We start from the raw sequence: 72,089 nt of genomic DNA on the forward strand, positions 1-72,089 counted from the left end.
ATAGAAGTAAACACAAATGGGAGGGAGATACGGGGAGGGCGATAGATGGCACATGGAAATTGCCAAGGAACTTGGCAAGGCTACATAAGCTGAGACAAGGATCTTTCCCTGGAGATAAGCCTTCCCCTACTGCTGATGCCCTGAATTCACACTTCTAGCCCTCTAAGCTGTGGGAAAGTAAATTCTGTTCTTAAAAAACCACCCACTTGTAGTATTTCTGTTACAGCAGCAGTAGGAAACTAAGACACCCCATAAAGGTTAACACTGCCTTGATACCCCAAAAGACCTCCCCTGATGGGCAATGTCTTGACCCACAGAACTGCCTCTCTGGCATATGCCCCAAAGAGCTCTGTGGCTCTCACAAATTCATCTCTTAAAGCAGTGGTTTGCAACTCTGGCTGCACGTTAAAATCACCTGGAAAGTTTTAAAAATACCATTGCTCAGGTCCCCCTCCCCTCCTTCCCCAAAGATCCTGATTCTATTGTCTGAGGTGGAGTCTGGGCATGGGTAGTTTTTAAAGCTCCCCATGTGATTCTAACATGCAGCCAGGGTGAAGAACCACAGCACGAAAGTATCTTGGGGAACCAGAAGGTGGCCCCAGGTTCTCTGGCAGCAGCCTAAAGCTTGGCCTCTCTGTCCTGAGCAGTCAACAGACCCAGGAATCCCACAGTCCATCTCTGCGGCCCAGAAATAAAATGAAGAGTCCCGGCTGACAAGTGGAAGCCAAGCAGAGGGCACAGGTTGGTCTTATTCCTTTCCAATCTGGCTGCCTGGTGCCCCAGACCTGCTCCTCCTCTCCCTAGCTCCCATAACTAGGCTGTAATCTTGATTCTCACAGCACAGATCTAATTACTTCACTTCCAATTAGAAGGGAACGAAAAGGAAACGAGGCAAGTGGGAGACCCTGAAGCAGAAGAAATATTGAAGTTCACACAGAGTCTTTAAACTCAGTCTCTTCTCTCCAGAAACGAAGGAGAGCTTCATAGATTCCTCATTCCATCATACTCACATGCACACGCATACACACACCCAAGTGCACGTGCAAACTCACACCTGACTGGTCCATTTCTAAGAGAAGAGATGTGCAAGAGATGAAGCTGGTAGCGCAGGGAGACACAGCCAACTGTTGTATACTATGCCCATTGCAGAGAAGTGTCGCTCAGCCTCCCAGAGCAGGCAATGCCAATGCCTGGAATGTAATTCAACTGCCTGAATAGCCTTGAGACCATGTCAAAGTTTTCTGCAATTTGGCATTGCAGAGCTCAAAAGTAACCCCTGGGGCTTGGCAACTGAAAGCAGTAATTACCTGCCACTTGGAGCCAGGAGACCCTTACTGAAAGGTGAAGTGGTCACTCTGGGGACTGTCTCTTACTTTAAGGCTATTTACTCAGTCTCAGACCCTGGAGGGGCATGTGGAGAAAAGCCAGGAAGCCACACACATGGAAGTTAAGAGCATAAGCTGTGGAGTGCACCTGCCCTTGACCCTCCTCATCCACATGCTCAGACCGCCCCCCCAGCCCAGTGTGTCCATCTGAACCGTACTAGAAAGCAGGCAGGTGTGTAGGCAGGGATATGAATGGGGAAATTGGAGTCCTGTTCCCAAAGAAGCTGTGTGGCCTGGAACAAGTCACTTCACCTCCCTGGCACTCAGATTCTTCATCTGCAAGGTGAGAAGGTGGACTTGGGATCTCTAAGTCCCTTCTCGAGCTAAGGTTCTCTCAATCAACTTTCTATGTATGTATGTACATAGGCACCTATGTGGTACAAACCATTTGCACTTACCTACTAACTCAAAGGTTGACGGTTCAAACCCACCTAGCAGCACTGTGGAAAAAAGGCCTGGCAAACTACTTCCATAAAGATTATAACCAAGAAAACTCGATGGAGCAGTTTTACTCTGTAATATACGGAGTTGCCATGAGTCAGAATCTACGTCACAGAAACTTGGGGGTGGGGGGGAGAGGGATGGGAAATGATATATATATATATAATTATTCTGATGGTTTACTAGCTCTTCAAGTGCCTCTGTGTTTGTTAGCTATTGTCAGAAAATCATATGCCTCAGACACCCAGTGGCATACAAAATTAATAATGATAGTTGACGAATCTATCTGAAATGGCTAATGTAAGCTAAGCTCACTCAAGCATTCTCACGTTGGCTAGGGGCTCCTTCTAGGCTGGGCTTGGCTGGGGTACCTTAGCTGGGGCAGCTCTGCTGCACATGTCTCTCATCCTCCTCCCCTCATCAGCCAGCAGGCTAACCAAGGCATGTTCTTTTCAGGGAGATAGCAAGAATGCAAGCAGAATCACTCAAGGTCTCTTGGAGCCTGGGATGGGAACTGTACACTGTTACTTCCAACTTATTCTATTGGCCAAAGTAAGTAACATGACTGAATCCAGACTCAAGGAATGAGGAAATAAAATCCACAAAGTCACATGGAGAGAGAGAAGATGAAGAATAGGAGCCAGAGGTGGAGCCAAGATGGCAGGATAGACAGATGCTTCCGGCAAGCCCTCTTTACAACAAAGACCCAAAAAAACAAGTGAAATGAGTATATTTGTGACAAGCTGGGAGGCCTGAGCTTCAAAGGCAAGCTTAGAAGATGAACTGAGGGGCACGGGGAGGAAGAGACTGTTCAGAAGCAGAGAGGAGTCACTGGACCTGAATCACAGGGAGCCCTCGGGCACCATTCCTGGAGCGGTGGCGGTGGCGGGCTGGAAATAACGTTCGGTGGCAGTTTCCTCAGGGAGAAGCAGCCAGCCACACAACCCACTCACACCTCTGGAACCTGAGGAGAACGGCGCTCTCAGCAAAAGCTAAGTACTTGCATATATTTTAACGCGACCCCCACCCCCCTGCATCCGCAAACCGGGTTCAGGGGCTGAATTCCCTGGCCCTGAGATTGGCACGGTTGAGCACCTAGAGCCATCCTCCCGGCCTTGGGGAAGGAAAAAATTTGCAATTGGGGGGAAAAGAAAATTTGGTAGCTCCTCTAACTGGGGGAGCTCAGGACAGAAGCAGCTCCTGTCCAGGCATAGACAGTCCGTGGACTTTGAGCACTTCCCTTCTGCAGGGACCTGTGTGGGCCTATTTCAGGAGAATAGGCCCTTGTTGGCAGACTCCAACCATTTCAGCTGTGCGGTGGAGAGGTGGGTGTTTGATGTTTGACATTGCTTTGCCTATTAAACAAGGTCCCCACCTACCCACATCAGGGACCTAAGGACTGGTAGTTCCACTCACGTCACACATCCAGCCATGACAGGAGTCCAAAGATAACTGGTACCTCCCAGTCCATACAACCAAAAACTTTGGGTGCCCGTGGTCCGTCTGCAGAACCCACCCACCTACATGCTCTAGGGAACAGGGACGTGCTTTCCTCAGAGACATTCGGGGGCTGGTTCTCAGCCCCCTGCCTTGTTCAGAGAGTGACCCCCTGCTGCAATCACATACCGGTATATACACCAATCATCTCTGCCCCTCTAAGACTGTAGGACAGAGCCTGTACCACACACTTGATGATCAGCTACCTGGAAACCTGAGCTAAATTCATACAAGAAACCTGAATGGACTTCTAGACTGGTATACATGATAACAGCTCTAGCCATCTGGGAACAGTATGTCAGAGCTCCCAAGGTGAAAATAATCAAGCTAGCTCACTCAAGCAACCCATAGGGATATACCAAAACAAAACAAAGCCAGAGGCTATGACACAGTAAGCAAGCATAAACTAATACAATAACTTATAGATGTATCGGAGACAACAGTCAATATCAAGCCACATAAAGAAACAGACCATGATCACCTCAACAGGCTCTCAAAACAAAGAATCCAGGGATCTTCTAGATGAAACTGCATTCCTGGAATTACCGGATGCAGAAGACAAAAGTTTAATATGAAGAACCCCTCAGCACATCAGGAAGGAAATGAGACAATACACAGAACAAGCCAAGGAACACACAGATAAAATAATTGAAGAAATTAGAAAGATTATTCAGGAACATAATGAAAAGTTTAATAAGCCGGAAAAATCCATGGACAGGCAGCAATCAGAAATTCAGAAGGGTAACAATAAAATTACAGTAGACAACTCAATAGAAAGTCAGAGGAGCAGAATTGAGCAAGGAGAAGCCAGAATTTCTGAACTTGAAGATAAATCACTTGGCACTAATATATTTGAAGAAAAATCAGATAAAAGAATTTTAAAAAATGAAGAAACCTTAAGAATCATGTGGGACTCCATCAAGTGATATAACCTACGAGTGATTGAAGTACCAGAACAGGGACGGATAACAGAAAATACAGAGAGAATTGCTGAAGATTTGTTGGCAGAAAACTTCCCTGATATTGTGAAAGATGAGAAGATATCTATCCAAGATGCTCATCGAACTCCACGTAAGGTAGATGTTAAAAGAAAGTAACCAAGGCATATTATAATCAAACTTGCCAAAACCAAACATAAAGAGAAAATTTTAAGAGCAGCTAGGGATAAACAAAAATTCACCTACAAAGGAGAGCCAATAAGAATAAGCTCGGACTACTCAGCAGAAACCATGCAGGCAGGAAGGCAATGGGATGACATATTTAAAAAATTGAAGGAAAAAAATTGCCAGCCAAGAATCACATATCCAGCAAAACTGTCTCTTAAATATGAAGGTGAAATTAAGACATTTCCAGATAAACACAAGTTGAAGGAATTTGTAAAAACCAAACCAAAACTACAAGAAATACTAAAAGGAGTTCTTTGGTTAGAAAATCAATAATATCAGGTATTAACTCAAGACGAGAATACTGGGCAGAGCAGCTAGAAGTCAACCCAGACAGTGAAATCCAAAAAAGCAAAGCAAGATTATTAAAAAAAAAAAAAAGCCCCAAACAGGGTAACAGTGATGTTATTATATAAAAGAAGACAACATTAAAATAATAAAGAGGGAGTAAGAAATGTAACCATACACCATTCATATGGAAAGGAAGATATGGCAATACAAAGAAAGAAAAGTTAGTTTTAAATTTAGAAAAATAAAAAAATTATTTATTTATTTTAAATAAAGGGTAGATAATAAGGTAACCACAAAGGAGACAAACTATCCTACCTATCAAAATAAAATGCAAGGGGAAAATATAGACTCAGCAGAAACAAAATCAACAACAACAAATATGAGGAAAGGACAATATATAAAGAAAATCTACTCAACACATAAAATCAAGTGGGATAAAGAAGCTGTCAACACACAAAAAACGACATCAAAATGATAGCACTAAATTCATACCTATCCATAATTATCCTCAATGTAAATGGACTAAATGCACCAATAAAGAGACAGAGAGTAGCAGAATGGATTAAAAAACAAGATCGGTCTATGTGCTGCCTACAAGAGACACACCTTAGACTTAGAGCCACAAACAAACTAAAACTCAAAGGGTGGAAAAAAATATATCAAGCAAACAATAATCAAAAAAGAGTAGGAGTGGCAATATTAATTTCTGACAAAATAGACTTTAAAGTTAAATCCATCAGAAAGGATAAGGCAGGACACTATATAATGATTAAAGGGACAATACACCAAGAAGATATAACCATATTAAATATTTATGCACCCAATGACAGGGCTGCAAGATACATAAAACAAACTCTATCAGCATTGAAAAGTGAGATAGACAGCTCCACAATAATATTGGAGGTTTCAACATACCACTTTCGGTGAATGACAGGACATCCAGAAAGAAGCTCAATAAAGACACCGAAGATCTAAACGCCACAATCAACCAACTTGACCTTGTAGACATATACAGAACACTCCACCCAACAGCAACCAACTATACTTTCTTTTCTAGTGCACATGGAACATTCTCTAGAATAGACCACATATTAGGTCATAAAGCAAGCCTTAGCAGAATCCAAAACTTTGAAATATTACAAAGCATCTTCTCTGACCATAAGGCCATAAAAGTGGAAATCAATAACAGGAAAAGCAGGGAAAAGATATCAAACACTTGGAAACTGAACAATACCCTGCTCAAAAAAGACTGGATTATAGAAGACATTAAGGATGGAATAAAGAAATTCAGAGAAACCAATGAGAATGAAAACACTTCTTATCAGAACCTTTGGAACACAGCAAAAGCGGTGCTCAGAGGCCAATTTATATCAATAAATGCACAGATCCAAAAAGAAGAAAGGGCCAAAATCAAAGAATTATCCCTACAACTTGAACAAATAGAAAGAGAGCAACTAAAGAAACCTCAGGCACCAGAAGAAAACAAATAATAAAAATTAGAGCTGAACTAAATGAAATAGAAAACGGAAAAACAATTGAAAGAATTAACAAGACCAAAAGCTGGCTTTTTGAAAAACTCAACAAAATTGATAAGCCACTGGCCAAACTGACGAAAGAAAATAGGAGAGGAAGCAAATAACCTGAATAAGAAATGAGATGGGCGATATTACAACAGACTCAACTGAAATTAAAAGAATCATATCTGATTACTATGAAAAACTATACTCTAACAAATTTGAAAACCTAGAAGAAATGGATGAATTCCTAGAAACACACTACCTACCTAAACTAACACAAACAGTGGTAGAACAACTAAATAGACCCATAACAAAAGAAGAGATTGAAAAGGTAATCAAAAAACTCCTAACAAAAAAAAGCCCTGGTCCGGACGGCTTCACTGCAGAGTTCTACCAAACTTTCAGAGAAGAGTTAACACCACTACTACTAAAGGTATTTCAGAGCACAGAAAAGGATGGAATACTACCAAACTCATTCTACGAAGCCACCATATCCCTGATACCAAAACCAGGTAAAGACACCACAAGAAAAGAAAATTATAGACCTATATCCCTCATGAACGTGGACACAAAAATCCTCAACAAAATTCTAGCCAATAGAATTCACAACATATCAAAAAAATAATTCACCATGACCAAGTGGGATTTATACCAGGTAAGCAGGGATGGTTCAACATTAGAAAAACAATTAATATAATTTACCACGTAAATAAAACAAAAGACAAGAATCACATGATTTTATCATTTGATGCAGAAAGGCATTTGACAAAATTCAACACTCGTTCATGATAAAAACTCTCAGCAAAATAGGAATAGAAGGAAAATTTCTCAAGATAATAAAGGGCATTTATATATAAAAAAAATTTTTTATATACAAAGCCAACAGCCAACATCACTCTAAATGCAGAGAGCCTGAAAACATTCCCATTGAGATCGGGAACCAGACAAGGATGCCCTTTATCACCACTCTTATTCAACATTGTGTTGGAGGTCCTAGCCAGAGCAATTAGGCTAGATAAAGAAATAAAGGGCATCCAGATTGGCAAGGAAGAAGTAAAAGTATCTCTATTTGCAGATGACATGATCTTATACACAGAAAACCCTAAGGAATCCTCCAGAAAACTACTGAAACTAAGAGTTCAGCAGAGTATCGGGATACAAGATAAACATACAAAAATCAGTTGGATTCCTCTACACCAACAAAAAGAGCATCGAAGAGGAAATCACCAAATCAATGCCATTTACAGTAGCCCCCAAGAAGATAAAATACTTAGGAATAAATCTTACCAGAGATGTAAAAGACTTATACAAAGAAAACTATAGTACACTTCTGCAAGAAACCAAATGAGACTTAATAAGTGGAAAAACATACCTTGCTCTTGGATAGGAAGACCTAACATTATAAAGATGTCTATTCTTCCAAAAGCGATGTATACATTTAACGCAATTCAGATCCAAATCCCAACGACATTCTTTAATGAGATGGAGAAACAAATCACCAACTTCATATGGAAGGGAAAGAGGCCCCAGATAAACAAGGCATTACTGAAAAAGAACAAAGTGGGAGGCCTTACTTTACCTGATTTTAGAACCTCTTATACTGCCACAGTAGTCCAAACAGCCTGGTACTGGTACAATAACAGATACATAGACCAATGGAACAGAATTGAGAATCCAGACATAAATCCATCCACATATGAGCAGTTGCTATTTGACAAAGGCCCCAAAACGGTTAAATGGGGAAAAAACAGTCTTTTTAACAAATGGTGCTGGCATAACTGGATATCCATCTGCAAAAAAATGAAAACAAGATCCATACCTCACTCCATGCACAAAAACAAGCTCAAAATGGATCAAAGACCTAAATATAAAATCTAAAACAATAAAGATCATGGAAGAAAAAATAGGGACAACATTAGGAGCCCTAATACATGGAATAAACAGTATACAACACATTATTAAGAATGCAGAAGAAAAAAAAAATCAAACACCTATGCTCATCCAAAGACTTTACCAAAAGAGTAAAAAGACCACCTACAGACTGGGGAAAAGTTTTTAGCTATGACATTTCCAATCAGTGCCTGATCTCTAAAATCTACATGATACTCCAAAAACTCCACTACAAAAAGACAAATAACCCTATTAAAAAATAGGCAAAAGATATGAATAGACACTTCACTAAAGAAGACATTCAGGTAGCTAACAGATACATGAAGAAATGTTCAGGATCATTAGCCATTAGAGAAATGCAGATCAAAACTACAATGAGATTCCATCTCACTCCAACAAGGCTGGCATTAACCCAAAAAACACAAAATAATAAATGTTGGAGAGGCTGTGGAGAGATTGGAACACTTATACACTGCTGGTGGGAATGTCAAATGGTACAACCACTTTGGAAATCGATCTGGCACTTCCTTTAAAAGTTAGAAATAGAACTACCATAGGATCCAGCAATCCCACTTCTCGGAATATATCCTAGAGGGAAAAAAAAAAAAAAGAATAGGACCCATTAGCGCAATCTGTTGTAGCTCCTCTGGGGCAGAGAAATACCATCCAAGTCAGGCCCATGCTCCCAATCCTGAAGGAAGTTTCAGTGGAATCAACCATTTTCTACAAACATACAGGTTCTCCCTCCCCTAGCGGTACAGCCTGAGAAAGAACTCAGGACTCCAGGATCTACCATCTTTCTCTGCTCCCAAGTTCCACAGTCTGTGGGCTTCCTGAGGGGCTGGATCCAGAGAAAGAAGTGTCACCTCACGTGGCAATGGAGTACAGCAGAAGGACCTGATCCTCGGGCGCTTTGGAGGCTCTTAAGTTCATGGGTCTGACTGGAACTGAGGAGGATGGCTTTGATTTAGAACTGAGGAGGAAAATACAGAAAGAGGGGTGGGCACAGTCTCCAGGGGGCTGTAAGTCTGATCAAACACCTTTGTGCCGTAGTGGAAAGAGCCATGGCTTGGCCCAAGCATCAAAAATCTTGGCTTCAAATCCTGCTTTTGCTACCAACTAGCCAGGAACCTCAGGGAACTCATTCAACCTCTCTAGGGCTTATTTCCATATCTAGGAAATGGAGATGATATATGTTTCTCGAAGGCTTGAATTGGGTCATTTACATGAAATGGGCTTTGCCAAGTGTCACTAAAGTCCCTGAGATTGTGTGACACCCACCATCCAGCAGCCCTAGGCATTGCCCATCTTAATGGGGGCGGGAGGCACTTTCTACCACCCCACCCCTACACTGCCCATTCTTCTCCCAGGCCCTGCCAGTTTTGCTGGAGCAGGGGTGGAGGGTGATGTGATACCCTCCCACCCCCTAACCCCACTAGGCACTGCACATCTGGCTTTCAGGCCCAGTGTGCCTCTCACTGTTTTCAAGCCTCCACAAAGCCCTCTCCACTCACTGGTCTCCTTTCAAATATTAGGTTGATGTTTTTTTATTTCCCTGCTTTCCGGCTGCCCTTCCTGTAAGGCTGTTTCCTCAGCTGCTCAGCCCTTGGCTGTGTTAGCTTTGCTATCAGTATCTCTTGGCTTGATTCTTTTGGTCTGTCCCACCAGGTTGGCCTCACCCGCCCACACTAAAGGTCAGCTCTTGGACGGCATTATGGCTGAGCAGCTGGAAAGAACCTCAGAAGCAGATTTCCCTTTCTCTAGCTACTAGATCATTCTTTTATCCACTGACTCCCAGGTGAGACCTCGGGCCCTGAATCAGGCTATTCCCTATCACTTCAGACAATGGCATCTTTTAAAATCTCATCTAGACCCATCTCCCTCAGTGATCTCCACCTCCCTTGAGATGACAAACCACCAAATCTATTTCTTCAGCCTTACTGAGTAGCAAATTTTCACACTTGGAGGCCTCAGGAAAAGAGCGGGCTGTGGGCTGTGAGGGGCAGTAGGGGGCCTCCGAAACCTCTCTTTCCCAAGTGTAGAGCCAGCACTCAGTGCTCATCAGCCTCCTGCTGGTCTTTCTCAGACCTGCTGGGCACAGGCCAGGGGGAGGGTGAGAGGAGAGCCCTATGACTCAGTGAGTGTCTGGAAAAATGGTCAGAGCAGAGAGAGAAGAGGAGGCCACTGCCCTGTCAGCCAGGCCAGCTGATTTACCTGATTAAAAGATGGGCACAGTACAAACCAAAATCACAGTGATATACCATTTCACCCCCTCTAGAATGCCTACTGTCAGAAAAATGGAAAATAATAAGTGTTGACAAAGATGTGGAGAAATCAGAACCCTTGTGCATTGCTGCGGGAATGTAAAATGGAGCATCCGCCATGAAAAAATGTACTGACGGTTCTTCAAAAAGTTAAACATAGAATTACCATTAAAAAAAAAAAAAACCATTGTATCGAGCCTATTTTGATTCATCGCAACCCTATAGGACAGAGTAAAACTGTCCCATAGAGTTTCCAAGGAGCACCTGGTGGATTTGAACTGCCAACCTTTTGGTTAGCAGCCATAACACTTAATCACTATGCCACGAGGGTTTCCAGAATTACCATATGACCCAGCAATTCCGCCCAAATATATACCCAAAAGACTTGAAAGCAGGGAATCAAACAGATATTTGTAAAACAATGTTCATTGCAGCATTATTCACAATAGACAAAAGGTGGAACCAACCCAAGTGTCCATCAACAGATGAATGCATAAACAAAACATGGTACATACATTCAATGGATTATTATTTAGCTGTAAAGAGAAAGGAAGTTTTGATACCTGCTACAACATGGATGAGCTTAAGCTAAGTGAAATAAGTCAGACTCAAAATGATAAACACATGATCCTACTTACATGAAACAGCTAGAGTAGGTAAATGCATACAAACAGAAGTAGATTATTAGTTACCAGAAGCTGGGAAGTAGGGGAAGTGGGGCATTATTGATTAAGGGGTACTGACTTTCTATTTGGGGTGATAAAAAATATTTGACAATAGATAATGATGTTTGCACCACATCGTGAATGTAATTAATGTCATTGAATTGTACCCTTAAAAATGGTTAAAATGGCCAATATTATGTTATATATATTTTATTACAATAAGATTTTATATATATATATATGCATATGTCATCAGTTGACCTCCCACCAAAGCCCCTCAGATGCAGGTGAACTTCTTGTGACCAAGCTCTGAGGGGTAGGTAGGTTCTGAGGTCTCTTTAACCCCCAGATTAACAAATTAAATATTTCTCTTTCTTCAGTTGACAAATATGTATTGAACCCCTGCCATATGATAAATAGGGTGCAGGTAATAGAACAGTAAATAAAACAGACAGGGCCCCTGCCCTCATAGAACTTACATGTCACAGGGAAAACAGATCATAAACAGGTGAAGCACCAATACTTAAAGTTATTTCAGACTGTGAAACATTCTGTCCAGGAAATAAACACAGTGCTGTGTTAGGATCTGGAAGAGCAGGGGCCTACTTGTGATGGGTGGTCAAAACAGCCCTTTGGAGAGGTGATATTGAAGCAGAGACTCAAGGAACTGGAGGAACAGCAGGCAGAGGAGCTGCACATGCAAAGGCCCTGGGCTCAGAAGTACTTGGGAAGGCTAAGAAGGGCTGCATGACTAGAGCAGAGTGAAAGAAAAGGAGGGCAGGGGTGGCTGGGGAGGCAGACAGGGCCAACTCACCCAGGATGGTAAGTCATGGAAGGTTTGGGTTTCTTTCAACTCAGTGGGGAATCACTGGAGGGCTTTAACCAGGGAGCTGACACGTTTAGTGTTTTGAAAAGATCTGTTCAGTGATGTGAGGAAAATGCAAATAAACTTTAAATCACAGGAGAGGAGTTTTAGAGTAGCAGAAGGAAAGGCTTTCTGATAAATAAAACCAGCTAGAAAGGGACTTGCTAGAAATTCCTACTTTCTTGGAAGAACTTAAAAATAGGATGGAACCATCTATCCAAAATGATTTATGATTGTCTTGTTGTGGAAAAAAGTGGAGCAATGGTCTAATTCTGGTTCCCTATATGAGCTGTGTGTCTCAGCTGAAATTTTTCGAATATGTAAATCAGAGAAAATATCTACGTGTTCTCTTTTTTTTTAATTGAATAATACATTAAAACAAATTTTAATATTAAATGTATTATTTGTCAAATAAACCAACAGATATTTGTTGAGAAGTTTACTGTGAACAAGGCTCCATGGGAAACACAAAGTTCATTTTGTAAAGGCAGTCCTGGTCCTCAGGAAATTTATAGTTTGATTTAATAGGAGAAAATAATATAGAAAAAGCTAAATAACAATCTGGTATTGAAATTTCAGTTCAAGACAAACAACAGAAGGAAGATCATAAAGTTGTACATGAGAGCTTAAAAAGTAAATTTCAAAAAAAAAGCCCAGAACTGTTCCAAGTGGGGGAAAATCACACTTGGCTGAGACTGGGCAGAAGAGCTTCAGGCGTGGTTGGCTCTGACATGGGCTTAGATCTGCCATGGGGACTGGGAAGGGCACTCTGGATGGAATGGCCTGGACAGAAGCACCAACGGTGTGAAGTACCAGGTGTGTTTGGGGGGGCATCCTAGACACATCCCAGTTCACACATGTATTGGCACAAGCGGGGGCAGATCTGGGTTTTGTGGCGCCTGAAGCTTATATAGTTTTGATGCCATGTCTAAGAAAAAGACCTCAAAATTACTAATATAAAAGTAGATGTGAGAGGCAGGGCCAAGATGGCGGACTAGGGGGACGCTACCGCGGATCCCTCTTGCAACAAAGACTCGGAAAAACAAGTGAATCAATCACATACATAACAATCTACGAACTCTGAACAACAAACACAGATTTAGAGACGAAGAACGAACAAATACTGGAGACAGCGATTGTTTTCAGAGCCAGAAGCCAGCCTACCAGGAAGGTGACCTTCAGAGCCTGATTTGGGGCAGAGCCCAGGGGGGCAGAGAGCACTGACAAGGGGCCCAGCCCTAGCCCCCGAACTCATCCCGGGAGGGAGCCCAGCCGTTTGGCACGGGCGGAGTGGCGGCGCAGCCGGTGGGAGAAGTCCCCGGGAGGCAGTGACCGGTCTTGGAGCGGAGAGAGCAGCGTCCCAGCCGGGGAACCGTCCCGCCGGGAGTTTGGCGGGGAGCGGGCGTGGCACAACCGAGAGGACCAGCTATATTTCCCCGAATTGACCCCGGGGGTGGGCCCAGTCGTTCATGCGGGCGGGCCCACCCAGTTCACGCCAGCGGCACGGCGCACCAGAGGGAGAAGTCCCTGGGAGGAAGTGACTGGCCTTGGAGTGGGGAGAGCAGCGTCCCAGCTGGGGAGCTGTCCCGCCGGGATTTTGGCGGGTGCGGGCGGGGCGTGAGCACGGGGATCAGCTACATTTCCCTGAATTGACCCCAGGACGGTCCCAACTGGTTCGCGTGGGCCCAGCCGGTTCGCGTGGGCGGTGTGGCGGAGCAGCCGGTGGAAGAAGTCCCCGGGAGGCAGTGGCTGGTCTTGGAACGGGGAGAGCGGCGCTCCAGCCAGGACGCGCAGCCACGACTCAGGCGCGGGGACCTGCTCCGCTCTCCTGAGCTGACCCCGGGGGGGGACCCCACCCCACCCGGTTCGCAGGAGCGGCACGCGGCACGGCTGGCGGGACGGGGAGCCCCCGGGAGGCAGCGACCCATTTTGGAGACGGGAGTGCACCGTCCCAGTAGGGGAGCCTTAACCTTGGGGGTGGACTGACCAGCGGAGGATCTGACCGTGACGCCAGCAGGCCAGAACCCCCGGGGGGCAATCTCCACACAGCCAGTACATATAGGCGACGTGCCCCGAGGAAATCTCAGATATAAGAGTCATTCCAAGTAAGACAAACAACTCTGGCTATATTCTGAGGTGCTACACTCCTAGCTCTCTGATCCCTCCCCCACCCTCCCCAGGCGGCTCCATTAACATCCGAATAGCCTGAGCCAGAGGGAGAACTCTGATAGGGATCTGACTGCATTTTTTTTTTAGCGGATTTTCTGGAAAAATTAGTTTCACAGTGATGGCTCGGAGACAGCAGTCCATATCAAACCACATAAAGAAGGAGACCATGACAGCTTCTCCAACCCCCCAAACAAAAGAATCAAAATCTTTCCCAAATGAAGATACAATCCTGGAATTATCAGATACAGAATATAAAAAACTAATTTACAGAATGCTTAAAGACATCACAAATGATATTAGGCTAACTGCAGAAAAAGCCAAGGAACACACTGATAAAACTGTTGAAGAACTCAAAAAGATTATTCGAGAACATAGTGGAAAAATTAATAAGTTGCAAGAATCCATAGAGAGACAGCATGTAGAAATCCAAAAGATTAACAATAAAATTACAGAATTAGACAACGCACTAGGAAGTCAGAGGAGCAGACTCGAGCAATTAGAATGTAGACTGGGACATCTGGAGGACCAGGGAATCAACACCAACATAGCTGAAAAAAAATCAGATAAAAAAATTTAAAAAAATGAAGAAACCCTAAGAATCATGTGGGACTCTATCAAGAAGGATAACTTGCGAGTGATTGGAGTCCCAGAACAGGGAGGGGGGACAGAAAACACAGAGAAAATAGTTGAAGAACTCCTGACACAAAACTTCCCTGACATCATGAAAGACGAAAGGATATCTATCCAAGATGCTCATCGAACCCCATTTAAGATTGATCCAAAAAGAAAAACACCAAGGCATATTATCATCAAACTTGCCAAAATCAAACATAAACAGAAAATTTTAAAAGCAGCCAGGGAGAAAAGAAAGGTTTCCTTCAAGGGAGAATCAATAAGTTCAGACTACTCAGCAGAAACCATGCAGGCAAGAAGGGAATGGGATGACGTATATAGAGCACTGAAGGAAAAAAACTGCCAACCAAGGATCATATATCCAGCAAAACTCTCTCTGAAATATGAAGGCGAAATTAAGATATTTACAGATAAACACAAGTTTAGAGAATTTGCAAAAACCAAACCAAGGATACAAGAAATGCTAAAGGAGATTGTTTGGTCAGATGACCAATAATATCAGATACCAGCACAATACAAGGTCACAAAACAGAACGTCCTGATATCAACTCAAACAGGAAAATCACAAAAACAAACAAATTAAGATTAATTCTAAAAAATAAATAAATAAACAAAATAATACACATAACAGGGAATCATGGAAATCAATAGATAAAAGATCACAATAATCAAAAAGAGGGACTAAATATAGGAGGCACTGAACTGCCAGATGGAGAGTGATACAAGGCGATATAGAACGATACAAGTTAGGTTTTTACTTAGAAAAATAGGGGTAAATAATAAGGTAACCACAAAAAGGAATATCAACTCCATAACTCAAGAAAAAAGTCAAGAAAAACGTAACAACTCAACTAACATAAAGTTAAACATTATGAAAATGAGGATCTCACAATCTACTAAGAAAAACGTCTCAGCACAAAAAAGTGTGGGGAAAAATGAAATGGCCAACAACACACGTGAAAAGGCATCAAAATGACAGCACTAAAAACTTGTTTATCTATAATTACACTGAATGTAAATGGACTAAATGCACCAATAAAGAGACAGAGAGTCACGGACTGGATAAAGAAACACGATCCATCTATATGCTGCCTACAAGAGACACACCTTAGACTTAGAGACACAAACAAACTAAAACTCAAAGGATGGAAAAAAAAATATCAAGCAAACAATAAGCAAAAAAGAAGAGGAGTAGCAATATTAATTTCTGACAAAATTGACTTTAGACTTAAATCCACCACAAAGGATAAAGAAGGACACTATATAATGATAAAAGGGACAATTGATCAGGAAGACATAACCATATTAAATATTTATGCACCCAATGACAGGGCTGCAAGATACATATATCAAATTTTAACAGAACTGAAAAGTGAGATAGACACCTCCACAATTATAGTAGGAGACTTCAACACACCACTTTCGGAGAAGGACAGGACATCCAGTAAGAAGCTCAATAGAGACATGGAAGACCTACTTACAACAATCAACCAACTTGACCTCATTGACTTATACAGAACTCTCCACCCAACTGCTGCAAAATATACTTTTTTTTCTAGTGCACATGGAACATTCTCTAGAAGAGACCACATATTAGGTCATAAAACAAATCTTTGCAGAGTCCAAAACATCGAAATATTACAAAGCATCTTCTCAGACCACAAGGCAATAAAACTAGAAATCAATAACAGAAAAACTAGGGAAAAGAAATCAAATACTTGGAAAATGAACAATACCCTCCTGAAAAAAGACTGGGTTATAGAAGACATCAAGGAGGGAATAAGGAAATTCATAGAAAGCAACGAGAATGAAAATACTTCCTATCAAGACCTCTGGGACACAGCAAAAGCAGTGCTCAGAGGCCCATTTATATCGATAAATGCACACATACAAAAAGAAGAAAGAGCCAAAATCAGAGAACTGTCCCTACAACTTGAACAAATAGAAACTGAGCAACAAAAGAACCCATCAGGCACCAGAAGAAAACAAATAATAAAAATTAGAGCTGAACTAAATGAATTAGAGAACAGAAAAACAATTGAAAGAATTAACAAAGCCAAAAGCTGGTTCTTTGAAAAAATTAACAAAATTGATAAACCATTGGCTAGACTGACTAAAGAAAAACAGGAAAGGAAACAAATAACCCGAATAAGAAACGACAAGGACCACATCACAACAGAGCGAAATGAAATTAAAAGAATCATTTCAGATTACTACGAAAAATTGTATTCTAACAAATTTGAAAACCTAGAAGAAATGGATAAATTCTTGGAAAAACACTACCTACCTAAACTAACACATTCAGAAGTAGAACAACTAAATAGACCCATAACAAAAAAAGAGATTGAAACGGTAATCAAAAAACTTCCAACAAAAAAAAGTCCTGGCCCGGATGGCTTCACTGCAGAGTTCTACCAAACCTTCAGAGAAGACTTAACACCACTACTACTGAAGGTATTTCAAAGCATAGAAAAAGACGGAATACTACCCAACTCATTCTATGAAGCTACCATCTCCCTGATACCAAAACCAGGTAAAGACATTACAAAAAAAGAAAATTATAGACCTATATCCCTCATGAACATAGATGCAAAAATCCTCAACAAAATTCTAGCCAATAGAATCCAACAACATATCAAAAAAATAATTCACCCTGATCAAGTGGGATTTATACCAGGTATGCAAGGCTGGTTTAATATCAGAAAAACCATTAATGTAATCCATCACATAAATAAAACAAAAGATAAAAACCACATGATCTTATCAATAGATGCAGAAAAGGCATTTGACAAAGTTCAACACCCATTTATGATAAAAACTCTTACCAAAATAGGAATTGAAGGAAAATTCCCCAACATAATAAAGGGCATCTATGCAAAGCCAACAGCCAATATCACTCTAAATGGAGAGAACCTGAAAGCATTTCCCTTGAGAACGGGAACCAGACAAGGATGCCCTTTATCACCGCTCTTATTCAACATCATACTTGAAGTCCTAGCCAGGGCAATTAGGCTAGACAAAGAAATAAAGGGTATCCGGATTGGCAAGGAGGAAGTAAAGCTATCACTATTTGCAGACGACATGATCGTATGCACGGAAAACCCTAAGGAATCCTCCAGAAAACTACTGAAACTAATAAAAGAGTTTGGCAGAGTCTCAGGTTATAAAATAAACACACAAAAATCACTTGGATTCCTCTACATCAACAAAAAGAACACCGAAAAGGAAATAACCAAATCAATACCATTCACAGTAGCACCCAAGAAGGTAAAATACTTAGGAATAAATCTTACCAAGCATGTAAAAGACCTATACAAAGAAAACTACAAAGCTCTACTACAAGAAATTCAAATGGACATACTTAAGTGGAAAAACATACCCTGCTCATGGATAGAAAGACTTAACATAGTAAAAATGTCTATTCTACCAAAAGCCATCTATACATTTAACGCACTTCCGATCCAAATTCCAATGTCATATTTTAAGGGGATAGAGAAACAAATCACTAATTTCATATGGAAGGGAAAGAACCCCCGGATAAGCAAAGCATTACTGAAAAAGAAGAAGAAAGTGGGAGGCCTCACTCTACCTGATTTCAGAACCTATTATACAGCCACAGTAGTCAAAACAGCCTGGTACTGGTACAACAACAGGCACATAGACCAATGGAACAGAATTGAGAACCCAGATATAAATCCATCCATGTATGAGCAGCTGATATTTGACAAAGGACCAGTGTCAGTTAATTGGGGAAAAGATAGTCTTTTTAACAAATGGTGCTGGCATAACTGGATATCCATTTGCAAAAGAATGAAACAGGACCCATACCTCACACCATGCACAAAAACTAACTCCAAGTGGATCAAAGACCTAAACATAAAGACTAAAACGATAAAGATCATGGAAGAAAAAATAGGGACAACCTTAGGAGCCCTAATACAGGGCATAAACAGAATACAAAACATTACCAAAAATGGTGAAGAGAAACCAGATAACTGGGAGCTCCTAAAAATCAAACACCTATGCTCATCTAAAGACTTCACCAAAAGAGTAAAAAGACCACCTACAGACTGGGAAAGAATTTTCAGCTATGACATCTCTGACCAGCACCTGATCTCTAAAATCTACATGATTCTGTCAAAACTCAATCACAAAAAGACAAACAACCCAATCAAGAAGTGGGCAAAGGATATGAACACACATTTCACTAAAGAAGATATTCAGGCAGCCAACAGATACATGAGAAAATGCTCCCGATCATTAGCCATTAGAGAAATGCAAATTAAAACTACGATGAGATTCCATCTCACACCAACTAGACTAGCATTAATCCAAAAAACACAAAATAATAAATGTTGGAGAGGCTGCGGAGAGATTGGAACTCTCATACACTGCTGGTGGGAATGTAAAATGGTACAACCACTTTGGAAATCCATCTGGCGTTATCTTAAACAGTTAGAAATAGAACTACCATACGACCCAGAAATCCCACTCCTCGGAATATACCCTAGAGATACAAGAGCCTTCACACAAACAGATATATGCACACCCATGTTTATTGCAGCTCTGTTTACAATAGCAAAAAGTTGGAAGCAACCAAGGTGTCCGTCAACGGATGAATGGGTAAATAAATTGTGGTATATTCACACAATGGAATACTACGCATCGATAAAGAACAGTGACGAATCTCTGAAACATTTCATAACATGGAGGAACCTGGAAGGCATTATGCTGAGCGAAATGAGTCAGAGGCAAAAGGACAAATATTGTATAAGACCACTATTATAAGATCTTGAGAAATAGAAAAAATGGAGAAGAACACATACTTTTGTGGTTAGGAAGGGGAGAGGGAGGGAGGGAGGGAGAGGGTTTTTTATTGATCAATCAGTAGATAAGAACTGCTTTGGGTGAAGGGAAAGACAACACTCAATACAAGGAAGGTCAGCCCAATTGGACTGGACTAAAAGCAAAGAGGTTTCTGGGATAAAATGAATGCTTCAAAGGTCAGCGGAGCAGGGGCAGGGGTCTGGGGAACATGGTTTGAGAGGACTTCTAAGTCAATTGGCAAAATAATTCGATTATGAAAACATTCTGCATCCTACTTTGAAATGTGGCGTCTGGGGTCCTAAATGCTAACAAGCGGCCATCTAAGATACATCAATTGGTCTCAACCCACCTGGAGCAAAGGAAAATGAAGAACACCAAGGTCACACAACAACTAAGAACCCAAGAGACAGAAAGGGCCACATGAACCAGAGACCTACATCATCCTGAGACCAGAAGAACTAGTTGGTGCCCGGCCACAATCGATGACTGCCCTGTCAGGGAGCACAACAGAGAACTCCTGAGGGAGCAGGAGATCAGTGGGATACAGACCCCAAATTCTCATAAAAAGACCATACTTAATGGTCTGACTGCGACTAGAGGAATCCCGGCGGCAAAGCTCCCCAGACCTTCTGTTGGCACAGGACAGGAACCATCCCCGAAGACAACTCATCAGACATGAAAGGGACTGGTCAGTGGCGGGGAGAGAGATGCTGATGAAGAGTGAGCTAATTAAATCAGGTGGACACTGGAGAGTGTGTTGGCAACTCTTGACTGGAGGGGGGATGGGAAGATAGAGAGAGAGGGAAGACGGCAAAATTGGCACGAAACGAGAGACTGAAAGGGCTGACTCAATAGGGGGAGAGCAAGTGGGAGAAGGGAGTAAGATGTATGTAAACTTACATGTGACAGACTGATGGGAATTGTAAATGTTCACTTGAAGCTTAATAAAAGTTAATTAAAAAAAAAGTAGATATGAAAGAGAATGCTTATTTAGAATAAGATTTGAAATAATGAATTATTACTGGAGCTTTGGTGATCCAATACCCTATCTTCTAAGATCTCTTTTTAGACAATTTACCAGAAAAGCTAACATAGAAATCCTTCCTGGTGGTAACCTGCCTTCCCCTCCCAACTTGGAACACTATACATTCCCCAGTAACTCCCAGGACCTGGAGCTTAACCCTCATACATTCTAGGTAATCTGTCCTGAGCATAAGCAAACAAATGATTCACTTGAATTTAAGTCCTAGGGCACAGGAGGAGCCCGCTGGTCTGTGGGGCAGATGTTGGGGAAGCCTCTTTTTGCCGAAACGTAGAGGACAGTCACTGGTGTAACCAGACTCATGAGCACATCATTTATACATCTAGGTGACTGCTCTTGTAGACATATCCCTCATGGAAACCCCTATGGAGGCCCCCAGTAGGGCCAGTGACTAATCTGGCAGAAGCTGTATTTTGAGTAATGGCGAGAGCTCTGGAGAGTTATGTTGGGCCCAGGGAGTCTAAAGTATGAACTAGCTAGAGCTTTTCCAGTTGACCAGAAGATCAGCACTGGTTCAGGCATGGAAGGATCCAGGTTCTCCAAGCATACATCAGGTCCTGCTGCTCTCAGAATCTCATGTGTGCTCCATGGAATGTGCTCCACATTTGTTGCTGTTGTTAGGTGCTGTCGAGTCAGTTCTGACTCATAGCGACCCTATGCACAAAAGAATGAAACACTGCCCTGTCCTGCACCATCCTTACAATCGTTGTTATGCCTAAGCTCATTGTTGTTGCCACTGTGTCAATCCACCTCGTTGAGGGTCTTCCTCTTTTCCGCTGACCATATACTTTGCCAAGCATGATGTCCTTCTCCAGGGACTGATCCCTACTGACAACATGTTCAAAGTACATAAGACTCAGTCTCACCATCCTTACCTCTAAGGAGCAGCCTGGTTGCCCTTCATCCAAGACAGATTTGTTCGTTCTTTCAGCAGTCCATGGTATATTCAATATTCTTCGCCAACACCACCATTCAAAGGCATCAATTCTTCTTTTGTCTTCCTTATTCATTGTCCAACTTTCACGTGCATATGATGTGATTCAAAATACCATGGCTTAGGTCAGGTGCACCTTAGTCTTCAAGGTGACATCTTTGCTCTTCAACATTTTAAAGCGGTCCTTTGGAGCAGATTTGCCCAATGCAATGCATCGTTTGATTTCTTGACTGCTGCTTCCATGGCTGTTGATTGTAGATCCAAGTAAAATGAAATCCTTGACTTCAATCTTTTCTCCACTTTTCATGATGTTGCTTATCGGTCCAGTTGTGAGGATTTTTGTTTTCTTTATGTTGAAGTGCTGTCAGTTTTTTGTACTGTAGGGGCTTGCATGTTGCTGTGATTCTAGAAGCTATGCCACTGGTATTCAGATACCAGCAGGGTCACCCATGGAGGACAGGTTTCAGCTGAGCTTCCAGACTATGACTAGGAAGAAGGACCTGGCAGTCTACTTCTGAAAAGCATTAGCCGGTGAAACCTTATGAATAGCAGTAGAACATTGTCTGATATAGTGCTGGAATATGAGCCCCCCAGGTTGGAAGACACTCAAAAGATGACTGGGGAAGAGCTGTCTCCTGAAAGTAGAGTTGACCTTAATGACATGGATGGAGTAAAGCTTTCAGGACCTTCATTTGCTGATGTGCCATGACTCAAAATGAGAAGAAACAGCTCCAAACATCCATTAATAATCGGAACCTGGAATGTACAAAGTATGAATCGAAGAAAATCGGAAATCATCAAAAATGAAATGGAACCCATTAACATCAATATCCTAGGCATTAGTGAGCTGAAATGGACTAGCATTGGCCATTTTGAATCAGTCATATAGTCTACAATGCTGGGAATGACAATTTGAAGAGGAACTGTGTTGCATTCATCGTCAAAAAGAACATTTCAAGATCTATCCTAAAGTACAATACTGTCAGTGATAGGATAATATCCGTATGCCTGCAAAGAAGACAAACTGTTATTCAAGTTTACACATCATCCACTAAGGCCAAAGACAAAGAAATAGAAGATTTTTATCAGCTGCTGCTGCCTGAAATTGATCGAACATTCAATCAGGATGCATTGATAATTACTGGTGATTGGAATGTGAAAGTTGGAAACAAAGAAGAAGGATCAGCAGTTGGAAAATATGGCCTTGGTGATAGAAACAATGCTGGAGATCCAATGATAGAATTTTGCAGACCAACGACTTCTTCGTTACAAATACCTTCTTTCACCGACATAAGCGGTAACTCTACACATGGACCTCACCAGATGGAACACACAGAATCAAATTGACTACATCTGTGGAAAAAGACGATGGAAAAGCTCAATATCGTCAGTCAGAACAAGGCCAGGGACCGACTGTGGAACAGACCATCAATTGCTCATATGCAAGTTCAAGCTGAAACTGAAGAAAATCAGAGCAAGCTCATGAAAGCAAAAGTATGACCTTGAGTATATCCCAGCTGAGTTTAGAGACCATCTGAAGAATAGATTTGACACATTGAACACTAGTGACCGAAGACCAGATGAGTTGTAGAATGACATCAAGGACGTCATACGGGAAGAAAGCAAGAAGTCATTGAAAAGACAGGAAAGAAAGAAAAGACCAAGATGGACGTCAGGGGAAACTCTGAAACTTGCTCACGAATGTCGAGAAGCTAAAGCAAAAGGAAGAAATGATGAAGTAAAAGAACTGAACAGAAGATTTCTGTATTTGTAGGAGGACCCTTTTTGACTCCCCAACCATGGCTGTAGCTATAAAATTTCCAGAAGTGTGCCTACTGATGCAGAGCAGTGCTGGGAAGGACGTAAGAGTTTTTCTCCCAGTTTGGAACACCATCACCCTCAAGTCACCATTATAACATATATGACATCAATGTCATAGACGTTCCCCTGAAAACCTTAGAGGTCGTTCAGTACAGTGGGTTGCAAATGTTTAGTCACAAAGCCCTTTCTCAAAAAGAACTCTCACCTAGAAGACTAAACAAGTACAGCAGGATTCTCTTCACATCACTCACATTCCAGAGGTTCCACAACACCTTAGTCTTCTAAAATAAATTAGATCCCGCACCATGTCTGTATCCACCGTGGTAGCCAAGGAGTCCAATAGCAATACTATCCAATCTTCAGCAACTGTTGTGTGATATATATTTTTACCAAAAAAAAAAAAAAGACAGAGCAGCTGCTGAGGCTGCTCAGCTACAACCAAACACCTCTCGGAATTTGGTTTCTTGGTTTGGAAGTTTAGGGTCATGGTTTCATGGGACATCACAGTTAATTGGCTTAATATCACTTTTAGTGCTTCTGTTCTACCTCCTACTTTGTTGTGTAGTGCCTGGGGTACTAAAAGCTTGCTAGCTGCCATCTGAGGTACAATTGGTCTCTATTCACCTGGAACAGCAGCAGAAGAAGGAGAGTCAAGAATAGGAAGAGGAAATGGAAAGTGTGCCTAATTACTTCCATGAACAAGTACCTCCTTTGCCATGAGACCAGAAGAACTGGATGGTATAGAAACATCTTCCTCCTCAGCAAGTACTCTGACACCTCCCAGGGGATCCCAAAGGAGCAAAGAGAAAGAAACAATACTTGAGAGCTCTTCCCTAGCAGTTACCATAGAAAGGAGCCTCCTTTACTCTATAAATGACTGTTGGTTTGGTTTTTGGTCTGTTCTGGGTACTGAGCCTTTCTATGCTGAGCCTGCTGAATAATTGAAGGGTTGGGGCCTGAAAGGGATATGCTGTCTGCCCTGGACTCACCTGGGAGAGGTCATATTGAAAGCTGCACAAGACACTCTAAGAATCTGCCAAGCAGAACCCCTCTTCTATAAGCTGTCAGAAATGCCACCAGGGGCTGGAAGACAGCTACTTAATATGCAGCATTTCTCCTGGAGACGGAAAGGAAATGGTATCAAGAGACCAATACAGCCAAATGCTGGCAGGAGCTGTGGGTCTGAAAATCACTGGTAGGATGCCTGGAACCCTTCATACAAATCCCAGAAGTCTGAAGCCAGCTGTTTAACAGATAAAAATTTAAAAGGAAATAGGTATTTATCTTTTGAGAAAACAACCTTGAGAAAGGTATGGTGAAAGAGTATTAGTCAGGGTAATCTATGATATGCTGCAGTAACAAATAAATTACGACATTTTAAAACTAATCTTAATCCTGAAGGGTTAATATAACAAAGATTTGTTTCTTGCTCCCAAAAAGTGTGGTGCATGTCAGGAGGCCCTCTTCTATCTTGTAACATGGCCTCCAAGGTAAGGGAAGAAAGAGATGAAAATAGCATGGCACATCTGAACTGCCTCAGCACAGGCATCACCCCTATCACTTTCACTCACAATCCATTGGAAAGAACCAGGCACATGGCCCCAGTGTAATTGCAAGGGAAGCCAGCATATGTAAAGAGCACATGGAGGCAGTACAATAGTTAAGTGCTGGGCAGCTAACTGAAAGGTTGGCCTTTCAAACACACCCAGCAGCTCCTTGGGAGAAAGACTTAGCGACTTGTTCCCATAAAGATTACAGCCTAGAAAACTCTAGGGCCAGTTCTATTTTGTCACATTGGGTCTCTGTCTTAGTTTTCCGGGGCTGCTATAAAGGAATACCACAAGTGGATGCCTTTAACAAAGAAATTTATTCTGTCATAGCCTAGGAGGCTAGAAGTCCAAATTCAGGGTGTCAGCTCCAGGGGAAGGCTATCTCTCTCTGTCAGCTCTGGAGGAAAGGTCCTTGTCATCAATCTTCCCCCTGTCTAGGAGCTTCTCCACTCAGGAACCCCAGGTCCAAAGGACACAGTCTGCTTCTGGCGCTGCTTTCTTGGTGGTATGAAGTCCCCCACTTTTTGCTTGCTTCTGTTTCCTTTTATGTCTTGTAAGATAAAAGGTGATGCAGGCTACACCCCAGGTAAACTCCCTTTACACTGGATCAGGAGATGTAACCTGAGTAAGGGTGTGACATCCTACCCTAATCCTCTTTAACATAATCTAATCTTGCCTCTTTAACCACAGGCAGAGGTTAGGATTTACAACACAAGGAAAATTACATCAATCACAAAATAGAGGACAACTGCACAATACTGGGAATCATGGCCTAACCAAGTTAACACTTATTTTTGAGGAACACAATTCAATCCATGACAGTCGCTATGAATTGAAATTGACTCAACAGCACCTAAAAACAACAACTATCTCGGTAGCACTAGAGTTGAACTCCCAGCTCTTTGCCAAAAAAAAACATATTTTTCCGGAGGTGTTGAGCTCACTGGCTCCAGAATTAATTTTCCTTTTTGCATGCTGTGGTCAAAGTGGACTAAAACACATCTGTTTCTTTTTTTTTTTTTTTTTGACGGGCTTGTCTCAGTCCATGTTTCACAAAAGCACTGTGCAGAGAACAACTAAATGACAATATGACTTATTTTGGCTTACTTTAAATCTCTACTGGCAAACAACACATCCTAAAAGGCTAGCAAATTGTGATTTATGATTTATGGTTCATTCAACAAATGTCTGTGGAGCACTTACTACATGCCAGGCATTGTGCTCTGTGCTGAAGATACAATAGCACGAGTCAGACAGGCATCTAGATATCCCATTCTCTGTTGGGGGTTGTTGTTGTTAGGTGCCATCAAGTTGGTTCTGACTCATAGCAACCCTATGTACAACAGAACAAAACACCGCCTAGTCCTGCGCCATCCGCGTAATCATCGTTATACTTAAGCCTATTGTTGCAGCCACTGTGTCAATCCATCTTGCTGAGGGTCTTCCTATTTTTCACTGACCCTGTACTTTACCAAGCATGATGTCCTTCTCTAGGGACTGATCCCTCCCGATAACATGTCCAAAATATATGAGACACAGTCTTGCCATCTGTCATGGATTGAATTATATCCCCCCAAAAATGTGTGTATTAACTTGATTAGGCCATGTGTGGTTGTCCTCCATTTTGTGATTTTCCTATGTGTTACAAATCATAATCTCTACCTACGGTTAAAAGGTTTAGGGTGGAATGTAACACTCTTGCTCAAGTCACCTCCCTGATCCAATGTAAAGGATTCTCTTCATTACATTACTTTAAAAATGATTACATTTTTAATCAAGAGATAAAAGGAACGGGAAGCTAGCAGAGAGTGGAGGACTTCATACCACCAAGAAAGCAGCCCTGGGAGCAAAGCACATCCGTTGGACCTGAGGTCCCTGTGCTGAAAAGCTCCCAGACCAAAGGAAGACTGATAACAAGGACTTTCCTCCAGAGCAGACAGAGAAAGTCCTCCCCTGGAGCTGGCACCCTGAATTTGGACTTATAGCTTACTGGACTGTGAGAGAATAAACTTCTCTTTGTTAAAGCCATCCACTTGTGGTATTTCTATTATAGCAGCACTAGATAACAAAGACAGCATACTTGCTTCTAAGTAGCATTCTGGTTGTACTCCTTCCAAGACAGATTTGTTCATTCTTTTGGTTGCTCTTGGGTGGAGTGTTCTGTATATGTCTATGAAGTCAAGTTGGTTGATTGTGGCATTTAGATCTTCGTGTCTTTATTGGGCTTCTTTCTGGATGTCCTGTCCTTCACCGAAAGTGGTGTGTTGAAGTCTCCTACTATTATTGTGGAGCTGTCTATTTCACTTTTCAATGCTCATAGAGTTTGTTTTATGTATCTTGCAGCCCTGTCATTGGGGGCATAAATATTTAATATGGTTATATCTTCTTGGTGTATTGTCCCTTTAATCATTATATAGTGTCCTGCCTTATCCTTTCTGATGGATTTAGCTTTAAAGTCTATTTTGTCAGAAATTAATATTGCCACTCCTGCTCCTTTTTGATTGTTGTTTGCTTGATATATTTTTTTCCACCCTTTGAGTTTTAGTTTGTTTGTGGCTCTAAGTCTAAGGTGTGTCTCTTGTAGGCAGCACATAGACCGATCTTGTTTTTTAATCCATTCTGCTACTCTCTGTCTCTTTATTGGTGCATTTAGTCCATTTACATTGAGGATAATTATGGATAGGTATGAATTTAGTGCTATCATTTTGATGTCTTTTTTTGTGTGTTGACAGCTTCTTTTTCCCACTTGATTTTATGTGTTGAGTAGATTTTCTTTATATATTGTCCTTTCCTCATATTTGTTGTTGTTGATTTTGTTTCTGCTGAGTCTATATTTTCCCTTGTATTTTATTTTGATAGGTAGGATAGTTTGTCTCCTTTGTGGTTATCTTATTATTTACCCCGATTTTTCTAAATTTAAAACTAACTTTTATTTCTTTGTATTGCAGTATCTTCCTTTCCATATGGAAGGTGTATGATTACATTTACATTTTGATGTTTTCTTCTTTTATATAATAACATAGCTGTTACACTGTTTTGGGCTTTTTTTTTTAATAATCTTGCTTTGTGTTTTTGGATTTCCCTGTCTGGGTTGACTTCTGATTGCTCTGCCCAGCGTTCTAGTCTTGGGTTAATACCTGATACTATTGATTTTCTAACCAAAGAACTCCCTTTAGTATTTCTTGTAGTTTTGGTTTGGTTTTTACAAATTCCTTCAACTTGTGTTTATCTGGAAATGTCTTAATTTCACCTTCATATTTAAGAGACAGTTTTGCTGGATATATGATTCTTGGCTGGCAATTTTTCTCCTTCAATTTTTTACATAAGTTATCCCATTGCCTTCTTGCCTGCATGGTTTCTGCTGAGTAGTCTGAGCTTATTCTTATTGGCTCTCCTTTGTAGGTGACTTTTTGTTTATCCCTAGCTGCTCTTAAAATTTTCTCTTTATGTTTGGTTTTGGCAAGTTTGATTATAATATGCCTTGGTTACTTTCTTTTAACATCTACCTTATGGGGAGTTCGATGACCATCTTGGATAGATATCTTCTCATCTCTCACAATATCAGGGAAGTTTTCTGTGAACAAATCTTTAACAATGCTCTCTGTATTGTCTGTCATCCCTCCCTGTTCTGGTACTCCAATCACTCATAGGTTATTTCTCTTGATAGAGTCCCACATGATTTGTAAGTTTTCTTCATTTTTTAAAATTCTTTTATCTGATTTTTCTTCAAATATATTAGTGCCAAGTGATTTATCTTCAAGTTCAGAAATTCTGGCTTCTCCTTGCTCAATTCTGCTCCTCTGACTTTCTACTGAGTTGTCTACTTCCATAATTTTATTGTTAATATTCTGAATTTCTGATTGCTGTCTGTGGATTTTTCTGGCTTATTAAACTTTTTATTATGTTCCTGAATAATCTTTCTAATTTCTTCAATTGCTTTATCTGTGTATTCCTTGGCTTGTTCTGCTTATTGCCTCATTTCCTCCCTGATGTCTTGAGGGGTTCTGTATTTTAAACTTGTGTAGTGGTTAAGTGCTACTGCTGCCAACCAAAAGATTGGCAGTTCAAATCCACCAGATGCTCCCTGGAAACTCCTTGTCCTCTAGGGTCGCTATGGGTTGGAATTGACTTGACAGCAGTGGGTTTGGTTTTTTGTTTTTGTTTTTTTTTTTGTATTCTGCCTCTGGTAATTCCAGGAATGCACTTTCATCTAGAAGATCCCTGGATTCTTTGTTTTGAGAACTTGTTGAGGTGATCATGGTCTTTTTCTTTATGTGACTTGATATTGACTGTTGTCTCTGAGCCATCTATAAGTTATTGTATTCGTTTATGTTTGCTTTTTTTTTTTTTACTGTGTCGTAGCTTCCTGATTTGTTTTGTTTTGATATGCCCAAATGGGTTGCTTGAGTGAGCTAGCTTGATTATTTTCACATTTGGAGCTCTGACATCCTGTCCCCAGATGGCTAGAGCTGTTATCAGGTCTAGAAGTCCATTTAGTTTTCTTGTATGAATTCAGGCTCTGTCCTACAGTCTTAGAAGGGCAGGGGTGATTGGTGTAGGTACTGGTATCTGGTTGCAGCAGGGGGTCACGCTCTGAACAAGGCAGAGGGTTGAGAACCGACCCCTGAGTGTCTCTGAGGGAAGTGCATCCCTGTTTCCTAGAGTGTGCAGGTGGGTGGGTTCTGCAGACAGACCATGGGCACCCAATGTTTTTGGTTGTAAGGACTGGGAGGTACCAATTTTCCTTGGACCCCTGTCATGGGTGGCTGGGTGACCCGAGTGGAGCTACCAGTCCATAGGCCCCTGATGTAGGTAGATGAGGACCCAGTTTAATAGGCAAAGCAATGTCAAACCTCAAACATCCACCTCTCCACCGCACAGCTGAAATGGCTGGAGTCTGCCAACAAGGGTCTATTCTCCTGAAACAGGCCCACACCGGTCCACACAGAGAGAAAAGGTGCTCAAAGTCCACAGACCGTTTAAGCCTGGACAGGAGCTGCTTCTGTCCTGAGCTCCCCTGGTTCATGGAGCTGGCAAGTTATCTTTTCTCCAAAATGCAAATTTTTTCCTTCTCCAAGGACGGGAGGATGGCTCTAGACACTCAATAGTACCTATTTCAAGCCCAGGGAATTCAGCCACTGAAGTCGGCTTGAGGGGTGGAGACGTGGTAAAATATACACAAGTACTTAGCTTTTGTCAAAAGCGTTGTTCTTCTGTAGTTCCAGAGGTGTAAGTTGTTCATTATTCATTGTCCAGCTTTCACCTGCATTACGAGGCAATTGAAAACACCATGCATTAGGTCAGGCACACCTTAGTCTTCAAGGTGATATCTTTCTTTGCTTTTCAACACTTTAAAGAGGTCCTTTGCAGTAGATTTGCCCAATGCAATATTTGTCTTTTGATTTCTTGACTGCTGCTTCCAATGGATGTTGATCTTGCATCCAAGTGTAAAATGAAATCCTTGACAACTTCAATCTTTTCTCCATTTATAATATTGTTGCTTATTGGTCCAGTTGTGAGGATTTTTGTTTTCTTTATGTTGAGGTGCAATCCATACTGAAGGCTGTGGTCTTTGATATTCATCAGTAAGCGCTTCAAGTCCTCTTCACTTTCAGCAAGGAAGGTTGTGTCATCTGCATAACACAGGTTGTTAATGAGTCTTCCTCCAGTCCTGATGCCCTTTTTTTCTTCATATAGTCCAGGTTCCCGAATTATTTGCTCAGCATACAGATTAAATAGATATGGCGAAAGAATACAACCCTGATGCCCACCTTTCCTGACTTTAAACCATGCAGTTCTGTTCAAACAACTGCCTCTTGATGTATAGGTTCTTCACGAGCAAAATTAAGTGTTCTGTAATTCCCATTCTTCACAATGTTATCCATAATTTATTATGATCCACACAGTCAAAGGTCTTTGCGTAATCAGTCAAACACAGGTAAACATCTTTCTGGTATTCTCTGCTTTCAGCCAGGATCTATCTGACATCAGCAATGATATCCCTGGTTCCACATCCAGGTGGGGGAGGCAGGCACCAATCAAATAACTTCACAAATTTATAACTACAAGCTAAGGTGAATGCTATGAATAGGGAGCTACAGCAGAACATAAAAGAAGACCCAGTCTTGCCTGGGGGTGGAGGGGAGCTGTCAAGGAAATTTTCTTTGAAGAAGTGATGTTTGAGTTCAGTTAGGATGAGTAAGAGGACACCAGGCAAAAAGATAAGAGGTGAAGGGAAGAGAGACCTGAGGGGAAGGCTCGGCATGTGCAAAAGACCTGAGGAGGGAGGGAAGAAGATGTATTTGAGGAGCTGAAAGGAAACCAGAGTGGCTGAAGTACAAAGGATCCTATTCATGTGGAAAACCGTGTGTTTTGTTTTTAAATGAGATTCTTGTTTCAAGGTTGCTCAACTGTAGAGTGTTTACAATTTGACATTAGCTCTTTATCGAAAAGGAGAAAAACTATCTGTGAATCCTTCTTGGTGTTAGACACTGAATGACTCATGATAGGCTCTCCCAAATGGCCTTCCCATCAGAGTTAAGGTCCCAGAACAAAACTCAGTAAGGCCTTCCCAGGAAAACATGTAGGGAAAGGACACAACCTTACCTGAAAAAGACTGTAAAGTTATAAAAGATCTTTCTCCTTCATCCTGTCAAACACCTCTGAATGCATCAAATTCCATAAACATCTCTCTGTGGGGGAGGGGGAAGATTAAGAGAAATTAACCAAACCAAAACAAACCTGTTGCCATCGAGTCGATTCCAACTCGTAGCGACCCTATAGGACAGGGTAGATCTGCCCCATATGGTTTCCAAGGAGAGCCTGGTGGATTTGAACTCCTAACCTTTTGGTTAGCACCCATAGCTCTTAACCACTACACCACCAGGGTTTCCATAAGAGAAATTAGGGGCGAGTAATTTATCAGGATAAGGAGTGCTGGTGGTGAAAAGTTAAGCACTTGGCTGCTAACTGAAAGGTTGGCAGGTCCAACCCACCCAGCAGCTCCTCAGGAGAAAGACCTGGTGATCTGCTTCTGTAAAGATAACAGCCAAGAAAAACCTATGGGGCAGTTCTACTCTGTAACACGTAGGGTCACCATGAGTCGGAATCGACTGGACAGCACCTAACAACAACAACAGTTTATCAGGATAGGCCAAATTTAAAATGTGTCCCAATGGCCTAGAAGATACAAGGTCCTGAGTGTAAGCCAAGGGAGAGCCTTAGGCTGGCTGAAGAAGACTCTGAACTTGAGTCCCGCCCTGACCCTGGACTAGACTCTGCCGCTAGGGGTACCTCACTCTTAGGAATCCCAGGGCCCTTGGTCTAGAATCCAGATTTGGAAGGCTACAAGGCTCTGAGGAACTGTACCCTGCCTGATCTCCCGCCTCCTCCCACCTCAGTGCCCTCACTCTCTCAGCTCCAGCCACCTGGAACCTTTTCCAGTTCCTCAGGCATTGTTAAATCTCTATCCTCACAGCTTTGTGAAGGCTCTTCCCTGGTCCAGGAATCCCCACTTGCCTTCTCCCTCTACCTTCCTCTCAGCTCAGCCTTCTCTTTGGGGGCCCTCCCTGACTTCAGACCAGGGCAGGCCCCCTTCTCCATGCTCCCCTAGCACTTGCTGTCTGCAGCATCGTAACAACAACAAACAAAAACCCACTGCCGTGGAGTCGATTCCAACTCATAGTGACCCTATGTCATAATACAGCAACAACTCTTTATTGTTGTTACAGCCTTAAGACCCAGATTCCCTCTCAGAATGCAAGCTCACTTCTACATGGTCCACCACTGTTTCCCTGATACATACTAGGGTCTCAGCCACTATTTCCTGAGGGAATGAACAAACTACACATCTAGGATTGAGGCTCCTCAAAGTTAGGAATTTGTGTCTGATTTATTCACTGCTACATCCCCAGCATGTTGAACTGCTGTTTCTTGAGTGAATGAATAAACTTCTGAGCCAGAAAGGGCAGCTTAGAGATCATTTAATCAAATGCCTTTATTTTACAAGGGAAGAAACTGAGGCCCTGAGATGATACCACAGACCTGCCCACGGTTTCACAGCTCAAACAGCCAGGCTGGGCTCCTGGCGCCGCTGAGTGGAGTCATGTGTACACTCCACCCGTCCCTTTAGTTGGAGGAAAACAGGCGCAGGTGTTGATCCTACCCAGAAGCAGCTGCCCAAAGTATTTACGTATATATGAATGTATATTTTTGTTTATTCCTGCCTTGCTCTAAGAAGAACGGAGGCAGCTTGCCCACTGCAGCTGATATCAATGCTGTATTTTCCAAACTCAAGAACAAAGCATGAAGTAAAAACAACCTGTTCAGAAGGAGAGAAGATAGCACCTCAAACAGAACCTGCTTCCTCCCTCAGTCAGAACAGAAAGGCTCCCACAGAGAGGGTTTTCTTGTAATCAACTTACCAAAATTAGTGACTGAAATGAACAGAACAGATGTGGAAGATTTCAGTTTTGCTGAAGGATTTGGCACAATGTCTCAGGGAACTGAATTTGCAAAATTCTTGAGTAATGACACTGTCACGTGTAATTAGGATCTGGCTGTGATCATAAATAAATTTAAAAACAAGGAAAATATAATAGACATGGTATGATGTTCCTATTACGTAGCATTCTTTTAAACCAACTGAAAAAGATTATAAACAGATAATTCATAGGGAAAAAAGATATATAAATGGACAATATATTTAAAATGCTGAACTTAGTAATCAAAGAAGTATACATTAATATGACAAGATATTATTTTTGACTAATCAGAGCGATAAATAGAAACAAATAAAGAAAAACAAACAAACAAAAAAGAAACCAACTGGAGACCATAGACGGAAACAATGCTAACAGCCAAACCCTCCTGTAGGAGAAAGAACGTGGGGTCATTGACACAAATCTTATTATCCTTCATCTGAAAGGGGCAGCAGACCGCCTTCAAAGAGCTACAGCCACAATGACAACAATGAAACACTTAATTTTTTTATATAGCATTTAAGTTTCTAAAGCCCTTTCAGCCACACCATCTGATCCTTACCATCAAAGGTAGAGGTTCAAAAAAATGAAGTGTTTTCCCACATTCACGGAGCATATGAGTGACTGAAACACCACCTCTAAGGTACTGCTTCTCTCCCTCTTGTGGAAATATCAGTTACCCCACTTGCAAACTTAATAAGCATAGAGGCAGTGGTTCTTTGTGGAAAGAACATTTAACCCTTTTAGAACACAAAGACATCTTTTTTTTCTTTTTTTAACAGCCTATGGCGCTAACTGTTATCTTGCTTGATAAATTAGTCATGTCTTCAGTGATCATTTCTTGCAGGTATTAGAATGGACCCACGGTAAGGGGAAAAGATAGTACAGTGGTTTATCTCCAATTCTAGCTGCAGATCCTTCTCCAAAGTATCACGGTGCCCTTCCCTACAGTACTGGGAGATAGGTATAGTCATATCTGAAGCTAAACTCTTGATTTTCTCCCCCATAACCTGGCTCTCTATCCATTATTCTCTACTTTGACAAATGCCACTGTATGGTTTTATAAACCAGAAATCTCAGAGTCATCTTTGACACCTCCCTCTCCCTCAACCTCCAAAACTAATCCATTACCAAGTCCAGGCCATCTGACCGCCTAAACACTATCCATAGTCACCTTCTTTGCCCCATTTCACAGCCTGCACCTCAGCCCAAGCAGTCATTAATGTTGCCCAGAACGATTCCAAGAGCCTCCTACTGGCATCCTCATTTCCCCTCTTGATTCCCCAGTCTGTCCTCCACACTACAGTCAGAAGAGCTCTAAAAAATGCAAATCTGGACACGTTGCTCCCCTTCCGTGATGGCTATAATCTGGAAAATAAAAGTGTTGGCAAGGATGTAGAGAAATTGGAACCTTCATACATTGCTGAAGGGAACATAAAATGGTATAGCCACTGCAGAAAACACTTTGGTAGCTCATCAATAAGTTACCATATTTTACGAAAATAATGTGTGCGTTATACATTTTATGCCAACCGTGAAATCCCTCGCACGTTATTTTCCTAGGTGCACTATACGTGTTATATGTGAGAGCATGTTATTTACAAGGGCACATTATTTTCGAAAAATATGGTAACCATAGAATTGCCATAAACCAAAACAAAAAAACCCAAACCCATTGCCATGGAGTCAATTCTGACTCAGAGCAACCCTATAGGACAGAGTAGAACTGCCCCATAGAGTTTCCAGGGAGCAGCTGGTAGATTCAAGCTGCCCACCTTTTGGTTAGCAGCCAAGCTCTTAACCACTGTGCCACTAGGGCTCCAGAATTACCATATGATCCAGAAATTCTACTCCTAGGTATATACTCGAGAGAATGGATAACCGATATACAAAAACAAATAGAGGAGCCCTGGTGGCATAGTGGTTAAGCACTCAGCTGCTACCAAAAGGTCAGCATCTCAAACCTGCCAGCCGCTCTTTGGGAGAAAGATGCAGCAAGCAGTCTGCTTCCATAAAGATTACAGCCTTGGAAACCCTATGGGACAGTTCTACTCTGTCCTATAGGGTCACTATGAGTCAGAATGGACTTGATGGCGATGGGTTATTCAAACAAATATTTGTACTTGAGTGCTCATAGCAGCAGTATTCTCAATAGCTAAAAGGTGGAAACAATCTAAATGTGCATCAACTGATGAACTGATAAATACAATGGAATATTACTCAGCCATTAAAAAAACTGATATGCACTACAACATAGATGACCCTTAGAAACACTTTGCTAAGCGAATCTGAAATGTCCAGACTAGGCCAATCCATACAGACAGGTTGCCAGGGGCTAAAGAAAAGGGAAATGGGAGTGACTGCTCAGTGGGAATGGGATTTCTGTTTGGGGTGATGGAATGTTCCGGAACTGGATAGTGGTGATGGTTGCACGTGCTAAATGCCATTGAATTGTAATCGTTAAAGTGGTGAATATTATGTTATGTGTATTTTACCAGAATAAGGAAAAAAAAAATGCTCCTGTGGCTTCCCCTTGCACCACACAGCCGATAAGGCTGTGAAAACCCTCTCCCTGCCTTTCTGACCTCTCCAATGCTACCCAGCCCTTCACTCTTCCAGCTCAGGCCACACAGCCTTCTGCCTGCTCCTCACTGATGCTCCACTCTTGCCCACTTCAGGGTCTCCACGTGTCCTCCTCCCTCCATTCTCTGTCCCCACCACATCCATCAACCAGCTTCTTAGTTAACCTTCAAAGCACAGCTCGAACACCAAGTTCTCAAGGCAGCCAGGCTTCCCTGACCCTCCAGGGAGGTCAGATCCTCCTGAAAGACACTCTCTCTCATAGCATTGTGTGTTTAGCTTTTGAGCACATATCACAGTTTAAATAACACTCCATGACAGTGGGCTCATGTCCTTCACTCCTTTACTGCTTTATACTCCTAGCAGCAGGGACACCACCCGACACCAAATCGGAGCTTGATAAATGTTTATTGAAAGAAAGGAATGAGTGAAGCATGGACAACACAGATGGGGAAACTGAGTCTCATTGGTATGAAGCGCCTTGAAAAAAGAGTAGACAGACCATCGGCAGCATTCAACCTCTGGAGATAGATCTGGAGAATATCCCATCCTGAAATCAAGGGAAATGTTGCTATTCAACAGGATTGGGAGTCAGGGGAAGGAATCTTGAAAATACATTGAACATCAGGCCTAGTGGTGAGAAGGCTGGCAAGGGAGGGCCCAGGTCTCCATTTCTTCTCAATTATTCACCCAATTAAGGCTGAGGAGACCAGAAAAGAGTCAGAAGCTGAAGCTTTCAAGAAAGTGAAGCGGCAACTTTAGACCTATGGTGGCCAGAAGAGTTAGGGTTAGGATGTGGGCAACGCTACCCTGACTACAGAGTCGGTGGAGCTCCCTAAAGCATGGTTAAACATTTACTACGGGCCTGTATTGCTCCTGGATGAATGTCTGGGTGAAAAGCAGTTTTTGACCTTGAGGAGTTCTATGTCTAGAGAGGCAACAGGTCAGTAAACAGCTCATTGCAATTAAGCAGGTAAGTGCTGGAATAAAAATATGTCACGGTGCCGTGGGAGCTCAGAGGAAGGGCAGCTGATACCCAGCGCAAGTCGGTGAAGAAGGTTGCTCAGAGGTGATGTCACGCAGGGCTGCATCTCAACCAGCAAAAAAGCGCATCCTCATGAGACTATGTGGGCAGCTCCTGTCTGGAGGCGAGATGAGAAGACAGAAGGACAGGAGCTGGCTGAATGGACACAGGGAATACAGGGTGGAGAGGAGTGTACTGTCTCATTAGAGGGAGAGCAACTAGGAGGACATACCAAGGTGTCTATCAGCTTTTGTATGAGAGACTGACTTGATTTGTAAACTTTCACTTAAAGCACAATAAATTAAAAAAAATTTTTTTAAATGATAAAAAAAAAAGTGCATCCTATCCCTCATACCCTTACTGCAGCCATGGGAGGGGCCTAGGGCAGCTTCTGTTGTTCTGCAGTGACGCACGGAAACAAAACAGTGAAAGAGTGATGACTGTCCCCAGTGTAGCCCTTCAAGGGGCCAAACAAAGATCAGATGAAAGAGAAGTAAAAATGCCATTGAGGCAAAGGAAACTGAGGGCCGACATGAGAAGAACAGCAAGTCTGAGGACAGGAGAGCCAGAGGGACATGAGAAATCAGCTGGTCCAGAGGTTCCAGCTCACATGCCTAGAGGACCAAACAGGCAAAGCAATGGGGTGATCCGTCTGGTGTCAGACTTGTTGTCAAGCCAGTTCTGATCCACGGAGACCCCATGTGTTAAAAGGGGAACCAAAGGAGGGGGCGGCCCCCTGGAGAGCACAGCCCCCAGTAAGACGCAGCCGTTTCTCAGCTCTAGCAGATTGCTGCCAAGTGGGGAGGCGGTAGTGTTGCCAAATCTGCCAATTTTTCTAGAGAAGGAAGAAATCCATACTTCTATATGAAACCTCCGACTTTTAAATGTTAGCTCAAATTTTTTTGTTTAGTTTTTGTTGTGGTTGTTGTTTTTTGAGTTAGTATGGGCCAGATACAGCCAGACCTACACCCTGTTTTATAAATGAAGAAACTGAGGCCCACAGGCAAGGTGATTTGTGCCTCACGACTGGTAAGTGAGAGCTAAGACTTAAATGCACAGTGTCCTTGGGGGCTGCAAATGGTTAACATTCTAGTCTGCTAACTTGAAAGGCTGAAGGTTCAAATTCACCTAGAAGTATCTCAGAAGAAAGACCTGGCAATCTTCTGAAAAGTCAGTCATTAAAAACCCCATGAAGCACAGTTCTACTCTGACACACATGACACACATGAGTCAGAATCGACTTGACAACAACTGGTGAACTGGTCGCCTACCATACTGCACCCCTGCCATTTGCCCCACCACACAGCCTTCTCTCCCCTAGAGGACTGGGTGTCATTCACCCTGTTCAAGTCCACACCGCTGAGAAAAGGGGCCAATTCCTGGGCTGGGAAGAAAAGACACAGACCAAAAAATCTCATACTTCCCTGACTGCCATGGGTGTCCGATGGTTCTTGCCTGGCTGGATTCCCAGGAAGAAGCTACACTGGCTCATAGCAGAGAAGTCCTTAGCCCCAGAGAAAGAAAGGGAGTCTGGAGAGGTATAGGATGTGGGATGAGAAGTGTATGTTAAAAGCGTGGCATGTAAAAAGTTTACTAGTAGTTACCGGGGGTTGAGGGACGGGAAATGGGGAGCTGGTTACTTAAGGGCACTGAGTTTCTGTTTAGGGGGATGAAGAAGAATATTTGCCAGCGGAGAGTGGTGATGGGGGCACAGCATGGTGAACACAATTAACGTCACTGAATTGTACACTTGAAAATGGTTCAAATGGCAAATGTTTTGTTATATATATTTTACTACCAAAAAAAAAACTGTGGCGTCTATAGGAAGCTAAGTGAAGGGCCTCACAAAGTAGCATCCACAACCCCTTGCAGCAGTTGTTTCCTACCAGGTGTGGGCAAGGCCGGCCAGCTGGGAGCACGGAGATATCCCAAGCAGCTAGTTTTTTGTGGGAGAAAGAGAGTGGCTGGCACAACAGTGCTAACAAGATGCCAAGGCAGATGAAGCCAGCATGTCAGAAACGTGATGCTGGCTCTCCCAGAACGTAGAACAGACCCCCGCGCCTGTTCAGATAGGTTTTTACTTTTCTATACATGTTCTAATGGAGCCCTGATGGTGCAGTGATTAAGAGCTTGGCTGCTAACCAGAAGGTCGGCAGTTCGAATCCACCAGTGGTCCCTTGGAAACTCTATGGGACAGTTCCACTTTGTCCTATAGGGTCGCCATGAGTCGGAATTGACTTGACGGCAACAGGTTTATACATATTCTAAATGCTCTTAGAAATGAGGAAAGGGGCCTGTTCTGTTCTGTTTGGACAGTCCTGGTACGGCACTAAAGGCCACCAGCCCCTTGAAGGTAGTTCTCTGTGGTGGTGAAGATGATGGCACAGTCAGCAGAACCATACACTCAGAGATATGCCACCAACCCACTTCTAGCAGCCTCTTCTCTAGGTGTGATGGGGGGAGTTGGGAGAATAGGAGAAAAGCAAAACAGTGCTTGTTATAGATTGAATTGTGTCCCCTGCAAAAAAAATGTGCTGGAATCCTAACCCCTATACCTGTGGACGTAATCCTGTTTGGAAATAGGGGTTTCTTTGTTAATTAGATCATACCTGAGTAAAATGGGTTCTACATCTAATCACTTCTGAGTTATAAAAGGAGCAGCATAGAAGCACACCTGAGGGGAGACAGATATCATGTGAGGATTGCCAAGTAATCAAGGAATGCACAGGGCTACTGGCAAGGAAGGAATCGCCATGGTGGAGACCCTGATTTGGACTTTTAGCCTCCAGAGCTGTGAGAAAATATGGTATTTATGCAAATAACGCACATTATATGGGTTTTGCCAACCTTGCCCTCCCCAGCCCCAGGTATTTTCATAAGCACACTATGCTAATTTTTTGTTACAGCAACATGTAAAAGTTCTTTAAAGCCACTCATTTGTGTATTTTTGTATGGCAGCACTAGGAAACCAAGACAGTACTTATAATTTTTTTGTCCTTTGACAAGATGCAAGAAAACATTCTCTAAAAGTTTGTCATGAAAATCAGAAATGAAACGCACTGCTTGGACTTAGCAAGCCCGTCAATCGCCTCTGGCTTCCCACCTTCACTGGTCTTTACGGAGCTCAGTTACACTGAGTGAAAGGCAAATGCGGGCAGAACGGCTCACTGGTGGCAAAGCAGAGGTGAATCTGTGACTCCCTCAGGGTCTTTGCTTTGTGGGAATGGCTTCATGCCAGGGTGAGAGCCCCAAGAACACCCAGAAAAGTCCCACTGCCAGTACAACGGCTATTAAAGAGGAGAACAGGGGCAGGCCCAGCGGACAGTTGCTCCTGTGTTAAACCATGAGCAGTATGCAGAGACACGTTGCACCGCTAAGCCCAAATCCCCCTGGCATCTGTGCCCTGCTATTTGCATAAGTAAATGGCAGCTCATTAAGAACATATTAGTAGCTCTGTAACCATGTAAGGAAACCAACCTAGTGAACCTTAAGCCTCTGGAGGTTTCTCTGATTCTATAGCCTCAGAGGCATGAAGCAGAGGCTGTCATCTGCCGTCTGTCTGTCCAGCTAGGAGAGAAAGAATACACCCTTATGGAAAAACGCAGAAGTACTTAATAAATATTTGTGGAAGAATGAGTAATGGTAGGCCAGGTTTGCAAAGGAAAAATCTTTCTAAAAATAGAAAGATGTTTGGACCAAACTGGTTTGGAGCAGCAGAGGCATTTCTCCAGTGTCTATCAGTGCACCAAAGGCTCAAGGACAGTGACTGCAAATCAAAGTTGGGCATCAAACCACCTGTTATCTTCTTAGACATATCACCACACGATGAAACTGACTCAGGAGGTCTCAGATGGGGCCCAGGAACCTGAGTTTCAAAATGTTTCCCAGTATTCTTATTTGCTCCCCTGTTTGAGAACCACTGCTCTTGGGCCTTGCTGCTCACAGCTGTCACTCTGTGGAACAGGCATCACCTGGGAGCTTGTTAGAAATGTAGGCTCTCAGGCCTCACGCCAGTCCTGCTGAGTCAGAATCTGCGTTGTACGGAAAGCCCCAGGTAATCCTTCAGCACCTGAGGGTTTCAGAAGCACTGGTCTAGGGGCTGTTAGGGTGGACCCTGAATGAGCCAGACCCTCTGACAGCCAAGCAGTCTCCTGCCTGACCCTGCCTGGGGTAGCCTGCAGGGCATGTGGTCCTTTAGTCACAGCTGTGAGTCTCCACATCACCTTCCTATAGGGTACTCACTGGCCTCAAAGGTTCTTGTCAGTTCAAAATTCCCAGATTTGAGATCCCAGGACACATTTAGGTCCACAGAATTTGGGGTGTGAAGTGGCTCCAAGGCAACCCAAGCGCTCCTCTTTTAGCACATTTAAACCCAGAACGGGGCTGCCTCAGAGGCACACTCTGGAAGCCCAACGGTATCAAGGGCTTGAGCTCCTCTCTCCACCCCCAGGGTGTGCATAAAACGCTGCAGCATGGAAAAGAAGGAGCGAGGAACCACAGTGCCAGCAGATCCCAGGCTGGCCTGGGCCCAGGCTTGGCGGGGACCTGGGGCACCTCTGCAGCCCTTCGCAGCTTCCTGGGGAGGGGAGGCAGGTTTGAGAGCCAGGTCAGGGGGCTAAGTGTTTTATACCTGTATCCAGTGCCCTCAGAGCAGTGCTGGCACAGGGGTTTAGTGTTCGGCTGCTAACTGAAAGTGGTTCGAACCCACCACCCTCTCCATGGGAGACAGATGTGGCAGTCTGCTTCTGTAAAGAGTAAAAACCCAAAACCAAATCCGTTGCTGTCGAGTCGATTCCGACTCATAGCGAACCTAAAGGTCAGAGTAGAACTGCCCCATAGGGTTTCCAAGGAGCGCCTGGCGGATTTGAACTGCTGACCCTTTGGTTAGCAGCCGTAGCACTTAACCACGATGCCACCAGGGTTTCCTCATTAGCCATTAGGGAGATACAAATAAAAATCACAATGAGATATCGCCTCCTCCCCATCAGAGTGGCAATGTGATCAACAAACCACTACACCACCAGGGTTTCCCCCATAAAAATTTAAAAAAAAAGAGCCTCGGAAATCCTATGGGGCAGTTCTACTCTGTCCTGTAGGGTCGCTATGAGTCGAAATCAACTCACTGGCAACTGCTTCCAGTGCGCTCAGGAGCCGCCCATGGGTTTATGGTTCTACGCAGCCTGCCCAGAAGCTAGCCAAGCTAGTGACTTCTGGTGAGGAGTCCTGGTGGCACAGTGGTTAAGCGCTAGGTTGCTAATCAAAAGCTGGAAGTTCAGAACCCACCAGCAGCTCCGAGGGAGAAAATACCTGGCAATCTGCTCCCGGAAAGATTACAGCCTAGGAAATTCTATGGGGCAGCTTCACTTTATCACATGGGGTCGCTAGGAGTCGGAGTCAGCTCAATGGCACCCAACAACAAAAACAAGTGCATCTGTCAGGAAAACAGCTGCCCTCTTCCTGGCACCAACCCTAACTCGTGCACTGCAGCCAAGGAGGCAGTGGTCGGTTTTATGGAGAGCGTGCCTCCTCCCCTCCAGTGATGCCAAGTGGCTGGCAAATGGTTTCTGAGCAGGCTGAGACACAAGGCAGAGGCTCTCAAGATGGCATGAGTGCCAGTTGTGGAGTATTTTTAGCCTGGATCCCTATGGAAAGACAGCTCATGGAATCCTACTCTGTCAGCACTCCCATCATCTCGGGTCCCCGGGGGAGCAGCCGTTGCTGTGGTAACCTGACAGTGTCGATCCACTGCTTTGGGGGACACCTGTAGCAACCCACAGGTATCGGCAGAGGCATCCAGGGGGTTGGGGCCTTCAAGCACTGGCCTCCTTTCCAGGTGCAGAGGCCCCAAGGAATGGGGCCCCAAAGGCTCGGGAACCCAGGAGGCCCATGCAGGGGTCCCAGCGGTCTCCACAGGAGCCCCTAAGCCTTCAGGCTTTCAAAGAAGCCTAAGCCACCTTTAAACAACATGCAGGGCCTGCCTCAGTTTGGGTCTTTAAATTTTCATGAACTCTGTACTGCTGAGGATCAGTTCCTCAGCTTGTTGGGGGTTAATTATTTATGACATGTGATTCTGCAGGAAACAAGGGTCAGACGGGGGAAGGCCCTGCCAGCCACCTCCTCCTTGCTCTGTTGTTGGAAGGTGTGAAGGCCTTCACACTTTTTCCTTGAAAGTGGGTGGGACGGGGATGCGGAGTGAAGTGCTGCTCTGAGGCCCGAATTTCCAGTTGGGGTAGCTAGCTCCTTCCTTGATTGCATCTTCGGTTTTAATCAGGCTTCTGGTAAGCCTCAGCCCTAAACCTCCAGCTCATTTCCCTCATCGGCATGGCACCTCTCGACAGTAAGGAACTTGGAGGGATGCAGACGGGCTGTTGGCTAACTCGTGATACTCTGCAGCCCCCAGTTCCCCAGAACCCAGAACATGTCATTCATGGAATGAACAACTCCTGAAGCTAAGCAACCTCAGGTTAGAGTGTGAAGTTAGCTGTTGGACCAACTGAAATTATTACCACCCCCATTCAATTAGTTTCATCCCGTTTTTGAGACTGGTTATTTGAGGACCTGGAAAGGTTAAATGTGTTGCTAGGACAAAACACAAAATCTTCATTCATCTTATTGATTTTCTTTGATCCTTCCATGATGAAAATAGCTCTATGGGATATTTTTTCTGGTTATATAAATATGAATAATATCTGCTTATCATTTTAAAAAAAAAAGAGCCTGGTGACGCAGGCTGCTAACCAAAAAGTCAGCGGTTTGAACCCACCAGCTGTTCCACAGGAGAGAGATGTAGCAGTCTGCTTCCGTAACGATTATGAAAAAAACCAAACCCACTGCCATCAAGTCAATTCCGATTTATAGCGACCCTACAGGACAGAGTAGATTTTTACAGAAGCAGATTGACACATCTTTCTTCCACAAAACAGCTGGTGTGTTTGAACCACCAACTTTCTGTTAACCAACTTGTGGTTAGCAACCGAGTGCTTTAGCCACTGCACCACCAGGGCTCCCTCTGTAAAGAGTACATCTTTGGAAACCCTATGGGGCAGTTCTACTCTGTCCTATAGAGTCACGATGAGTCAGTATCCACTCGACGATATCGGGTTTGGTGTTTTAGTTACTGTAAAAAAATAATAAAATAAAACAAACCTATTAAGAAGAGTCAGGATCCCTTGAAGCCCACCACCCAGAAATTACCACTGCCAACTTATGATGAGCGGTGTTCACACACCTCACCCTTTTCCATGCATACATGTGTAATTTTACACACACGGAATCCTATTATGCATGCGGTCTTTCTGTCCATCCCAGGGCGCATGTGGGCTTATATTGCCATCTCCTTACCCTACCTCTCTGCCCAGGTACCACTGTTAACAGCCTCTTGTGTTTCCTTCCACACTTTTCTCCATGCTCATACCTGGCTTGAAAGTGTCCTCTCCTTCTCTTGGCCTTCCCTTGAGGAGCCATCTTACCACACTACATCTCTGGGGGGCCAAACACTCTTTCCAGTCTCCCTTCAACATACTGGCAAGTGTGATTCTGTAAAACCCTAAGTCACTCCTCTGCTCAGAACTGTCCAGGAGCTTCCCATCTCTCACCAAGATACACACAAAGGCCTTGAAGTGGCACACCAGGTCCTGCACGATCTGGCCCTCTTTCTGCATCATCTCCTGCCACTGTCCCTTTGGTAACCTCTGCTCTGTCCTGTGGCTTCCCCTGCCACAGGACCTTTGCACCTGCCATTCCATCTGTCTGGTCCACTCTTTCCCTAGATATCCACACGACTTGTTCTCTCACCTCCTTCAGATCTTCACTTAAATGTCACCTTCTCAGTGAGGCCTTTCTTGGCCACCCCATTTAAAATTGCACAACTTTTCCCTGATACTGCCTTCCTATGCCTGGTTTTCCTTCAGACACTCACCTCCAGCTAAGATGTCATAAATTTTACTTATTTACTGTCTGTCTTGGCACACTAGAAGGGACACTCAGTGGTAGGGTTATTGATGTCTGCCATAGGTGAGTGCTCAAGAAATATTTGTTGAATGAGTGAGTCTTGGGATCTCCAGGGTTAACCAGGGTCCTAGATAATCAACAAGTGCTTGTTCAGTAATTGCGAGTTTCGTCTACAGCTACACACACGTTCGAGTTCAAATCGTGCCATTACTATTCACAGGAGTGGCAACATCACTTTTTTTGTAATTTATTGTATTTGTTGTTGTTGAGAATATATACAGCAGAGCAAACACCAATTCACCAGTTTCTACAGGTACAATTCAGCAACGTTAAGTGCATTCTTCAAGCTGTGCAGCCATTCTCACCCTCCCTTTCTGAGTTATTCCTTCCGCGTTAACATAAACTCACTGCCCCCTAAATTTCCTATCTAATACTTCAAGTTGCTGTTGTCAGTTTGATCCCATATAGATAGTTCTTAAATGAGCACAATGTTCAAGGCAGACTTTTTGTACTAGTTAAGCTAAACTATTGTTTAGCTTTGAGAAGACTTCAGGGGATATTTTAAGTTTTAAAGATTATCTCAGGGCAATAGTTTCAGGGATTCATCCAGCCTCCATGGCTCCAGTAAGTCTGGATTCCATGGGAATTTAAAATTCTGTTCCACATTTTTCCCATTTTGATCAAAGATTCTTCTATAGAATCTTTGATCAAAATGTTCAGTAATGGTAGCTGGGCACTATCCAGTTCTGGTCTTATGGCAATGGAGGCAATTAGCCACACATTCCATTTCCTCCTCCTATTCCTGACTCTCCTTCTTCCTCTGTTGTTCCAGGCAAATAGAGACCACGTGACTTTTTATTCATAGGGTATGGTCTCTGTTCCTCAGACTCTGGAAGCAATGGGCCGCTCCTTTCCCGTCTGGATGCTCCAACATAGACTCCACACTCAATCTGGGGGTGTCCCCTGCCTCTGAGTCCTTAGAAGACTCTCGAATGAGCTTCTACATCAGTGTCTCTTCATCAAGGCCCCATCCTCCCATGTCCTCTTATGGGGTCAAGCCAGCCAAACTTTCAGCTAAGCTTCAGCTATAGGGGGTTGGCCAATGACCCCACATGATGGGCATCCTGGACTCTTGGCCAACACTGCAGCTCACCACACATCCTCCCATTGCCTGACTACCAGTGAAGGATCCCGAGATGTCAGCATCCCCCCTAGGGCACTGGGGAGGTTACTGCGGCAGATGGCTTGAGACTTCGTTTTTGCAACACATAGCTTGAGCTTTTGGTTTGCTTCTCTCTTTGTTTTGGTTTGGGGTGGGGGGTCTGTTTTGTTTTGTTGTTTTACCACTGATGATTACTATGAAACATGGACTGTCTTTTAAAAAATTATTTGCAGTCCCTGCATGGCGAAAACAGTTTGCCCTCAACTACTAACCTAAAGGTTGGTGGTTTAAACCCACCTAGTGGTTTTTTTTTTTAGTGGTACCTCAGAAGAAAGACCTGGAGATCTTCTGTAAAGATTACAGCTAAGAAAACCCTATGGAGCACTTCTACTCTACAATATACGGGGTCACCATGACTCAGAATCAAGTCGATGGCAAAGGTTTTTGCTTTTTTGTAATAGATACAAGGCAACAAATTATGAAAATTCCACTTTTTTTTATTGTATTCTAGTTTTACATTTAACCTGTGGCAGAGTTGGGGGTACAGTTGGGAAGAGAGTTGGTCAAGACTCCTCCTCCCTGCCCCTGGTTTGAGACCTTCTGACATCTGACTGGAGAATCTATGGACACGCACTCACACACAGAGCATTCACAACCCAGATGGCAGGAGCCTTAGTGCCAAGTTCTCTTCGGCACAAGGCTCTGTCTGTCCCCACCCCACCACATCCAGGATCAGAAGCATTTCTACATGCCGCCCTTGGCACTGCTGTAGGAGCACTGTCCAGGAGCTGATACACATTCCAGCTGCCACGAGGGCCAGTCCAGCCTGTCCTCTCTCTGATGCTCCCACATCCCCGTCCCCACCTCCCTGGAGAAGGAGGCCAGCCCCCTCCTCAAGTCTGCCTCCTTCTCATTCCAGGAGAAGCTGCCCAGCCTTGCCTTGTAGCCAGTTCAGGAAGGGAGGGAGACAAGGCCACCCCACTGTGCTCGAATCCCTGCCAGCCATGGGCAGATGGCTCCCTCAGTCACAGGAAGGGGGTGGGTGGCCAAGGTGGGCCGGGTGCCTTCATCAGTTCAACATTAGGAGGATTATCTTCTCCCAGGGAGCAGCAGGATTAAATTTTTAAAAACTAAAATACCCCTGATTTAGAATAAATGTGAAGGTGGGTGCATTAACAAAATCTTTAATTCTACCAGCTGTAGAATTTCCTAGATGTAATTATGTCTTTCAACGATACAGAGTAATTTGAACTTCAAGCTAGACATTATATGTAAAACAGCTCGTTTAATACTTACAACCAGGCTGCAAGGTGAATATGACGATGCCATTTTATACTGGTGGGTGAACTGAGGTGCAGAGAGGTTAGCCGCTAACAGCTGGTAAGTGGCATCCCTGTATCTATTCACACTGCTTTGATCTCATATGGATAGATGGGTAGATGGGCAGATGGACATATGGAGAGCAGAAGGAAAGGCAACTGACCCATATAGCCTCCCAGTTTGCTAAACTAATGGAATCACATGGCTATTTAAAGGAACAAATTAGACTGATTAGTAATTAGCATTTCAGCAGTCAAGAAAAAGGAAAAAAAGGCAAAAGGAGGAGTAATTACTATTAGAATATGTGCTCTGGAGCCACACTGCCTAGGTTCAAATCCCAGTTCCACCAGTTGAATAACCTTGGCTAGTAATTTTTCCTCCCTGTGCCTCATTTTCCTGATCTGGAAAGTATGGGACATTATAACTTGTTGTGAGAATTCAATGAGTGACGTAAAACAATATGTAAGCAATTAGGACCTTGCTTGGCACCTAGCAAGTGCTCAGTCAATGTTGTTCTTGTCCCCATTTTAGATGAGGAATCCGAAGCCCAGGGAGGTGGGTAAGTACTTCTTCTGTAATTACACAAATAATGCCATTTTTCAGATTGATTGTTGGCAACCCCTTTACTGAGTCATGGTGCTTGTAGTAGACAGAATAATTGTTCCCCAAAGATACACACATCCAACCCCCAGAACCTGTGAATATGTCACCTTACATGGCATAGGTGACTTTGCTGATGTGATTAAGTTAAGGATCTTGAGGTAGAAAGACTGTCCTGGATTATCTGGGTGCTCCAGCCTCTAGGTTAGTAGTCCAGCACAAAGCATTTGCGCCACTCGGGGACCTGCAGTGTAACCACGAAGGTCCTTATCAGAGGAAGGCAAGAGGATCACAGCCAGAAAAGGGAGACGTGATAATGGAAACAGACGTTGCAGTACTGTGTTTGAAGATGGAGAAAGAGGCCCTGAACTAAGGAATGCAGGTGGCCTCTAGAAGCTGGGAGAAGCAAGAAAATAGATTCTCCCCTACAGCCTCTAGAAAGAACACAGAACTCCTGACACCTTGATTTTAGTCCCACAAGATTCATTTCAAACTTCTAACCTCCAGACCTGTAAGATAGTAAAGCTGTGTTGTTTTAAGTCACTGTACTTGTGGTAAGTTGTTACAGCAGCAATAGGAAACTAATACAGTGCTACAAGAACATTTGAGCCTAGTGTAGCCAAATGACCCTCAATTCTGGTACGGCGCATCTCTGTTTTAAGACTGTCCCACAATCGACTTTATGGCTAACTTTTAAAAGTGATGCAACAGGCATAGCCCTTGCTTCCTCAGAGACCAACACGCATTTATACCATTCTTTCCTCACTTTTATTTTTTTGTCTTTTAATCATAGTTTTTGGTATTATTTCCTTGTGTTTTTAATTGAAACGAGTAAGTAGAGAAGGCATCAATTTTTTTTTTTTTTTTAACTATGGACCTTTATCCCATACTTTTCACTATCCAAATTCGCTGCTGTAGAGTCAATTCCAACTCATGGAGACCCTATAGAACAGACTAGAACTGCCCTATAGGTTTCCAAGGCTGTAAACCTTTATAGAAGCAGACCCACGGTTGGTGGGTTTGAACTGCCAGCTTTCCGGTTAGCAATGGAGCTCTTTAACCACTATGCCAGCAGGGCTCATCTTTTCACTACGTGTACTTTAAGAGTGAGATTTTTGCGGGGTGGCAGAGTCAACTTCTCAGAACAACGATAACAGCAAACACTTATATAGGGCTCACTGAGGTAATCTCTACTTGAGTAAACAGAACTGTATTTAGATTAAAGCAGGAGGAATGAAATGAAGAGATAACTCCCAGGACGTCAGGTGGTTTGATAAAGTTAAATTCGGGGCCTGTAAGCTCAATTTTGCGAACAAAGAGCCTCTTTTGGTTTCCCAAATCCATCTACTTCATTTGGTTGCATACATATGTATGGAACACCAACCAAGTAAGGGACACCCTGGCGGTGTAGTGGTTAAGAGCTATAGATGTCAACCAAAAGGTTCAGTAGTTCAGTAGTTCAAATCTACCAGGCATTCCTTGGAAACTGTATGGGGCAGTTCTACTCTGTCAACTTGAAGGCAACGGGTTTGGTAAGAGGCACTGTGCAAAATGCCAGTGTAGCTACTTTGGAGCAGGTGGAGAAGGCAAAGAAGGGCATTTGAGAGCAAAGACATCACATAGTGTGTTTAGAGAATATAGAGTAGCCAGGTGGGGCCAGAGCTGAGCTCATGGCAGAAGACAAAAAACAAAATCTGCACTGATACTGGAGTGCTCCAAGTGCCAAAGTGAAAGATATGGGCCCTGGGAACATTCTGGAGGCCGTGGAGCAGCAATACTCCGAGGACACTTGAGACCTTGTCTGTCTTGCTCACTGCCATATCCTCAGTGACTGGAACAGAACCTGCAGCTGGATGCACATCTGTTGAAGGAAAAGGAAGGAAATACATATGAATATGTGAATAGATGTACGTTGGAGCCTGTACTTGAATCTAGAGGACAGGGAAGGACTAGAGATAGGACACCCTGTTAGGAAGTCACAGCAAAGATCTAAGTGAGAACTGAAGAGAGAAACGAGTGGTGGTGGGCATGGAGAGGACACCGCCAATCGCTAGCAACAGTGGACTCGACAGGACTTGCCAGCCAATGGAACATGGTGTTCAGAGGGCATGAAGAAGGGAGGAGGAGAGAAGGCTCTTCCCAATGGGCTAGTGGGAGGCAGAAACCTTTAGAGCTTAGAGATGCGAAATGCTTCCAGCCACAAGCCCACCCTGGAGAATGGTGTTATGGATTGAATTGTGTCCCCCAAGAAATATGTGTCAATTTGGTTAGGTCATGACTCCCAGTATTGAGTGGTCGTCTTCCATTTTGTGATTATAATTTTATGTTGAGAGGATTAGGGTGGGATTGTAACACCACCCTTACTCAGGGCGCCTCCCTGGTCCAAGGTAAAGGGAGTTTCCCTCTCAAGAGATAAAAGGGAAGGGAATCAAGGAGAGAGCTGAGGACCTCATACCACCAAAAAGCAGCACCAGGAGCAGAGCCTGTCCTTTGGACCTGGGGTCCCTGTGCTTGAGAAGCTCCTCAACCAGGGGAAGATTAAGGACAAGGAGCTTCCTCCAGAGCTGACAGAGAGAGGAAGTCTTCCCCTGGAGCCAACACCCCTGAATTTGGACTTGTAACCTACCAGACTGTGAGAAAATAGATTTCTCTTTGTTAAAGCCACCCACTTGTGGTATTTCTGTCATGGCAGCACTAAATGACTAAGACAAATGGCATTTATTTCCTCAACTGCATAGATATGTGGGGAGAACTTGCCACTAGTGAGGAAGGCTGATGAGGAAAAGTAAATAGTGATGAATAAGAATGTGGTTCTTGCAGGTTCCTGCAGAGATCAGACAACTTCCTGTGGTGCTTTTCCCTGCTCACCTCTAGATGCAGCCCTCCCTTAAGGTATGCATCCCTGGAGACAGGGGAGCCACTAAGAAGCAGGAAGGGAATCAGGGATAAGAGAGTGCCTCGTGGATGGCAGTGAGCAATGCCAAGCAGGGGACAGCTGGCAGCAGCTGAGGTGTCAGGGAACACAAGTGATTGGGGAGGGCCCATCTCATACCTGTGGAAGCACACAGGGAATGTTCCAGCTGCAGCAGCACTCGGGCTGGCAGGAGTGATGACGGATTCAATGCTTCAAGGGGAGAGGGCCAGAGTGATTCCTTTTCCTGTGTATAGGCATGGTTTTAGGTTTTGGGTAGCAACATCATTACCTTGGTGTTCCCTCTACCCTATTCCAGACACTTGGAGCTGGGGAGGAGCCAAGGAGCCTCCAGAAAGGAGCTCCTCATGCCTGTGCGCCCTCACTACCCCCCAATCTCCAGGTCTACATGCCTAGGCAAGGAGATCCACAAGACCCAAGGAACACACTAAGCCATGATCCTTCTGACAGCCAGTCCTCCAATGGCACCATGGTCCACACTGTTTGAAAAGCTGGAAGCTAACCTGGCAGTGCTGGCTCAAAGATCCACACAGGGGTCGGCAAATCAACTCTCCTCAGTCTCACAGACACAAAGAGCTGAGCCTGAGCAGTAAGTGACTCACCCAGAGATATGAAAAAAGCCAAAGAACCCAGAGGTGGATCCAAGGCAAGGGTCCTCTCTAGAAGTCGCTGTTATTCATAGACTGCCCCCATCATATGACTCGCTGCCATAAGGCCATACCTTTGGATTTGAAAGAGACATTATTAAGCACCTTGCTATGAGTCAGAATCGACAGCAACAGGTGTATGGAATTGGTTAACGGCTCAGCTACTAACCAAAAGGTGAGCAGTTCAAATCTACCAGCCGCTCCTTGGAAACTGTATGGAGTAGTTCTACTCTGTTCTATAGGGATGCTGTGAGTCGGAATCCACTTAATGGCAATGGGTTACATGGAGTCCCTGGGTGATGCACACATTTAAGCACATGACTACTAGCTAAAAGATTGATAGTTCGAACCTACCCAGAGGAGTCTTGGAACACAGGCCTGGCAATCTGTTTCTGAAAAGTCTCAGCCGTGAAACCCCTACGGTGCAGTCAATTGGCCTAATGTTGAAGAAAGGAAGGAAGTACGTATGAATGCATGAGTAGATGTACATTGGAGAACATATTTGCATCTAGAGAATGGGGAAGGACTAGAGACAGAAGGCAAAAGCTCAAGTGAGAAATGAAAGAAGAAATCAGTCTCTGTTCTACCTCCTAGCTCAATGAGTAGTGCCTGGGGTCTTAAAAGCTTGCAGTCACCCAAAATACAACAATTGGTCCCTATTCGCCTGGAGCAACAAAGGAAGAAGGAGACCCAGGAATCAGAGAAGGAAATGGGCTGCAGATCTAATTACCTCCATGAACTATTATCTCCTTCACCATGAAACCAGAAGAAGTTGATGGTGCCAGGCTCCCATTACTGAACATTTTGATCAAGAGCCCAATAGATGCATCCTGATCAAGAGGAAGAAAAATGTGGAAGAGAACTTCAAATTCTCATGGAACCCAGGCTTACCGGATCTATTTAGACCAAGTGAGCCCCCAGATCTATTGCCTGAAAACAATTTTTAAACTTTAAAGAGAAACTATCCTATGAAATCATCTTTAAATTAACAACAGGTTAGCTCAGTTAATAAAGAACATTTGCCTTGAGCATTGTGCTCTTTTAAAGGATCATCTCTATGAGATCAGATTGACAACAGTAACTCTAACGCACAGATGAGCACTTTAAGGGGCAGCATCTAAGTTAACAATGGTGAAACAATATGGGTAGAAATAGTGAGAATGATGACACAATGTGAAGTATGTAACCTTTGTCATTGAACTGCTCGTGTAAAAACTGCTGAACGGGTATATGTTTTGTTGTGTATACTCTCACCCAAAAAAAAAAACCCTTATGGAGCAGTTCTGCTCTGCCCACATGAGGTCACAAACTCACCCTCTCTAAGGATACCCCCTATACCTCCCAGGAGAGCCTGACTTCCACCACCCATCTGCCAGTTGGTTGTACTGTGTGACCTGCATGTTGCTACGATGCTAGAAGGTATACCACTGGTGTTTCAAATACCCATAGGGTCACCTATAGTGGACAGGTTTCAGCAAAGCTTCCAGACTAAGATAGACTAGGAGGAAAGGCCTGCTGATCTACTTCTGAAAATTAGCCAGTGAAAACCCTATGGATCACAACAGAATACTGTCTGATATAGTGCTGGAATGGAGCCCTGGTGGCATAGTGGTTAAGAGTCTGGCTGCTAATCAAAAAGTCAGAAGTTCAAAACTACCAGCCACTCTCTGGAAACCCTATGAGGCAGTTCTACTCTGTCCTATAGGGTCACTATGAGTTTTAATTGACTTAACAGCAACTGGGTTTGATTTGGTTTCGGTAGCCCCAGTGCCCAGCACCGTGAGGCAGTTCTACTCAGTCCTATAGGCTTGCTATGAGTTGAAGGCAACGGGTTGTTCTTTTTTTTTTTTTTTTTTGGTTTATAGTGCTGGAAGATGAGCCTCTTAGGTTGGAAGGCACTCACAAAATACACAGGGGCTGCAATAATGGACTTGAGCATACCAATGATCGTGAAGATGGCATAAAACCAGGCGATGTTTTGTTCTGTTGTACCCGGGGTCACCATGACTTAGAGCCGACTCAACAACAACTAACAACGATAATAACAGTAAGAGGCACTGCCTGTGGTGTGCTAGAGTGTGCTCCAACAGGCGCGTGAGAGTCGATTTTGTGCATCTCCTCCCAGCTTCTCATTCAGTGACACAGGTTGGTAGACTGACATCATCCAACAGATATTCCACAGAAATCAGACCACCAAAAACCCGCTGCCATTGAGTCAATTCCGACTCAAAGGGACTCTGTAGGACAGACTCGAACTGCCCCATAGAGTTTTCAAGACTGTAAATCTTTACAGAAGCAGACTGCCACATCTTTCTCATGTGAAGCAGCTGGTGGGTTCAAAACACACAAATTAGGAGGACAGACCACCACTGACAGCCTGAATCCAAACTCAAGTCTGACACTACAGACTCTTTCACAGCCTCCCCAAAATCATTTCTGGCTTGAAGCACCCCCTTCCAAAGAGCCTCTCTCCCCAGGAGAATCATCCTAGCCCACCCAGGGCAAGCCTAAATAGGACAATGGACAGAATCTACCTCCTAAATCACAAAGGGTTATGCAACTCTAAGGAAATAGAGTTAAGTCACCGTCTAGCCCTTAGCTATGAGCTACCATCTTAGCGGACACATTGGGGCTCCGGCATGCCAAGTGGGCCTGCGGAGAGGTGCTTGGGGATGGGAGAGATTGGAGGGGGTCCAGGAAGAAGAAAGGCCAAGGAGGAGAGCTGTGTCCCTTTCTTTACAACACAAATCTTGTAAATATCATTAGTAAATTGTTTGATTAATCTGTCTTCCCCCACCACCACCACCATCTCCACAAGGACCATTGTAGCCCAAGTGGAGCCCTGGTAGTGCAGTGGTTGGAGTTCAGCTGCTAACCAAAAATCAGCAGTTCAAATGTGCCTGCTGCTCCTTGGAAACCCTATGAGGCAGTTCTACTCTGTCCTGTAGGGTCACTATGAGTTGAAATACACTTGAAGGCAACTGAGTTTGGTTTGGTTTTGGTAGCCCAAGTGCCCAGCTCCATGCTTGGCAAGCAGGTGCCCCTACATCAACATTCACTGAATGAATGAGTGAATGTATGAATTAGTAAATGAAGTAGCCAGACAACAAGGCTAACTGTACAAAGAACTGCCAAACCCAGACCTGCCTCCCTCCTCAGCATATTCTACACACCCTACAAGGAAGGAGGGGATCAGAAGCCCATCCGCCAGCCCTGACAGGCAGCTGCATGAGAGCCAGGCTGCCTGGGTGGACTCTCGGTTCTGCCACTTACTAGCTGGGTAACCTATGCCTGTTTCCTCATGTGTAAGATGAGTTTCATGGGTTGTTGTGAGAATTAAATGGAGCTGTTTGTAAGGAGCCCTGGTGGCATAGCGGTTAAGAGCTCAGCTGCTAACCCAAAGGTTGGCAGTTCAAATCCACCAGCAGCTCCTTGGAAATTCTACGGTGCAGTTCCACTCTGTCCTATACAGTCCCCATGAGTCGGAACAGACTTGAGGGCACCTAACAACAACGTTTGTAAAGTGCCCAGTACATATTAAGTGCTAGGTAAACAAACAAAACCAAACCCCTTCCCGTGGCGTCAGTTCTGACTCATAGCGACCCTATAGGACAGAGTAGAATTGCACCATAGGGTTTCCAAAGAGCAGCTGGTGGATTTGAACTGCAGACCTTCTGGTTAACAGCCCTAGCTCACGGTAGTTCTTAACCACTGTGCCAAAAAGTGCTAGGAAGAACCCCTCCCTAATCATTGTCTTGTGCACAGAGACTATTTCTCCTCTGCTGTTGGAATGCAATTTTCCAGCCCATTCCACACCCGAGAGGGCTTCCTTGGGGAAAAAGATCCATTAAACCTATCAGAACTTCGAGCATCCCACCCCCCACACCCCCACCCCACCCCCACACCCCCCCCCAACTCCCCGCCCAGCACCCCGACCCACAAAGGACCTTGAGCCTCGTCCCGCTCCGCCCGGCGCCACAGCTCCAGGAGCCGCTCCACCTCCCACCCGCAAGGACACAGAATGCGCCCTCTTGTCTCCAGCGCCGTCAAGAGGCCGGCTCCCGCAGGGTCCGCCGCCTGGTGTGTGAACCGCAACCTAAGCCTGCACACCACGGGCGGCTGCGCCACCCTGTGGCGATCTGTGGAATCGGCGGCGGAGGCGGAGGCGGTGGCGAAGCAGAGAGCCAGAAGCCGCCTGAGGCGCCCCCTGGCTGCGGGGGGCGGGAGGTGGAGGAGGCAGGTCTGGAGGGACAAAGGGGAGAGAAGGAAAAAGAACGGGAAGGTTTGCGGGTGGAGAAAATAACACCAAGAGGACTGGTAGGCTCTAGCTCACAGGGAGTAATTAATTCAGCGCAGAAAGCAGTGATCCCCGGGCCTGGACGGGGTTGCACTAGGTGCTGGGGAGCAAAGCCCACAAAGGCCCTATACCACCTGTTGGTTAACTACCGCCCTGGCCCAGACTACCCCTCCCATAGGGTGATATTTGTTTGGGGGCCGAGGCTCCTGTTCTCTGAAATCAGCTTCCCTAAGCTAGGAGATCCCACCCACAGCCTTGGACTGAGAGGAGACAAAGAACAGGACAGGCAAACCTGATGCCTGGAGCAGCGCCTGTCTTCCTGTCGGGGGTGTCCAGGGACTAGTACCCGCTGGCCAGTCCTAACCCCAGCTCTGCCGTGGCTCCGTGTGTCCAAATCTTCCTGTATCTCGGTTTTCCCATCTGTGAAAAGACGATGATAAAAATGAAAAACCAATCCAATTTCCCTCAGAGTAATTGTGAGGCTCGAATGCGAGAACGCCAATGAAAGCATTTTCAATTACAAAAACTTTCACTATTGGAAGTTTTGGGTCCATAATAAGGTTAGCATTGACTCTGACTGGTGGTGACCTTATGTACAACAGAATAAAACGTTTTCCAGGCCTGCACCATCCTCTCGATCGCATCATGTTCGACTGTATCGTTGCGTCTATTGTGCCAATCTGACTCACCGAGGGTCTCCCTTGCCTTCCAGAGCCTTCCACTTTACCAAATACTATGTTCTTCTCTAGCACTTGATCCTTGCCGATGAGGTCTGTCACTTTGTCATGCTGTGGTGGCTTCTGTGTTGCTATGAAGCTGGAAGTTCTGTCACCGATGTTTCAAATACCAGCAAGGTCACATGGAGGGAAGGTTTGAGCAGAGCTTCCAGGCTAAGACTAGGAAAAAAGGCCTAGAGATCTGCTTCTGAGAATCAGCCAGTGAGAACCTTATGGATCACAACAACTAACATTAGTAACCATGTGAAATATAGGCCAATACAAATATACTTGCCTAAATAGTAAACCCCTCAAGTCCTTTTCAGGAAGTAACCTACTAAGAACTTCTCAAATACGAAATTTTTATTTGGAGGGGAAAGAAAGAAACATGTCGTTGAGATCCAAAAATATGAAGTTCCATATGGGAAATTTAAATGCTCAAGAATCTATTAAGGGTTTTACTATATAGAATTTAAAAAGCAGCTTCCTCTTCAGGAAACCAGTGGAATAGACATTACGATCTCCAAAAACATTTGGAGGATAAAGTGGAAGCCAAAAGAATAATCTAGGCTCCCACTTGGCACCACTTCAAAGGCAGCATCATAGAATCATGGAAGCAGGGGTGGATTATCCGGTAACATGGGCTGATGTGCTGAAACCCATGTGAAATTGTTCACTCCAGATTAGTAAGTCAGCACAGGGAAGCCCGTGCTGACTTGTGATCTGGCCCTTCTAGACAGGATGAAAATCGACATCAGAGTGAGGAAGAGAGTTAAGAGGCAGTCCTGCCCCCAGCCTCCACCCCAAAACAGAGCAATGAGCCAACTAGCGTTTACTCATTACTTATATTCTATGGGCAGGGTCCCTGGGTAGTGCAAACAGTTAATATCCAACCTACCCAGAAGCTCCCAGAAAGAAAGGCCTGGCGATCTCCTTCTAAAACATCAACCACTGAAAACTCGATGGGCCACAGTTCTACTCTGATACACACAGGGTCACTATGGGTCAGAATCCACTCAAGGGCAACTGGTTTGGTTTTGGTTTGTTTACCATGGGCAGCACCTGTGGGCAGAGCTGAGAACTGCTTTAGAAGAACGGATTGGGGCAAGATGACCAGATGACTTGCCAGGACAGACATGAGTTTGGGATTTCAGTTCCCCTGGTTAATACATTTCCTAAATGTCCCCTTTGACACACAGGGTGCCTGTGCAGGTCCTAATGGCCTCGTCTTCCCTTCCCCTACTCTTACTCTCTCCCTAACCAGAGAGAGTCACATTCACGATCACAGTTCCTATAGTTCCCCTTCCCCTGTGGTTTTACTCTGTTTTATTCTGCTTCTCAGGTTTTTCTTCCCCTTAAATCCCATATAAACATGTAATATCTATTTCCCCTGTGATGGTCTCCCAAAGAGGGCCAGAATCTTGGAGTGTGAGCCTTGACATACATCTCTTCCAAATCCTCCATGTCTGGAAGGTCAGTTGGCATTTATTGAGCACCACTGTGTGTACTTGCATGGAGGTATGGAGAGGATGAGACCCCGCCAGCCAAAGTGACATCACTGTGATGTCAGTTCTCATCGTGTCTAAAGGCTCCATGTCCTCTGAAGTGAGGGGCAGACCCAGACCATCACCTGTCTCACACCAGCAATACAGGTTTCAATTAATTCAACAAGTCTCTATTGCTCGTACCCCGTCTTAAATGCTGGGCTGGGCATTGGGGGACTTCAACAGTGCGGTGGGACGGTCTCAGGACTCCCTCCCTGCACACCTCCTTTGTCATCCTTCCCCAAGGAGAGAGAGGGCTAACCTGACTGGTCTGATTGCAGAACCAACTGCAATTAGTCCATATTTGCAGGTAGGTGCAGCCACTGAGTAAGTCCCTGGGTGGTGTAAATGGTCAACATCCTCGGCTGCTAACCGAAAGCTTGGAGGTTCAGATCCACCCAGAGGTGCCTCAGAAGAAAGACTTGATGATCTACTTCCAGAAAATCAGCCTTGAAAACTCTGTGGAGCACAGTTTTATTCGGACACACATGGGGTCACGATAAGTCAGAATCAATTCGGCTGCAACTCTTTTTTGTTTTTGTTTTGGGGGGAAGGCCACTGTGCCAGTCCCTCCTCCAGTCCTGCAGCAGATGCCATTCACCGGCCCAGGTCAAGGCTCTGTCCCCTGTCCTTCCGTGTGGCTGGCCAGGGCACAGGAAGAGCCGCGACCTGGGGAAATGATCCTCCCAGGCCTCTAGCCTGTGCCAGCTGATCCCAGTTCTCTGCACGGGGCTTGGGCTCCAAGCCCAACTACTATCAAATGTGACTCTCCTTTCTTCACACTGGTCCTCTGTGTCTCCTTCTGGGACTTTGTGAGTAGGGGTTGCTATGGGCTACAGTGGGGTTTAGGTCTGCCTGAGTACCCTGGTCATAACACATGCATAAGTACCTCAGTACTGCCAAAACGTCTGACAACAAGCCCCTGTCCTCCAGGAGAAGCAGCTCAGCAGGAAGGCAACACTACCATAGGAGGTAAGAGCTAGAATAAAGCTTCATCGGGAATTTAGGAGAGACTTCATGCAGAGAGGTATTCCAGGCAGAAGGGACCCAGGAGTGTTTGAAGAAGACTAAAGAGTCCAGTTTAGTGCTGGCTGCATGAATGTAGACAATTGAAGAACAGTCTGGAAAGTTAGGTAGAGTCTATGGGTTGGAGCACTGGAATGCCAAGTAAAGAGTTTTCACCTAATTTACTAGCTACCTGGGAGTCACTGAAAGCTATTGAACAGGGGAAAGCTTTGGTCAGGACCGAGCTCTAGAAAGAAGAATCTGGCAGAAGTGTGCAGCGACAAGGGGTGGGAGGACCAGTGAGGAGGCTAGCAGGACACGAGGGTGGGCTAGTGGAACCTGACAGATCCTCCAGGTGGGAGAGAGTACAGAGCATTAGAGGCTAGAATACCAAGGATGACATAAACAGGTCTGTGGAGTAGGAATCAAAAGAAGGGGCACCCTTCCCAGAAACGGGGAAGCCAGGGAGGGAGGGGCTGGTTTGCAGAAGGGTGGGCTTGGCCACCTGTCCCGGATAGCTGATGTCACCTCCTATCACTGCCCCCAGATATACCACCAATTGGTACACCTGAGCTGCTTTTGTCAGTATCAGGAATGTCCTTCTCCAGCCCCCCTCCACTTTTTCACGGGGCTAATTCTCACTTGTATGAGGCATTGATGGTTCAAGGGTAGAATTCTAGCCTTCCATGCAAGAGAATCAGGCTTGATTCCCGGCCAGTGCCGCTCTTGGGCAACCACCGCCCATCTGTCCATGGAGACTTGTGTGTCACTATAATGCTGAACAGATTTCCGCAGAGCTTCCAGACTAAGATGAACTAGGAAGAGAGACCTGGCCATCTACTTCCAAAAATCAGCCAGTGAAAACCCCGTGCATCACAATGTTCTAATCCCCAGCCTATTATAGGGATGGCACAGGACCAGGCAATGTTTCATTCCACTGTGCATGGGGTCACTACAAGTTGGAGGCCAACTTGATGGCAGCTGGCCTCATTTATTCTTCAGCTTTCAGCTCAATATTGCCTCCTCCTGGAAGCTGTCCCTGAGTTCCACCCGGAGGCTTACTTAAATGCTCTCCTCCCACAGTAGAGCCTCTGGCCCACCTCCACTCATACACTTGTGCCAGGTGTACTGCAATTATTGGTTCACTTCTCTTTTCCTCTAATCACCCATAAGCCTCTTGAGGACAGGTGCTTTGTTTATTCAACATATCTGCCACAATATTTATTGAATATCTGCTACGTTCTAGAAGGAACTCTGGTGGTACAGGGGCTAAGCATTAGGCTGGTAACCAAAAGGTCAGCAGTTCAAACCCGCCAGCCACTCCACAGGAGAAAGATGACGCAGTCTGCTTCCGTAAAGATTACAGCCTTGGGAACCCTATGCGGCAGTTGTACTCTGTCCTAGAGGGTCGCCGTGAGTCGGAATCACCTCCTCGGCAATGGGTTTGGTTTTTTTTTTTGGCTTACTATCTTCTAACTCCCAGTTGCCGAAAGCACATGGTAGAAGAGGAAGGAGGTGACCAGTTAAACAGAGACTGTAGACACGGGGTGGGTGTGGGGGGTCATTTCTTTGGCTTATCTCCCACCTCTAACAGGGCCTGGCACGGGGCAGTTGTTCAATAAACGATGGCTGAGTGAAGGGAGGCAGAGGTGTAGTTAAGCCACAGGTGCCACTTGAAGTGGGGGTGCGGGCACCGCCGGGCAGTTTCTATTAACCTGGTACAGCCCCAAGTCGTCTTTCCTCAAGCATGGCAGACACAATGGAATAGCAGTGGCGGGGGTGGGGGGCACTTGCCCCAAGGCACGGAATGACATTCCCAGGTGCTACAAATATGAAAGACACTTGACTGAGGCAGCCAGACCAGAAGGATGAAGGCCTTTCTGCTGATGCATTGCAACTATTAAAGTCTATTAATCCTGAAATTGAGTGGAGGGGGCAAATTAGAGATTGTCCCTGGGCACTGAACTGGGGGGAGGCAGTACTAGTTAACCTCGCTAAGGGCCTGGTCGGGGGGGGACAATTTCAATGCTTGCCATAGGTGCTAGCCTCTGATAGGGAGGACACATGGCAGGACATCAGATAGCCACTGGGAGCAGAGGGCTGGCACTCAGGAGAGAGGAGCCCACAGGAATCAATAATTTTGGAATTCTGCCCATTCACCTGTCTGTAGGTTACCATGAGTTGCATTAAATGTGACATGGGGTGTATGTGGGGGTCCCAGAGATGACAAGAAACATGAAGAAAATGAGGAAGGAGCACTCCTTCTCACGGCCTTTGCACATCTGACTCTGCTTAGATTAACAGCACAGGTATCCTGGGACATAGTCAGGCTGCTTCCACCCAGAACGTGCCCTGTTTACGAAATTAAAACAAGTCTGCCTGTGCCCTAGGGCCAAGCATCAGGTGAACAGAAAAACGCTTACACTGTAGAACATTCCTGTTCAAGAAGGCAATGGAGTCCACAAGGTAAGGGGAGCTGGCCTCCACGCAGTATACCAGACAGCAAATTATGACTCCAGGCTTCAGACTGGCCAAAAGATTTTTTTCCCCCTAATTCAATGCAAGACTCCAGCTCCACCTGAATGCCTGTGGCATTGAGAAAATCAAATATAGATCCCAAAGTGACATCAAAAACGAAAAGGACCTGTTCTGGACATAGTTTCTGCTGGTCCTAAAAGAATTATCTGAATTTCCATTCAAGAAGCCCCTCTGACTCCCTGGGGGAAGCCAGCCCAGGTGAGGGCTCCTTCATTCTCCTTCATCCTCCGTCACCCTTCTCTGAAAGGTAACTCATCAGCTCTTCTGGACAAAATTACTGCCACAAACAGCTTCTGTTGTTGCTGTTGAGTTGGTTTCAACTCATCCAAAAAAAAAAAAAAACGTCAAGTCGATTCCGACTCATAGCGACCCTATAGGACAGAGTAGAACTGCCCCATAGGGTTTCCAAGGAGCAGCTGATGGATTTGAACTGCTGACCTTTTGGTTCGCAGCTGAGCTCTTAACCACTGTGCCACCAGGGCTCCCTGGAATACTTAAACTACTCAAATTATTTCTATCTTTGTTTCAGCCAACAAAGTATGATAGAAGAATTCCCCCTCATTAGAAGAAATTGTTGTGTTAGGTACCATCAAGTCAATTTTGATTTATAGGGACCCCATGGGACAGAGTAGAACTGCTCCATAGGTTCCCCCACCTCCCCCACCCACCCCACAGGGTTTTCTAGGCTGTACTCTTTACTGGAGCAGATTGCCAGGTCTTTCTTCCACAGATCCACTGGGTGGGTTCAAACCACCAACCTTTCAGTTAGCAGCTGAGAACTTAACTGTTGCACCACCAGGCCTCCTTGGATTAGTGCACAGTCTACAGAGGTCAACGTAGTGGTTAAAGGCAGGCTTGACAGCCAGCATGTCTCGACTCCAATCCTGGTTCTGCCACATAATTTCTGGTGACATTGGAGAAAGTTCTTCATCTCTGTTTGCCCCAGTTTCCTCACCTATAAAATGGGGATATTAATGGTTCCTACCTCACTGGGTTGTTGTGAGGACTAAATGAAATAATCCATGTAAAGCACTTAGAAAAGTAAGTTTGTAATAAAATGAACCTTTATTATTATCTTTAATTATAGTTCAGAAGAGTCCCGTCAGAAGGGTGTTTACTCCAATTTACACACACACATACACACACATAAACACACACACAGGCTTCCTTTATCCAGTGTAGGATGGCTAATTAAACCTTACCCCTCATACCCCCAGAAGCCTCCTCCCCACCTCCTCATTGAAACACCTCTGCTAAATCCCGCTATCTGTGCCCCCACCCACAAAAATGATTTCATCACATACCCTCATCTACATTCCGCATCAGTCAGAAGAGTCTAACTGCTGTAATATCCCCTGTAATGGATTGAATTATGTCCCCCAAAAATGTGTGTATCAATTTGGCTAGGCCATGATTCCCAGTATTGTGTGATTTTCCTGTATGTTGTAAATTCTGTCCCTATGATGTTAATGAGGGAGGATGGGTGACCATTAGGTCAGTGAGGCAGGACTCAATCTACAAGACTGGATTGCGTCTTGAGGCAATCTCTTGAGATATAAAAAAGAGAAGCAAGCAGAGAGACAGTGAGACCTCATACCACCAAGAAAGCAGCACTGGGAGCAGATCGCTTCCTCTGGACCCAGGGATTCCCAGGCCTGAGAAGCTCCCCGACCCGGGGAAGACTGGAGGACAAGGATCTTCCTCCAGACCCAATAGAGAGGAAAAGCCTTCCCTTGGAGCCGATGCCCTGAATTTGGACTTTTAGCCTACTTTACTGTGATGAAATAAATTTCTCTTTGTTAAAGCCATCTACTTGTGGTATTTCTGTTACAGCAGCACTAGATGACTAAGATACCTCCCAAACCTCAGTGGCTCAACGCTACAAAGGCTTATTTTTCACTGATGCCACCATTCAATGTGAGTCAAGGATTGGGGGTGTTCTGCTCCACAGAGTCATTCAGGGACCCAGGCTCCTTCCTAGTGTCTCCCCCATCTCCCAAGGCCTTGGAGTCCCTGCCTGGGTCCTCTGCCTCCAGCACACAGAGGATCGCCTGCAGGTTTAGGGCAGGCAGAAGTGTTTGTCCTTTAGTCCACCTTCCATTGGCCAGAAACTCAGTCACATGACCCCAGCTTACTATGGCAGAAGCTTGGAAATACAGTCTTTGCATGTGTCCAAGAGGAAAATAAAGTCCGTTCGATGAACATAAAGTATTTTCTCTCCTACCTACTCTTCCTGAAGAGGGGGCTTGAACTTATTTCCTTTACAGCATCTCTTAGAGAATAGGACCAAAGCAGGGCTCCACGTTTTTTCCTCTTAAATCCTGTAACAAATGATAAATCTCGTCCCACATGGACAGCAGGTGTGGGACAGAGCTGGGTTCAGCTCTTAGCTTTGTCACGTAGCCAGGTTGGCCTCTCTGAGTCTGCTTCCTCCTTGGCACAATGGAAGTGGTAATACAGGGTAGTCCTAAGCACTGGAGACCACACCTATAAAGGGCAGCCCGTGAATGGAATTTTCTTTGGCCTTCTGCTCGTGTGCTTCCATCCCCCAACCACACCAACCTTCTCCAGGCTAACGTCACTCAAGCCAACAGACAAAGGCAAGAGTCAGTTCTGCCAGGGACGGGAGAGTGGTCTTCTGGCTGCCATAGGTATTGTGGTTTGTTTTTCACCTGGTAACAGGGCTGCCTCAGCCGTGACAGTTGGACAGACAGGTGAGGTCAGGATGCTCTGCAGATGTAATTAACTGATGGCAAAATCTGGACACCCAAATCCCTCTCAGCCCCAAGCAATGCCAGCTTGATCCTTTTCGTTCCTGGGTTCCACCCCCAGGCACTCCCCTACACTTCATACTCAGCTGACCCGGATGGTCTGTGGATGCTGACAGCCAAACAGTGTTCGCACTTTCATCAGCTCCTACAGACTCGGTCCCTAACTGCAAGCCCGTTTGGGACATACGTTGAAACCAGAGGCTTTTCACTAACCGCTAGTTCCTACACAAACAATAATAGGGGCTTATGCTTTCTCTCTCCTTCCACCCTCACCCAGCTCCTCGCTCACATTGCTTTAAAACAATTACTGGGGAAACAAAAGGCAACGCCCCCCTGTGCGCCCCTGGTAATACCACAACAGTCACCTACACGGTGCTGGAAGCAGGGAAGTCATTGTTCTCCTAGCAACAGGCGCTGCCCCAGCTGCACACGTTTGGTGCGTGGATTACACCAGCTGGCAGCCGGGGGCGTGCATGTTGCTAGGAGAATCTGAACTTGAGTTTAAATTTGCAATCTTTCTTCCCTGCCAAGGATTTGTTTCAGCTGCGAACAGATACACACTTAACAGCAGGATCCACAACGCTGGGCCCAACCAGGAAATCCCCAGCCTCGGAGAAGATGAGGGTGTTTCATCTTACCCTTCCTTTCTCTCTTGAATCCCAGGCTGAGCTAGCAGCCACACAAATAATCAAGAACTGTGAAGACAATACAGGAGAAGTCAGCACAACTGGACTAAACAAAAGCTAAGAAGTTTCCTGAATGCAACCAAACACTTATGAGGGGCAGAATAGCAGGGGTGAGAATCTGGGGACCATGGTTTCAGAGGACATCTAGGTCAATTGACATAACAAAGTTTGTTAAGAAAATGTTCTGCATCCCACTTTGATGGGTGGCATCTGGGGTCTTACAAGCTAGCAAGTGGCCATCTAAGATGCATCAGTTGGTCCCAGCCCACCTAGAGCAAAGGAGAATGAAGAACACCAAAGACACAAGGTAAATACGTGCCCAAGAGACAGAAAGGGCCACATAAACCAGAGATTCCAACAGGTAGAGACCAGAAGATCTAGATGGTACCCAGCTACCACCAATGACCACCCTGACAGGGAACACAACAGAGACTCCCTGATGGAGCAAGAGAAAAGTGGAGTGCAGAACTCAAATTCTAGTAAAAAGACTAGACTTAATGGTCTGACTGAGACTGTAGGGACCCTGGAAGACATGGCCCCCGGACTCTCTGTTAGCCCAAAACTAAAACCATTTCTGAAGCCAACTCTTAAATATTAGATTGAACCATAAGACATAAAATGATACTCGTGAGGAGTGTGCTTCTTAGCTCAGGTAGATACGTGAGACTAAATGGGCAGCTCCTGTCCTGAGGGGAGATGAGAAGGCAGAAAGGGATAGGAGCTGGTTGAATGGACACGGGAAATACAGGGTAGAAAGGAGTGTGCTGTCACACTATAGGGAGAGCAACTAGGGTCACTTAATGTGTATAAATTTTTGTAAGAGAAACTAACTTGAACTGTAAACTTCCACTTAAAGCACAATTAAAAAAAAAAAAAGAACCGCGAAGGACTATGCGTTGGACAGGAGTCCTGGTGGCGTACTGGTTAAGAGCTTGGCTGCTCACCAAAACATCGGCAGTTTAAATCCACCAGCTGCTCCTTGGAAACCCTAGGGGGCAGTTAGTTCCACTCTGCCCTATAGGGTCATTATAAGTCAGAACAGACTCGACAACAGTGGGTTTTTGGGTTCATAGGACAACACTGACTGAGCACTTTCTATTTCCTGGCTGGGCTCCAGGCATTGGGGATACAGCTGAGAAGGAAACAAAGACCCTGACCTCAGGAAATTGCTTGGGAGCGGGAAGAGAGGGATGATAACAAATAGAGAGAAAAACACATGATGTGTGGGATAATTAATGATAAATGACTGCAAAGAAGAAAAATAGAGAAGGGCGAGGGGAGCAGGAAGCACAGGGCAGGGAAGAACAGGAGACCCCACGGTGTGAAATACCAGTGCCAGTGGCCCTCAGGTCAACTCCAACCCAGGCAAACCCCACGTGGGTCAGAGGAGAACTGTGTTCCATAGGGTTTTCAATGGCTGCTTTTTTGCAAGTAGATCACCAGGCCTTTCTTCCAAGGTGCCTCTGGGTGGACTTTCGGTGAGTAACCGTTTACACCACCCAGGGACTCTGTCATTTAATACGAACTTGAATGAAAAATAAACAAGTGAGCATACCTAGGCACTGTGTTCAGAAAGCACAACAAAAATCTTCCGCTAACCCGCAAACACCAGTGTCTGCTTAATTACAGCTATGCCGCATGGTAACTGAGGAGGAGAGACGCTGACCAACCCTAATTAGTGTTACCTGATACGGCCAAAGCAAGCTTTTGCAGTCTTTTCACCTGGTTCATTCTTCGGAAGCCTGTCCATGTTACAACAGCCACCTTGCCAGTCCCCCTGCTTTTTTCCTGCCCCTTCCCCTCACTCCTCTGCTCACACCCTCCAGTGGTCCCGGGTCTCCTTGGCCTGGCTGGCTTCATGCTGCCATCTCCTCAGGCCACCTGCACTGCCCCTCGTTCCACAGCCCCAGCCCCACTGGCCTCTTGCGGCTTCCCTGAACACTCCAGGCTCACTCCTGCCTCAGGCCTCTGCCCTTTCTGCTCCTGGGTCCTCCTCTTGGCCAGCCGTCTGGTTGGCTCTGTCCCTCCCACTCTGCCCAGAAGGCCAACCTCGATCACCCTTTAAAATAGCACCTTCCCCATCACTCTCCCCCCTTAGCCTGCCTTCTTTTTCTTCATGGCACTTCTATTAAATATATATTTCTTTGTTTATTGTCTGTCTCCTCTCACTAAAATGTAGGGACACTGTTGTTGTTTTGTAATTGTGGTAAAACAACATAAAATTTACCATTTTAAAGTGTACAATTCAGTGACATTTAGTAGATTCACACAGATGTGTGACCACCACCTCCGTCCAGTTCTAGAACATTTTCATCACCGCAAAAGGAGATCCAGAACCCACTGAGCACTCACTCCCTGTTCCTCCCTCCCTCCCCCAGCCCCCGGCAACCACTAATCTACTTTCTAACTCTATGGAGTGGCCTATTCTGGACATTTCATTGCATAGAATCATACAATACATGACCTTTTGTGTCTGCCTTATTTCACTAGGCATAATGTTTTCAAGTTTCATCCATGTTGTAGCGTGTATCAGGACTTCCCTTCTCTTTATGGCAGAATAATATTCCATTACGTGGACATACCACATTAGTTTATCCTTTCATCCATTGATGGATATTTGGATTGTTTCCGCCTTTTGGCCATTGTGAAAAGTGCGGCAATGAACATTGGAGTACAGGTTTCTGTTTGCATTCCTGCCTTCACTACTTCTGGGTGTATACCTAGGAGGGAAATTGTTGGGTTCTATGGTAATTCTATGTTCAACTTTTTGAAGAACTGCCAAATTGTTTTCCAAAATGGTTGCACCAGTTTACATTCCCACCAGCAATGGGTGAGGGTTCAGTTTCTCCACAACCTCACCAACACCTGTTATTTTCTGTTTGTTGATCACATTGCCATTCTGATGGGGAGGAGGCGATATCTCACTGCGATTTTTATTTGTATCTCCCTAATGGCTAATGAGGAAACCCTGGTGGCATCGTGGTTAAGTGCTATGGCTGCTAACCAAAGAGTCGGCTGTTCAAATCTGCCAGGCGCTCCTTGGAAACTCTATGGGGCAGTTCTACTCTGCCCTATAGGGTCGCTATGAGTCGGAATCGACTCGACGGCACTAGGTTTGGTTTGGTTAATGGCTAATGATGTTGAACATCTTTTCATGTGGTTTTGGCCTTGTGAATATCCTCTTTGGTGAACTGTCTGTTGCCCATTGTAAAGTGGTGGCGTCAGAGGTCCTCCAACTTCACAGGGGAGGAAGATAATCACCATGAGCACAAAGCTGATTCCTATCAGGTGGAGGTCAAACATACCTCCACTCTCCAACCTTTTTACCAATTCTGACACCAGCCTTCCTCCTCACACACTCTCTGCTTCTCTGCAGGGTTCAATAATTTGCACAATGGCCACACAGAACTCACAAACCCTACTCACTATTATGAGGCTTATTAGGGAAGTAACAAGTTACAATGCAGAATCAGGATGAACTTGGAAGTAACAGGAACAACTCAGGAGACAGGATACAGTTCGTCAGTCAAGACAGCTTCCAATCTCTTGCTCTTGGCCATGCCCGCCACCAGCCCTCATGCTCAATCTCTGCCCTGCTTGGGCAAGTGTTACAGCTCTTTGGATCCTCTGATAAGTGCCCGGAGGCACCCTACTCCTCCAGGAAGCCTTCTGCCCGAAGGCGCTCAGCTTTCTCAGCTTTCTCAGCTCTCCCAACTCTCCCACTGTGGGTCTGCAAGAGCTTTACACACCTTATTTGCATAGTCCCAGCCAATCATTTTGTGGGAGTTACAAGACCATGGCTAAAAAGACCATATAAAAGCAATTCAGTGCATCACACCCATTTTTTTGATTGGGTTGTTTTTGTTGTTAACGTTAACATTGTTGTTGTTAACATAAATGTCCATCAACAGAGGAGTGGAAAAACAAAATGTGGTATATCCATACAATGGAATATTACTCAGCCATAAAGAGAAATGAAGTTCTAATCCATGCTACAACATGGATGAACCTTAAAAACATGCAGAGCGAAATAAGTCAGTTGTAAGAGGACAACTGCTGTATGATCTCACTTATATGAAATAAGCAAATATATAGAATCCAGGTATGGAAGGGGGGGGAAGGGGGGAGTTTTTGTTTGGGGGGCATTGAGTTTGTGGTAGTGGTGGTAGAATATTTTGGAAAAGGATAGCAGCAATGGTGGCATTATGAACAATGTAATCTATGTCATTGACTTATAAACATGGAAGTTGTATTGGCAAATGTTTTAGTGGTATATTTTTGTCACACTTTTTTTTTCCTACAAAAACAGGCAGTGGGCAGGGTTTGGCTCACAGGCCATAGTTTGCCAACCTCTAAGTTAGGGGATTGTCGAGGGTCTTTCCAGCAAGGAAAGACCCTCAGTATGCATCCTGGCAGAGAATCCGAAGAGCTGACACGTAGCCATTTCCAGATTCATACCTTTATTCAGGGAAACTTACTGACACAGGCAAGAAGCTGCTCTCTCCAGTGGCAGCTGGCTGGAGTGTTTTCCAAGCTGAGCCAAAGAGGCAGAGAAATTTAAAGGGGAACAAAAACAAAAGATGCACGCAGCAGTTAGTTTCTAAGACCCAAGAGTTAAGCATAATCAAACTCGAGCGAGGACGGGTTCTTCTCATGTGCTCAAGGCTACTGGGACTTGTTATTCTGGGATCCAAGGCCAAGAGTTGTTGCTCTAAGACCTAGGCCAGTTCTCATCGGCTTGGAGCCAGTGGGGCCGCTTCCAGGACCATAACAAGGGCCTGCCTTGACCATAGTGCAGCCATGATGAAATCTTGTCTCCGTACAGGGATAAAATTGCAAAATAAGAAAAAAGAGTCTGTACAGCCTATCTGAGAGATAGGCTCAGCCAGGGAAATAGAGATCAGGAGCAAATTTTAGTCCCCAGAAGTACTAGAGATGGGGCCAAGGCAGGTCTCTAGGATCAGCAACATGGACTCAAACGAGGGTAGAAGACAGAAAGCACCCTGGTGGAGCTCCACACAAGCATTGATTGCTCACAGGCACTAGGCACCGATCCTATAGATGAGAAAACCGAGGCAGAGAAAGACGAGTAACCTGCTTAAAGACTCAGAACTAGTAGAGGTAGGATTTAAGCCCAGACCCTCTGATTCCAGAAACCGAGCTCATAACCACTAGCTACACACCCCCTAGGGCAGGGGCCTGGTTACTTGAGCCTAGGAAGCAGCAGAAGACAATGCTGTAGCGTTCAGGGCCCCAAGGATGGGACCAGAGGGCCAGCGGTGCTGCAAGGAGGCGGTAGAGAGCAGAAATGTGTCAGTCATTAGGGTCTAGGACATCAGGCTTGCCCCAGAAAGGTCTTTAGAGAGCGGCGAAGCTGTATTAACACATTTTCCATGGAAGTAGCCAGGATGGGACACCTTTACCGCTGAGTTAACAAAGGTTTTATGGGTTGTGTTAAACATAAAAACATAAATAAATAAACATTCAGGGAGTCCGTTCACCAAGATGATAAAGGAAAACACAAACAAGGTCGGGCACTAATGGCTGGGAGCTAATTGTGCTCTGTAATATAACTTCACCCTTGTTGGCCCGTCATCTTCACACCTCATTGAAAATCCATTAATACAATTGCTGGGCCATTAACCCTGACTTTGTGGCAGAAGCTTCCCTTGGGCACAGTTTTGTGACTATGGGCCCTTCGTTAATACTTGGCGGAATTGCTTGCGAGTCGGATAATCGTGCTTACATTTTTTTTTTTTTTTTTTAATGGAGGAGGAGCAGCTGAAGACACCAGCTTTTCTTTGAATCTTTTTTTTTTTTTTTTTAACACAAGTGGACTCATCCCCCTCAGGCGAGATAATATATTAAAACTTGAGTTTTTAAAACAGATAGCAGGCTGATTACTCAATTTACAAAAGAATTCACCATGGGACTCCTTAAATAGTAAGCTCCCAGAGAGCTCCAAATGATTTGATTTACAAAATTTCAATTTGCTAGCATCTTCATATCTCAGCTCTAGCATAAAGGTTAGATTTGAAAAGAAACAGCTGCTAATTAGTACCCTAGTGACTGCTGAGCGGGGAGCTAAAGGCCTGCATTTATGAAGAGAGCAGCCAGAGGCATCTTTTAAAGATACCTTGAAGTTCAGCCTCAAAGTCTAGCACAGGGCCGTGACCTGCTAGGAAACGTAGGGCAGAAAGGCAAACCAAAGGGGACACCAATTACAGAGGAGGGGACCCTGAGACAGGCTGCAGCTTGGAGTTCCTGCATGTAAGCTCTCCTGACGTGTGTAGAGGGGAGACCCCAGCTGCCCCTTCAAAGGAGGTTCTCCTTGCACCCTGCACAAACTTACCCAGCACCCATTAAGATACAAAGCCTGGGAGGACATTAAAGAACCAGGGCCTGAACTTTCCAGTAAAACAGTGGTTTTCTCTCTTCTTTCATTGCTCTGTATTTAAAACAAGGTACATCAGACTCCCAGTCAATGAACCTCACGCACAGTCACCACCCATCATCAGTGGAGGCTTGTCACTATGATGCTGAACAGGTTTCAGTGGAGCTCCCAGACTAGAACAGACTAGGAAGAAAGGCCTGGTAATCTACTTCTGAACTTTGGCCACTGAAAACCCTATGGATCACCATGGTTCAATCCGCAACCATTCATGGGGATGGTGCAAGACCAGGTAGTGCTTTGTTCCATTGTTCACAGGGTCTCCGTGAGTGGGGGGCTGACTCGGTGGCAGCAAACAACAGCACGCGTAATTATTGCAATGCCATTTTCCAGGGGGTATGACAACAAAGTCTATATATCGGCTGGGTAGTTTTTTTTTAGTAATTTGTTATTAATCATTGCTAAAAACTGGATTTTGCAAATCGTTTACTG

This window comes from Loxodonta africana, chromosome 25 (assembly GCF_030014295.1).
Source record: "Loxodonta africana isolate mLoxAfr1 chromosome 25, mLoxAfr1.hap2, whole genome shotgun sequence".
NCBI classification, from domain to species: Eukaryota; Metazoa; Chordata; class Mammalia; order Proboscidea; family Elephantidae; genus Loxodonta; species Loxodonta africana.